Raw genomic sequence first — 72,089 nt, 5'->3', positions numbered from 1 at the left:
ATTAAAGCTTCTGTGATTTCTAAACTATTCTTTTTTAACTTAAAGGTGTATATCAGAAAAAAATCTTCACCAGTCAAACCAGGACACAACTCCATATTTATATTAGCTGGTGTGATTGTGCCATTGTGTATACGTCACAGTTCCTGTGGCTGTTTCATAAAGTCGTAGAGACAGACCATCTGTGGAGAGGCAATGTGCGAGTGTCACCAGCAGATGGCACCAAAAGGTTTCTCTTGGGCCATTTCATTTAACTATGTTCTATATTACCCATGTTGCTACAAAACTGAATATGCTTAAGATGTCTCTTATGTTTATTTAACCGTTAGAGTGAACATTCTTCTTTCAAACAGTAGAACTGAGGTAGCAAATGATTCCCTTCAAATTGCATTTCATATAACGATAACAGTAGGGCCCAGGTGCTGAAAGGTACTAGGTGTTGCACTGCTCAGCATTGCAAAGCATTTTGGTCCATGTGAAATGAATCAGAAAAGTGAAACATTTAGTTTTGACTCTGCCCAAAACATTTTGGTTAATTCGGAAACAATTTTTTTTTCAAGTTTTTCAATTTAACACAAGTGTTTGAAAATAACTGGTTTCATTTTGAATAGAAACAATGTTGTTTTTGTTCAACCCCCGCATTTTTCACTCAGCTCTAGGAATCCCCCAAGTGGAAAACAATTAAATATAAACAATTTAGCTTATCAAAGTTAATCTTGATCCTCTAGACACCATGTGAGACCTGACCATAACCTTGGATTAAAACTAGGGTGACCAGATGTCCCGATTTTATAGGGACAGTCCCGATTTTTGGGTCTTTTTCTTCTATAGGCTCCTATTACCCCCCACCCCCTGTCCCGATTTTTCACACTTGCTGTCTGGTCACCCTAATTAAAACTGTCCTCAGTAGGGAAGGTGTTCACAGAATCCTCCCCAGCACCAGGTAGTTTCACAGTTTTGCTCTTTATTTCTCTCTCAAAGCTCCTCCAGTGTCTGTCCCTGCAGCTAAAAGGAGGCCCAGACACACATGCTGTTTTTTCTGAAGAAGAGAAGGTGAGACGGGGTTACTGCAAAGTAACACTAGCTATGTCCTTTCTGCCCCTTCCTCGCAAGATTTGAAATGGGATCTCCTGCATGGTAACAGGTTGTATTACTGCAAAGCTACTTGGGCAGCCCCCCCAAATTTTCACCTGTTTCTGTATCCAGATTTCATGATGTAAAAGGATGTTCATGATGAACAGTGGCCCTGATGCCAGGGTTTACCGATAATAATTAATAACAGCGGGAAAGAGACCAATCTTTATACTACAAAAAATAAGCAGTATGATATAAATGATCAAATGATATCAGGGTAGAAATTTACAGCTAAGAGTGAAATACTTCTTGTCTTGTAATGAGCAAGCCAATCCCCCCCCTCCCCCTCCCATCCTTAACTCCTTATGATTATGATGTTGTGACTGCTGTCTTAGAAGAGTCTGCTAGGCCTGGTTTACACTTAAAATTTAAGTCTACAAAACTACATTGCTCAGGAGTGTGAAAAATCCACATCCCTAACCAACATAGCTATGCCAACCTAACTGCCAGTGTAGATACAGCTAAGTCAATGCTTCCATTGACCTATGTACCATCACTGGGGGAGGTGGTGCTCCTACATCAACAGGGGGGGAAAGCCCTTCAGCCCGCTATAGACTGTATCTATATTATGGGATTATGCCGATTTACCTATGGTGAGGTAGCTAAACTAGTATAGTCCCCATAATGTAGACATAGCCTTAGTTCCTGTTTACAAGAGAAAGAAAGGGGAAGTTGAGAGTAATGAATATAAATCAGAAGCTAGAGATTGTAAAAAATTGATAAGGAAAACAAAGGCACACAGGGAGAAATCTATGCTCAGCAGAGTTAAGAACAAGAAGGAGGATTTTTTTTGAAAGTATATTAGGAATAAATAGAATCCTGACAATGATATTGGTCCAGTACTAGATGGAAATGGTAGAATTATCATCATAATGCAGAAAGGGCAGAAGTGTTCAATAAATATTTCTGATCTATATTTGGAGAAAAAAAATCATAGTCATATTATATGATAACACGGTTTCCATTTCATTAGTATCTCAGGAGGATGTTAAACAGCAGCTAGGAGAGTTGGACATTTTTAAATCAGCAGGTCCAGACAACTTGCATCCAAGAGTTTCACAAGAGTTGTCTGAGGAGCTCCCTGGTCTGTTAATGCTGATTTTCCATCATTCTTGGAACACCAGGGATGTTCCACAAGAGTGGAAGAATGCTAATGTTGTGCCAATATTTAAAAAGGATAAAGAGGATAACCTAGGTTAAGTATAGGCCTGTCAGTCTGACATCAATCCTGGGCAAGATAATAGAGCGCCTGATATGAGACTTGATTAATAAAGATCTAAAGCAGGGTACTATAATTAATGCCAATCAACATGGGTTTATGAAAAATAGACCCTGTCAAACTAACTTGATATCTTTTATTGACGATACAGTTTGGTTGATAAAGGTAATAGTGTTGACATAATGTACTTAGACTGCTGTAAGGCATTTGACTTTGTATTGAATGCCATTTTCATTAAAAAAAAAAAAACAATATAAAATTAACACAGCATACATTAAATGGATTAAAAACTGGCTAATTGATAGGTCTCAATTTAATTGTAAATGGGGGATAGCTGTGTTTTTAGTGGGGTCCTGCATGATTGGTTCTTGACCCTACGCTATTTAACATTTTTATTAATTACCTGAAAGAAAATAAAAAAATAATCACCGATAAAGTTAATAGATGATACACAAATTGGGAGAGTGGTAAATAATGAAGAGAACAGGTCACTAATACAGAGCGAACTAGATGATTTGGTAACCTATGTGCAAGCAAATGTGAATTTTAATATGGCTAAATGTATTTCTAGGGGCAAAGAATGTAGGCCGTACTTACAGGATGGGGGATTCTATCCTGGGAAGCAGTGACTCTGAAAAAGATTTGTATGTTGTGGTGGATAATCAACTGAACATGAGCACCCACTGTGATTCTGTGGACAAAAGGGTAATGCAATCCTTGGATGTATGAACAGGGAAATCTCAAGTAGGAAGAGAGAGGGCATTTTACCCGCTGTATTTGGTACTAGTGGGACTGCTGCTAGAGTACTCTGTCCGGTTCTGTTGTCCACAGTTCAAGAAGACATTAATAATTGGAGAGGGTTCAGAGAAGAACCACGAGAAGAATCCTTTATAATCTAAAGGATTAGAAAACACGCCTTATAGTGACAGACTCACAGACCTCAATCTATTTAGCTTGACAAAGAAAAGGCTAAGGGGTGACTTGATTAGCCTATAAGTACCTACATAGGGAACAAATATTTAATAATGGGTTCTTTTGTTCTAGCAGAGAAAGGTCTAACACAATCCAATGGCTGGAAGTTGAGGCTAGACAAATTCAGACTGGAAATAAGGTGTATGTTTTTAACAGTGAGCCTAATTAACATTGGAACAATTTACCAAGGGTCAGGTCACAGTGGATTCTACATCACTGGCATTTTAAAAATCAAGACTAGATGTTTTTCTAAAAGATCTGCTCTAGGAATTATTTTGGGGAAGTTCTTTGGTCTATTTTACACAGGCGGTGAGACTAGATAATCACAATGGTCCCTCCTGGCCTTGTAATCTATGAATCCTGCTTTCAGGTTCAGAATTCCTTCTCTGTGTAAATCACTAGATACTGGAAAGAAACATTCTCTCTTAGCAGCTTATAATACAAGGGAGGGTAGTAATAATAATACTTATGTACCTTTTTACATGTTCAAAGTGCTGTGCAAACATTAACCAATTGATCTGTAATTATTAGTTAACTCTGGGCTTGATTCTGTTACACTTAATTCCAGGGGTGGGTTGAACTGGCATTAATGTCATCAGATTTGGCACCACTCCCCACCTAATGCAGTACTGCCAACCCCAAATATTCCAAAATCATGAAATTTGGCTTAACAATCATGAGATTTTAAATAATAAGTGTTGGGTTCTCTTTATTTGCCTTTTGAGCCTTTAAGGGATTATGCTTTCCAGCCTCTCTCCACAGCTACGAAGGTTAAATGAAGCTGAGGTTCTCATGGAGCCAAATGACTGCAGGCGCTGGGGCTGTAAGAACATCACCATATGTTGCAAGACTTGCCACAAAATTGTAAGAGTTGGTAAATCGGCTAATGTGACAAAGGGCTGTAGCACTCAGGGACTGCTGTGCCCCTTGGTGAAGGCCTGGCTCCCTAGTCAGCGGAGCTCCTCTTTGGTTGCACTGGGCTGGGTCTCTTCTTCCGTTCCTGCCTGCCGGCAAGACCAGCTACTGCCCCATTCTCCCTGCTAGCTAGCTCATGTACTCTGCATCTGCACCTGGCCAGCTACCCTCCCTATCCTTCCTCTCTCAGAGTGAAAAGACAAAATCATACGCATACACCAGGGGCAAAATTCAACCTCCTTCCCTACCCCTCCCCACAATGTCTGGGGACAAAATTCAACACCTGCCTCTCAGGGAAGACTAAAATTCAACTTTTCCCCACCCCACCTCTTGGAAGTAATCTCTACTTATATGGCTGTTTATAATCGGCCCCCCTGAGCACCTGCCACCCTCCCATGGGAAGGAAAGGGGAGGAGATAGGAAGAGAATGAAAACAACGACTTTGCCTTGGGGGATTGGAAATCATGGGTTCTGGTCTCCTGGGCAGTGAGGAGAGGGAAAATGAAATGGTCCTTCCTTTCCAAGAGTATGCGTATGGAAAGCATGGCGGTGTGCGAGTATCTGTAGGGAAGGCCTGAGCCAGGCCTAGGGACTACTCAGGGAGTAAGATACTAGTCCACATGAGTAAGCGGCGCAGAATCTAGCCTGAAAGCAACCCCTGATGGCCCCAAACAGGTTTGTTCACTTGTGTATTATTTGTTTATATAGCTATAAAAATAAGACAAAAGAGACTTATTGAAGGCTCTAGGCACCCTAACCAATCATTAACGATACAATAAATACAGTGAAATCCCATTAGCATTAAAGAAATCATTTCAACAGGAACTCAGTCAGACAGGCACCTACAGATACTCGTGTCCCCCGCCCCCCATTTCATCATTATGCCCTCTCCAAAAACCTGTCACACAGGTGTCTTTTGACCGGCCTGTAAGGTCATCAAAACTGGGCTATTTCAGACCAGGGAGAGGAGCAAGTTCTGGAGCTCTCCCAAGGCACACTTTGCCTCTCTTGTAAGGAGGGAGGATGCAGCTCAAGTGCCCCTGCTGACGACAGCTGTGGCAGCATGACATGGGGAAGAGGCGTTGAGAAGGGCATCACTTATTTTTAAGCACATGTAAAGTTTTTTTTGTTTTGTTTCCAACAGACTTTTGCTATGTCTTGGTCACATTCCAACAGCTATTTTAGTGAGTCTCCTTTTTGCAGGCGCTGTGGGTGAGCAGGAGTAAGTCTCTCTGTGCTGTCAAGAAGAAAAAGTGTGTGGGGATAGCTCGGGGTGAACGAACTAAATGAAAGCCTGAGGTCTGGGTAGGTGGCTTCTCAACTGCTGCTGTCGTCACCGTTTGCAGAGAAGTGTGGGTCTCAAAATGACAAGCTACTGAAACCAAATGATAGGTGACTAATAACGTTACTGACTCAGTGGTTAATTTGCTGTAGGGCATTTTCTCCTCTTAAGCACAAGCATCTTTCTTTATCTTCTATATTTATTTCAGTTTATAGATCATTTTGTAAGGCAGATATCTCAATACAGTTAACCTCCTAAGAGCCCCACACAGTAGATTTTGCATATGAGAGCAAATAATTTGGGGAATAAAAATCTAGATTCCAAATGAGAAGAAACAAAGGTCTGCTTGAAGTTGTTGGAAGATGGTCTGCCCTGAAATTTTTCTACAAAATAGTTTGGTCAGAAACAGGTATGGTAAAGAAAGCAAGTAGAAGTATTTAGTTGTGTTCTCACTTAGAGTTGAATTCTGCAGTCAGTTACACCAGCATCAATAAGATTAGAATTTGGTCTCTAGGATTCTGTGTAGTCCATGTAAGTACTACTGCTGTCTGCTGGTGAAAAGTAAGAAACAGAATGTTGTTTGCATAAGAACTGGCTTGAACCAAACTGAGACTGAGCCTTAAAACAAACAAACAAACAAAAAACCCAACATGTTTATTAAAGCAAATTTACCATAAAATGCTACCACACTACATATACGTTACTTATTACTTATTCAGGATCCGGTTAATATTTGAAGAACCTGCCTAAAAATTCTTACTTGCTGTCCGGGGAGCCCTCCTCCTCTGAGTAGGCTGAAGAGAGTGACCAAATTTCTAAATACTTATCCTTTTATGGTGCTTCTCTTGTGTACATACTTGGTGTGAAAGCATTTCCATTAGAAGGACAGTCCATATTTTACTATACCACAATTCCAGAGAAGTTACATTTTCCAGTAATGAGCAATGCAAATGGCTGCTTACAATAAAAAAGAAATTAGTTTGTCATTCTGTTTAAAATGTAGATCCTTTAGTGGAGCATTAAGAAGCAGGTCAGGGAATCTCTAGGATGCCGGCATTTTGTCTCCAGTAATTTCTTCCCAAAACTGTCTAATTCCTGGTTACACATGCAAGTACGTTTCCCTTTCCCTGCAGCTCCTCTAACAGAGCACCTTCCTAATAGCAAAAATATGATGGATCGTGACAGAGGTGAAATGCCATCTGTACAGTCATTTATAGAAATTTGCTTTATGAGCTATACAAATTGAAGATGTCTGTCCCCTTTCCCATATAAAGACCGGCTCATCCAGATAAATTTTTGTCCAAATCCCTCTCCCATTTTTTTCATCCGGGTTGTTTTCTTATTGTGACAGTTCTTGGAGTACCTAGAGCTGTGAGTCATCTTGTTTCTCTCCTCCCCAGCCAGAGGAAGTCTTTCTTATGGTAGCTGGGTGTCCGTTCCCAGCCTTTCAGCCACTCAAGCACTCTCTTCTGGGCTATGCCAGCCCTGTCTTTGTCTTGCAGATTAATGATAGGTGCACCTCAATCCCCGAATCCCTTTGAATCATTCCCTTGTGACATCCAGCCCCAGACACTGGCTACTCACAGAAATTCCAAATTCTTGGCATCCAGAGGTACAGTGACCCTAGTTTACCAGTTTTACTTTAAACCACCACTCCTGTTTCACACAGCACTTTTGAGCACTTACAATAAAACAAAAGTAGGTTTATTTAAGAAAGAATAAAGATTTAACTAGAAGTGAGAGAAAGGGATGAAAACAACTGGTTACAAACACAAAACAATTGTAAAACACAAACCTGGATCTATGCTTATCAATAGTTATCTTTCCTATTCAATAAAGTAGGCTTCCCCCCAAAGTTCAGCTAGCTGGCTGGTTTCACAAGAACCAGGATCCAAACATCCATGAAAGCCCCCGTTCCTTAAGAGGTTTTCTCAGTGAATGGGACCAGAATGCCTTTCCCTACACTGTTATACTGAAATAGTCTTTTGTCTTTATTCATAGCCAGGGCAATCTCCTGCCTGCTAAAATGTTCCTTTCCACCTCCAAGTAGTTTCAGTCGTTGTCCATTGACCGTTCTGGGATGTGGCAAGGGTAGACAACAGACCCTTGCATTACCTCGCCAGCTGACGAGGGAGGAGTAACAACTCCCTCTTGCTTGAATGGCCATCCCGGAGACACATCTCTTGGTGACTAATTTCTACTCCAAGTTCATAAAACATACTTTCAATATAAATGCATTATTCCTGAAATATTACCCATACATATATCTCACCTTCATTATGAATCTTGAAAAGTTATGAGTCTTCTGTAGATACTTTACATATTACTCTTTACGGATATATGTCCTGTAAGGCAAGTTTGGTCTGAGGTGAGAGTGGTTTGCAAAGAACAGGGACCATTGGCCAAGGAACCTCAGAGTCACACTTATCTGTTTCAGTCAAAATTGTGTATATTTTAGCAATTAAACCTTTTGTTCCTGCCTCCTTCTGAATGAGCTCCTCGAATGTGATTAAAGATCTAGATAGAGAGCCACCTTTTATCAAGATTTCACAATAAAATGTTTGATTTATAAATATTGAAAACACCAGCTCTTTGTATTATTTACATTATTACACATTTCTAGGTTTGATTTCAGATCAGGACCTGGGAACAGCTGTCTGAATTGAGTAAGCTCCGCTCTTAAGCATAACAAATTGTCATGTTGATATCTCCTAGGGATAAATTCCTGCTTATTAATTAAAGTAGCTAAGGGAAAGGATCTTAGCAACAGGACTTCTAAAAAAAAATTGTTCAAAGCTGCTAAGGTGGATAAATGTGTGATTTTTTTTTTTTTTTAATTATTTCTGGTGACCCAAAGTTTTTAAATGCAACAATTACTGTAAATAGCTATATTTGCTCCAGTCTGTTTTGAGTTTTTACCCAATCTAGATGGTCTAATGTTAATTCAGGTGATCACATCTTTTAATTGTGATGCATAGTAATAGTAAGCCAAATTATGGAAAGATAGTCCACATCACTTTGCAGGCTTATACAGAACTTTAGATCTCACCCTTTGTATTTTATGTTTCCATAGAATTTCAATAGCATATCCTGCCATGTTTTTAATGGAATGTCAAGGATATCAATAGAGGTGAAGTGAAACAAAAATAATAACTTGGGGAGGACATTCATCTTAACTGAGGCTATGCTACCTAGCCAGGAAATTTCATGTTTCTTCCACTCCTCCAAGTCTTTGTTTATATAATTTCACATTTGCCATAAAAAAAAATTCTCCACAATATTTATTCCTAAATATTATAAAGATTCTTTTACCCATTTAAATGTATCTGGCAACAGTTAGTTTTGGGAATATCAATTCCTAAAATTTCAGCCTGAGCCGTTTTGGAAGGTTGAAGAGGTTTGCTTAGCTTTTGGTGCTGCTCTGCACTTCCTGATTTTGATCAGTCCCATTTTTTCAAGTCATCAACCAAAACGTTTGGATTTTTTTAAAGAACTATCAGATGATTGTTCAGAATGTGTTGCTGTCCTGAGTAGGATTTACTGTGAGTTCACTAAGAATAAACAATCCCGTGGGAACAATTGTTCAGTGTGACAAACAACATGTGCAGTGGAAACTCACATGAGTGTGGATGCTATCACAGCTGTTCTTTTGCTCAAAGGGAGTGTTAATATCGTATTGTTAATATCGGTGCTCTGCAAGAATTTATAAGTCCCTGATTCAGCAAAACACTTAAGCACATGCTTAAGTTCCATAGACATCAATGAATAGGGCCATATCAAATTCACGGCCATGAAAAACGCGTCACGGACCGTGAAATCTCGTCTCCCCATGAAATTTGGTCTTTTGTGTGCTTTTACCCTGCCTATACTATTCAGATTTCATGGGGGAGACCAGTGTTTTTCAAATTGGGGTACCTAACCCAAAAGGGAGTTGCAGGGGGCTCACAAGGTTATTTTAGGGGGGTTGCGGTATTGCCACCTTTACTTCTGTGTTGCCTTCAGAGCTGGGTGGATAGAGAGCGGAGGCTGTTGGCCAGGCACTCAGCTCTGCAGTCAGCAGTGCAGAAGTAAAGGTGGCAATACCATACCATGCCACCCTTTACTTCTGCGCTGCTGCCTTCAGAGCTGGGTGGTGGAAAGTGGCGGCTGCTGGCCAAGGGCCCAGCAGTGCAGTCAGCAGCACACAAGAAAGGGTGGCAATGCCATACCACGCAATCCTTACTTCTGCGCTGGTGCCAGCGGCGGCGCTGCCTTCAGAGCTGGGCTCTTGGCCAGCAGCCGCCGCTCTCCAGCTGCCCAGCTCTGAAGGCAGCGCCGCCGCCAGCAGCAGCACAGAAGTAAGGGTAGAAGTACTGTATCTCCCCCTACAATAACGTTGTGACCACCACACAACTCCTTTTTGGGTCAGGACCCGATCAATTATAACATCATGAAATTTCAGATTTAAATAGCTGAAATCATGAAATTTACTATTTTAAAAATTTTATGGCCATGAAATTGACCGAAATGGACCGTGAATTTGGTAGGGCCCTATCAATGAATCTTGAGCACATGCTTAAAATGAAACACATGCTTATGTAAGCAGGGAAATGGTCCCGCTATTGTGGGGGACTTTCCTGGCTTATACACTACCCCGGTGAAATGGGCTAGCGAAAGGATCTGAATCCTCACTCCCACTTCCTTTACCCAGAGGCCTGCTTGACCTCGAGCGCTCCCCTTCCACGCTGCTGTGTGGCACAGTCCTTGTAACCCCAACAAGGCTGGGCCCAGGATTCCTGGGGGGCTCGACCCCCAATCTTGTTGTGGTCACTTAGGGCAGGGGCTAGTGTCTCCCCACTCTGGGGTGCTCTCTCTGGACTGGACGTTTCCCTGACCCACTGATCATTATATACAGTTCAAAGCAAATATAATTTATTAAACAGCAATCAATTTTAAAAAATAAGGAAAAAATGGGAAAGGTTAAAGGAAAACACGTCACCCCGTTCAGTGGCACGGGGACGTCACACCCAGCGTCTCTGGAATGTCAGGGATGTTCCGTCTGTTCCTCACAAGTCCCAGGCCTCCTTCTCAGGCCCTGCCTGTGCTGCAGGAAGGCTGCAGGTCAGACATTTGCTGTGGCGGTGGCCACACGCTCTCAGGCTCTAGGTGGCAAGACCCTTCTTCCCAGCGTCTTCCCAGCCCTGTCGGGGTTACAATCCCCCTCCAAGTCTGACCTGCAAGGCCTCTTGGCGGGGGGTGTCTCCCTGCGCTGGGCCCGTGGCCCAGGGTCCCCCTCGCTCTCCCCAGCTGCTCTCTGCACCCAGCTCCGGACTGCTCCAGCTCCACTCTGCCTCAGCACTGCTGCTGCTCTGCCTCCAGCATCCTGGGCCGCTTCTCTGGTTGTTGCAACTCTGCTCCCAGCACAGCTTGGGCCCCTGCTCTCTCCTTAGCTCGGCCCCACTCTGTCTGACTCAGGCAATTCCAGCTCACAGAGGACGGGACCCCCCTGGCCTCCTGACTCCCTGATTAGCCTGGCCGCCCTGTCAATCAGGCTCACGTGGAGCATTGGCCTCTCCCCATTGCCCCTGGGAACTGTCAATCTCAGGGTCCTGATTTCCCATTGACCCTTCCCCTTTCTTTGGTACTGGGAGCTAGGCAACCAAAACACCCCCTGAGTTTTAGTAAGGGGACAACAGTCCCCTTACACTTAAATGCTTTGCTGAATACAGGCCTAAGTTACTAGAAAATCTCTTCCACTCTGGGAAATATGCTTATAGTGCTGTTGAGGCAGAACTGACACCAGCACATTTTTTTTAAAAGTATATTTTTGTCCTTTGTTAGAATATTTTGCCACCCTAAAAATTGTCTTCCTAAAAGTTTGAAGTTGGGGGGGGGAGGGGTGGGGCACCCCCTTGTTCTCTGATTGGCTCAACTCATGGGCTGAGGACATGTTGAGACATGTAGAAACACACTTAGTGGTGGTTAGCCCTCATAACTGTAGTGTCTGGGCAACTCACAGACATAACGAATTGATCCTCACAATGCCCATGTGCAGGGTGGGGCAGGAGGTGGGCTTCTGGTAATAGTTTTTGATGATAGCAGAGCAAAAATTGTTGGTTCAGAATGAGAGAGGAGAGGGCTGTGGCATTTTGTGGCATGTGAACTGCAAAATTAATGAAGTGACAGGCATGTCACACACCTGCTTTTTGGCTATTGCATATTCGCTGGGTGATGCCAGACCACAAACTGTCATCTAACACTGCTTAACTGAATTAGCAAGTTACAGCGAAAAGCAGGTGGCTTACTTCACTAATGTGCAAATAAAATGCCCTCAAATGCTGCAACCCTTTTTCCTTTTGGAACCTAGCCTTTAGTTGACAGTAAAAACAGATTTGTCCAGAGTAGCTAATTCTGTTTGTCTAGGTGCATAAAGGTACATTATTTTTCTTACCATGAGAGATTGCTTTGCCCTTTAAATGATGTCAGGGTAGTGAAGTAAAATGTCACTCCCAAAAGAAAGTAAGGTGCAGTGTTTGTAAAATGCACTGAAGCCCTTGGACAAAAGCTGCTGTAGAAACACCCAGTATTATTTATTATTGTTATTGGGCCACACCCTGAAGTTTTTTTACTCACACCAATATTGTCAAAACCGAGTGCCTAAGACTGAGAGGAACCTATAGACAATCCATACTAAGGCATCTAAATATGTGACTAGATTTTCAGAATTGTTCATTTCCCTGGATGGCAATATCCTGGTTCCAATGAAGTCAGTGTGGACAGGATTTCACCCTGGGAGTTTTGACGAAGAATTGAATACACACTACTGGATTTGGCCTATTATTTTAATCAACTGCTTGACTGCAAGAAACAAAGAGCAGCAGAAGAATGATTCCTAACATAAAGCTGTGGCTTCAGTTCAAGAACTGAACTTATTATGGAGGGAGATTATTAATATGAATGCCAATATACATGGACAGTAATGTCTTTCTGTGAAGCAACTGTGAGTAGTAGATCTGGATGAATACTAATAAAAAAAAAAGGATATGAATAAATTATTCAATGAATTTTGCCATTACTCATTGAATAATTCATCTGACAAATTGTATTTGCTCAGCTCTCGTGGTTAATTCCAGGCATCCTCCTGAGACTATCTATCTGGCTTCTTCATGATACAGAGTGTTTTAAAGTACAAACTCCACTATTTGTTGCTGCTCCATCGGAATGTGACATCACATTTCACTTCCCCGGTGCCTGGCCACTTGAAACTGACAGCATGGTAATTAGTAGGCTTGGCAGAGTTTGATTTTGATTTTTTTTATAATTTCGACATTGATTTTTAAAGAACTTTTAAAATTTTTCTTTATTTAAATTTTCACAGTGGCTGGAAATTATTTGTGGGGGTCAGACAATAATTATTTAATGACAATAGATGTTGAGATTCAAAAAGTTAAAGCTTTACATTTGTTAAAACGCAAATAATCAACATCACGTCAAAATATACAAAGTAAATATTCCTAAATCAAACTCTGATAAATTCTCAAGTTGCATTTTTTCTACTTTGCCTCTATGTACATTTCAGTTATTATTGCTGGAAATATTTTCATTGGTTTGTGAGAAATGGATGTTTATCAACATTTACCGATTAAAAATCTAATCCTTCAAAGCCTGTTGTTAAGAAATGCTCTTTTGAAAATGTTTCTGTCCTTACTGATCTTTGTTGGTTTGTTATTATTCTCTCTCCTAGTTTTTCTGTACTTATTCCATCTCAAACTTTACGAAACCGTGGTTAGAAAAGGTTTGGTGCAAATAAAAATCGCTAGAGAGACACCTGCCCTTGTGAATGATGGATGTTGTAGTCACACTTGTCAAGTCATTTCTGGGCAGACACCAAGGCAGCATGATTCAGTGGGACTAGTTGCAATCCAGAGAGGTACAGGGAGCAATAGGACAGCTTAGAGGCTGCAGGGTCCCCTAAAGAATTTTTTTTATTTTTAACTTTCTTCTTCAGGTGCCAGTCCATGGTACCTCATGAAAATTATTTTATATTTTATGTTACAGTGATTAGATCTGTGCAAAAAGAAATAATGCATCAAACTTTCAAAGCCACCTCTGTTCAGTTTCCACTTTTAGCATGCAGTTCTGTGTATCCAGTCATTCGCACCAGCTGTTATGTGTGCACAGTACTTCTGGGTATGCAGATGATAGAATGCACTCATGGCATTTGATTTACCCGGGCATGCAAATTTGTACAAATATGATCATTTGTAAGTTACATTGTGATGAATGAAGAACTTCCCATGCATAGTACAAATCAAGGTTTTGAATAACTGGTCCTATAGTAATTAAGGCCTTATTCTGCAAGTTGTTCCACATGATTGGACACCATCGCCAACATGGAAACCTATTGACTTCAATCAGGTACTATACAAGCGCAGTGCCAACCCACGTGTAACCATTTACAGGCTCAGCACCTACAAGGCTTCGTATTAACAGTGCAACCCTCAATGTCCCAACAAATTTAGTCCTGCACAGAGAATAAGAGTCATCCTTGTATTCTAATTCAGCTTTAAGCAGAGTTGAAAGTAACTTAAAGGACTTACCGGTACGCTGGAGTCCTGAGTAGGGGCGTGGCCTCAACCGGAAGAGGCGTGGCCTCAGCCGGAAAAGGCAGAGCCTTTCAAGATTTAAAGGCCCTGGGACTCCAGCTGTGGCTGGGAGCTCCAGGGCCTTTAAATCACCTCGGAGCAACCAGCTGCAGAGGTGGCTGGGAGCCCCGGGGCTCAAGGGCGAATTAAAGGTCCCAGGGCTCCGGCCGCCGCAGAGCTCTGGGCCCTTTAAATCACTGCGGGAGCCCGGCTGCTGGAGCTCCAGCGGCACTTTAAAGGGCCCAGGGCTCCCCGCAGCGGCTGGAGCCCTGGGCCCTTTAAATCACTGCCAGGGAAGCCGGTGCAGTCCGGCACAGCGTACTGGCTCTTGCCGGTACTCCGTACCGGACCGGCTTACTTTCACCTCTGGCTTTAAGTCAGTAATGTGACATGCCAGTCTATGGAAAAAACGCGTTGAGTGCTAAGGAAACCCAAAGGAGCAAGCATTGCACGCAAGCTCATGGCCTCAAATGGAACCTCAGCCTCCCTGGACTATCTTTGTAGAGGCTTTGGTTGGTGGAATTCTTACTTATACTGTACATCTTCTCTGGGGACCAAATTCTGGTCTCATGTACACCAGTGTAAATCTGTAAAAAGCAACCAAGAGTCCTGTGACACCTTATAGACTAACAGATGTATTGGAGCATAAGCTTTCGTGGGTGAATACACACTTCGTCAGATGCATGTAATGAAATTTCCAGAGGCAGATATAAATATGCAGGCAAGAATCAGTCTGGAGATAACAAGGTTAGTTCAATCAGGGAGGGTGAGGCCCTCTTCTAGCAGTTGAGGTGTGAACACCAAGGGAGGAGAAACTGCTTTTGTAGTTGGCTAGCCATTCATAGTCTTTGTTTAATCCTGAGCTGATGGTGTCAAATTTGCAAATGAACTGAAGCTCAGCAGTTTCTCTTTGAAGTCTGGTCCTGAAGTTTTTTTGCTGCAGGATGGCTACCTTAAAATCTGCTATTGTGTGGCCAGGAAGGTTGATGTGTTCTCCTACAGGTTTTTGTACATTGCCATTCCTAATATCTGACTTGTGTCCGTTTATCCTTTTACATAGGGACTGTCCAGTTTGGCCGATGTACATAGCAGAGGGGCATTGCTGGCACATGATGGCATATATAACATTGGTGGACGTGCAGGTGAATGAACTGGTGATGTAGCTGATCTGGTTAGGTCCTGTGATGGTGTCGCTGGTGTAGATATGTGGGCAGAGTTGGCATCGAGGTTTGTTGCATGGATTGGTTCCTGAGTTAGAGCTGTTATGGTGCGTTGTGTGGTTGCTGGTGAGAATATGCTTAAGGTTGGCAGGTTGTCTGTGGGCGAGGACTGGCCTGCCTCCCAAGGTCTGTGAAAGCGAGGGATCATTGTCCAGGATGGGTTGTAGATCACTGATGATGCGTTGGAGAGGTTTAAGCTGAGGACTGTAGGTGATGGCCAGTGGAGTTCTGTTGATTTGTTTCTTGGGCTTGTCTTGCAGCAGGAGGCTTCTGGGTACACGTCTGGCTCTGTTGATTTGTTTCCTTATTTCCTCGTGCGGGTATTGTAGTTTTGAGAATGCTTGGTGAAGATCTTGTAGGTGTTGGTCTCTGTCTGAGGGGTTGGAGCAAATGCGGTTGTACCTCAGTGTTTGGCTGTAGTCGATGGTTCGTGTGGTGTGTCCGGGATGGAAGCTGGAGGCATGGAGGTAGGCATAGCGGTCGGTGGGTTTTCGGTATAGGGTGGTGTTAACGTGACCGTCACTTATTTGTACTGTGGTGTCTACGAAGTGGACCTCCCGTGTAGATTGGTCCAGGCTGAGGTTGATGGTAGGGTGGAAGCTGTTGAAATCATGGTGGAATTCTTCCAAAGTCTCCTTCCCATGGGTCCAGATGATGAAGATGTCATCAGTGTAGCGTAGGTAAAGAAGGGGCGTGAGTGGACGAGAGCTGAGGAAGCATTGTTCCAGGTCAGCCATAAAAATGTTGGCATATTGTGGGGCCATGCAGGTGCCCATATCGGTGCCACTGGTCTGGAGGTATATATTGTCACCAAATTTGAAATAGTTGCGCGTGAGGATAAAGTCACAGAGCTCAGCAACCAGTTGTGTTGTGTCATCATCAGGGATACTGTTCCTGACAGCTTGTATTCCATCTGTGTGTGGGATGTTTGTGTAGAGAGCCTCCACATCCATGGTGGCTAGGATGGTGTTTTCTGGAAGATCACCAATGCATTGTAGTTTTCTCAGGAAATCAGTGGTGTCACGGAAATAGCTGGGAGTGCTGGTGGCGTAAGGTCTGAGTAGAGAGTCCACATATCCGGATAGTCCTTCAGTAAGAGTGCCAATTCCAGAGATGAGGGGGCGCCCAGGATTTCCAGGTTTGTGGATCTTGGGTAGTAGATAGAATAACCCCAGTCAGGGTTCTAAGGGTGTTTTGATTTGTTCCTGTGTTAGTGTAGGGAGTGTCCTAAGTAGATGGTGCAGTTTCTTAGTATATTCCTCAGTGGGATCTGAGGAAAGTGGCCTGTAGAATTTGGTATTGGAGAGTTGTCTGGCAGCCTCCTTTTGGTAGTCAGACCTGATGACAACAGCACCTCCTTTATCAGCCTCTTTGATTATAATGTCAGTGTTGTTTCTGAGGCTGTGGATGGCATTGCGTTCTGCACGACTTAGATTATGAGGCAAGCGATGTTGTTTTTCCACAATTTCTACCTGTGCACGTCAGCGGAAGCATTCTATGTATAGGTCCAGACTGTCATTTCGACCCTCAGGAGGAGTCCATGTGGAGTTCTTCTTCTTGTGCTGTTGGTGGGAGGGTATCTGTGTATCAGTGCGCTGTTCAGTGTTATCTTGAAAGTATTCTTTGAGTCGGAGACGGCGAAAGTAGGCTTCCAGATCACCGCAGAACTGTATCATGTTTGTGGGGGTGGTGGGGCAAAAAGAGAGTCCCCGTGATAGGACAGACTCTTCTGCCGGGTTGAGTGTGTAGCTGGATAGATTGACGATATTGCTGGGTGAGTTAGGGGTACCACTGTTGTGGTCCCATGTGGCAGGTAGGATTTTAGATAGCTTACGGTCCTTTTTCCTTTGTAGAGAGGTGAAGTGTGTAATATAGATCTCCTGTCTTATTTTATTTTATTTAAAGTCCGTTTGTGTGAAGGGTTGGTTATTTATGAAAGTCTCTAGGTTGGAGAGCTCTTTTTTGATGTTTTCCTGTTTACTGTATAGGATGCTGATCAGGTGGTTCTTCAGTTTCTTTGATAGTGTATGGCATAATCTCTCACTGTGGTCTGTGCAGTATGTAGATAGCAAATCTGTAAATCTGGAGTAACTTCACCAAAGGCAGTGGAGTTACCTTGGACTTACACTGGTGTAACTCAGGTCAGAATCAAGTCCTGTAACTCTGTAGAGAAGCTAACTGATGATGCAGCTAAATGAGCAGGTTCACATGGAAAAAAGCACTTGCTTAAAAGTCCTGAGATTTTCTTGGCTAAACTATTGTCAGGCTGTGAGATAAGACCAACAATTTGCAGACCAGCACCTACCAATTTCTAATACTTGTTTTTAGCTGTTTATTCTGGTGTTGGTGTGTGCGTGTGGTTAGGGTGCTCAGGTTTTTGTGGAGGAGGTCTTCTTCCCTTCCTTTAATGAGCACTAGTTCTACTTTACAAAACACAGCTTAATCTTTGGAAAAAGAAGTGGAATGATAGTTATTTTTTCCTCTAATGCATTTACACCTGTATTTTGTCTCTGTACCATACAAACTGGCACGGCTAAACAATATTAGATAATTGTACCTGTCGTACACTGCACATTGTGCTTTGGGGGAGACAATTAATTGCTGGGCTGCTTGCCTGCAGGTTAAGCAGTGATCCCATCATTTGACTGGGAGCATGCTATTTCCCCTCCCATTCTATACTGTATTCAGCCAAGCAGTGTGAAAGGATTCATGTACAGCTGCGCTGTGTGAGTGGGCGGGCATCTCATTCAGTAATAACTTCTAATTTATACAGCCATGAATATCTACAGCTATAAATAAACAGTTCTGACTGGCTTTGCAAGCCTACTCAAAGTAGAGAGAGAAACATCATCTTGGCTGTGCTGTTTTAAAATGTTGTGCAAAAGAAATGTAAGGCCAGCTCCTCTTTTGGTGTAAATCAGCACAGCTCTATTGCAATCAAGGGAGCAATGTCAGTTTATACCCATTGACTCTGATGCATCATGTAATTTTTCTCTTCTTCTTTGGCTGTGTTTGCATCAGAGAGAGACCCAAACTCAAGCCCAGGGGCTGATCACCCGGAACTATGGGGACAAACTTTTTATCGACCTGAATTTAACCTCACAGTGCAGGTCCGGTATCTCCCTCATAGAGAACTGAGTAGGGAATACTATCCTTTCTATAGGATTTTTAAAGCAACCTATAGACTTCTCCTCCACTTTCTGTAGCTTTGCACTGAGGTCATGGAAGTAATACTCTGAAGACAGCCTGACTGCACAGGTGTAGTTGAGGGTATGATCTGCCATGAAGAACCTCTGGCTGGTGGTGATGCATGAGAGTGAAAGAACCAGTCTGGACTCTCAGCCCAGAGTAATTTGAGGGACTGGCAGTTAGGAAAATACATCTCCTTGAATACAGAGCCCATATGACATGGAAATCATTGAGACACAATGAATATACAACCTCCTGGTGCCATTTTTACAGTCACTTTTCAGGGAGAACTTTACTTTAAGAAGAGAAAGTTTGAGAAAGTAAAATGATTTAGTATTAACTGTATTGGATTCTATTAAACATCAACAAGTGTGCACCAAAACCAGTGGGCCCCACCATATGAAACCAGATCAAATTATCTTCTCTTTAGGGATAGTGGGATCCTGTCTTTTGTTGAGCCGACCCCCTGATATTTCTACCGCACATTAGTATCTATTTCACTGTAATATTTTGACACTGAACTTTCAATATATTATTTTGTTACTTTCTACAGTAAGTCTCAATTTTTTCCTCTTCTTTCTCCCTTAATTCACTGCCCTTTTTTCTTCTGCCTGCTTCTCCCTTCAGTTTTTCCACTGATCATCTTTTCCCCTTCTAGCTAAACCTCCCTGTTGTGCTCCTCCACTCTCTCCCTCTAATTCAATGAGAGAAGGAGGTGCTACAGTCCCCTCACTAAACTTTGAAGTGAATTGTGCAGTAACCTGAAAATAGCTATGGATGCATGGATCTCCTCTTGGTTCATAGGAATAACATGGTATGCAAGTTAGTACTGGTATGTTAAATTCCCAATCCAGAGTGTTAGCAGGTGCGCAACATGTGAGAAGAATGAAGTTTGTATGTCCACTTTGTTTTTGTGTATTATTCCCAGACAGCTAATCCATACATGTTTCTCTTTTATGCTTTGGTAAGCAGTAGCAGCACTCAATGATGCAAACAACACCCTCGTGGATTGAATGTGTTATAGTGCTGAGCTATCGGCATTGCAATGAAGTAATAGTTACCCACTGAAGTACTGCCAACTAATTTAAAATTGTCATCTAAATGCATCACTAAAAATACAGAGATATTCTTTTATGCTGACCATTCAAGTACACTTTCACTCCAGGACTTGTTTTTGTTTGTTTATTTGGATTTGCAAAGCATCTCTCCAGTGCTCTAGTTATTAACAAAATGTTGAGGCTAATAATAGAAATCAAGTATATCAAGCAAGGTTAGTAAACATATGAATGTAATACAATTTTATGGCAGGCAGCTTTATGTTAAACAGTACTTTCAATTAACATACTTTCTGTCAAAGCAATCCTGCAGTCAGTAAAATTACTTAGCTTACTTTTGCTTCAAGATTACCTGAAACCAAAAAAGAAAAAGTGTTGCGTTCTTGTTAGAAATTAAGAAGAAAAAGTTATACATATTAATATTCCAGAATGTTGCCTGTTGCAAAAATGGTGGTTTTTATTATCTTTTATTATCTTTCTAATTTTGGACGTCATGGCAATGTTAAAATTATTACTCTTTTTTTATTTTTCCATCTGGACTTCTAGAAAAACATTAGGTGAGCGAAACAAGTACCGAGTAACGAGTGCTTGCTTTCACGGGGTATTTAAAGATGTGGTGCCAGTCCCACTGCAAGATCATGAGGTAATTTATTTGCCAGTTACAAGTTTACCACAGACATATCCTAATGTATATTGTGTAAGGGATGAGAAATCTTGTACACAGATGCATGCATTTCCTTATTCGTAGCAGTTGCTTTGTTTCATAACCATCCTGTAAAATACTATCATTTAATATTTTCCACCAGTTTCCATGGTTATGATGACCAAATGGATTCACCAGAAGACACAGTACGTTGGAGAAGGAGTTTATCACAGTGGCATTTCTTTCCCTCTACTTCATGGCTTCAGAATTCATGGAGGGAGCACTCCTTTGAAAAGAAAGCTTCATTTGCCCTTCCTCTTGTATTCCAGTATTACTACTGTATCTCCTGTTCAGAGACAGAGGGGAACAAATTGCTAATCAGAGGCACCAATAGAAAAGTTCATGTATATGTGAAGCATGTTAGCATAGTGATAGACCAGAATCAGTCCCTGGAGTCTCAGCCCCCCTGAAGTTGAGTGGGATTGGCATAGGGGTGAGAGCTGAATTGTGCAGTTTGGACCGATCTTGATTTTCAAGGTAGGAGGGAAGACAAACTTGCCTGGCACAAGATAGATTATTAGCCACTGAAGAAGAATTTGAAATGCACCATGGGCCAAGTCCTGGTGCCACTGAAAATAACGAGTGTTATAAGAACAATTAAAAAAAAAAGGTTTAAAAAAAGGAAAATAATGGGTGTTCTACCATGGACTTCAGTGGGGAAAGGATCTGTCCCTGTATTAACTGGATAAAATAATATTTTAAAATAAAGTTCCTGCAAGGACTTTGGAGTCCAGACATTATCTTCTCTCCCCTCCATTTTCTATGTCCCAGCCTTACACTTGCTGTTAGCCAGTTGGCAAATCACTCTGTTTGCCTTCTAGTTGCACTGGATGTCCAGTACCCGGCAATGATTCATGTAGGTCTTGGCAAGCTTTTGCAGCCTACTTACAGTATGGCAAAAGGCTCTGCACCTTTGCAGATGGAGATGAAGTGAATGCATCACATTATAGTGAGAAAAGAGGAGAAAATGTATACACCTTCTCAGGGCTATTTCACCTGGCATGTCATTAAATCAAACTATCTGATGCCATGTGGAAGATTAATGACAGATTTATACTTATTGCCCCTGAAAGAATTAATTGTGTTCCACTAAACATGTATTGCAAAATGGACAGAAACAAAGAGCAATAAAATATAACTCTCCTGGGAACACCGTGAATGTGGAAAAGGGTTGTTTTTTTCCCCCCTTTAGTGAAGTGAGAGACATTGGAATGATGGGTGAACCACAAAGGCATTCGACACTTAAGATGGTAGTCTGAACTGGCCAAACCTTTAGAAGCCTCTCCACTCATCTTCCCACTCTTCCTGCCCCTTATCCTTTACTGTTAACGATCGTCCTCCTGCTTACTGAGAACATTTTAGAGGACGCTTAGTAGCCCACTGCCCTAACCTCCAAGAGCATCCTTTGGGGGGAGGCTATGAAGCTCTTCCTCCAGCAACAGAACTGGGTTCCACTGCTGCCCCTTTTCAGCTTCCCTGGTAGAATTACACCAGATTGCACAGCATGCAGGAAGGATCCTGACATACAGCAACATTCCTTGCACAATATCCTAGCAGAAGAACCATGTTAGACTGACCAGTGCGAACGGGTATCTCATGGACAGGAAAAACCGGAGGTACTTTTACTACAGTGGTCATGTACACTTCTCATGGGTAGTCACCTATCAGGGATGGTATGGATTTAACTTGGCCCTGCCTCAGCACAAGGTGCTGGAGTTGATGACTTCTTGAGGTATGTTCCATCTCTGTTTCTATGATTCTACATGCTGGCTGGTGTGTATTTATATGGTTGGTCTTCCCTGATGGAATCATGCTGGCTTGCTCGCTCAAGTGTTTGTGATTATGTCGCCCTCTAGTGGATGGCAAATAAAGAGGTAATAAGCCCTCTTAACACTGACAGGTGATGAAAATCCTCTAGAGATACAGGTCTGTCTTTCAAGAATAGAAGATCCAGACTCTTGAACCCCAGTGGTCATTTGTGGTTTGAATGACAAATATGAAGCATCTATAGAGAGAGAGCCACAGACTAGTTACACAACTATGGCTGACAGAGGAGACAAAGACAGACTAGGCAGTTGGCTCATGAGTGCTGAGACATTAATAACACCCTTTTAATTCCTGAAACTTGAGTCCTTTCCCCTACTGCAGATGTATAGAGCTTGTGGAAATAAAGTCATTATTTAACTAATGTAATGAGGATACCTTGCCCATTTACTCTTCAGATGTAAAGCGGGCAGAAATGAAGGTATTTTCTAGAAAGAAGGGTCTTTTTTTTTTTTTGTCTGAAAACTAAAAGTGGTCTCGTAGACAATCTCGACTTGGATCTAGTATGTTAGTTTCTCAGAGAACACAGCCATTTTATAGTTTATGTAAAATGTGACTTTCTGGTGAGGCCCACCCCTGTATAATGCTAAAATTTGTCACTTTCCTCCCTTCAGGGAGGGTCACATCCTTACAGCTTATCATTGTAGGTACTACATTCTCAATTCAGCAGCAGTTCAAGGGAAAATGCAGCCATTAGAAAGCTTCAAGCTTGCACTCCTAGGTTACAATACCACTTTTTAACTGCACTGAGGTATGCCTTGCCATAGTGACTGTGCTTCCTAATAGTTCACCACACTGTACTAAGGAAGTCTGGCTTTACACGCTGAAGAATGCAAACATAGCGCCCATAAAATGTGCAATCCCTAAACTTTTTATACCTGTCTATGAAATAGCGTGCATACCATACAAACACTACTACACCAAAAGACAGTGAAGATTACAATCATGTTCCATAAGCTCCGGCATCTTAAAATTTATTGAACTTTCTTTCTTTTTTCATACACATCATATTTCAGTTAAAAATTCCACTCCGTTTCTACAGGCATAAATGTGCACTACCAATGACATGCTGGAAGACCTTCGATTCTGTAGCTTCACAGAAACTCCTGCGTGTGCAGAAAGAAGGGATTTTTAAGCACTTCTGATTTTCACTTGACCAATGGAAGGCACAGCTGCAAGCAAGGGACTATGACCCTGCTAAATGTTAAGTTTCAAACACTAATCACTGATGCTTCAGCGCTCTTTAAAACACAAAAAAAAGTTGCAAAAATCTTTTTCTAGCAACATGAGGCGTTTTTATCTCCCACAAGTATTGCTCAAAAAAAACCCCACCTTTCTCTTTTTCTGTTCAACTGACAATAACCCTGCCACAGATCAGCCAAAATGATATTTGACAAAATTATAAGCATCTAAAATGATGGTTTAGAACAAAAATTCATTAGCATGCTTAACTATAGGCATTACTGCGTGTTCTGCCTGTAATAAAGACTGCATGAAGATTTGGTATACTATAACTGGTTTACAGGAACTCAGGTGGGATCACACAAATAATCTGTACATAGTAGCCCTGATCCTGCAAATTGTTCTGTGTGGGTAGATGCCTGCCCCTGTGCAGAGCCCCCATCAGTGGGGCCAGGGCCGGCGCAACCCATTAGCAGCGCTGTATTATTGCCTAGGCCGACAAATTTTCAGGGGTGGAAGCTCCCCTCCGCGCCCCGCCCCCCTGCTCCAGCTCACCTCCGCCTCCTCTGCAAGCGCGCCGCGGCGTCCTGTTTCTCTCCTCTCCCAGCACTTGCGACGCGAAACAGCTGTTTCACAGGGCAGGGAGGGGGGAGGAGGGGGAACGCCACGCACTGGGGGAAGAGGCGGGGCCAGGAGCGGGCATTTGGGGAAGGGATCCAATAGGGGAAGGGAGGGGGCGGAGTTGGGGCGGGGACTTTGGGGAGGGGGTTGGAATGGGGGCGGGAAAAGGGCGGAGTCGGGGTGGGGCCAGGGCGGCAATTATTTCCCGGCCTAGGGGCGGCAAAATTATTAATCCGCCACTGCCCATTAGGCAACCTAGGCGGTCGCCTAGGGCACTACAATTTGGGGGGTGGCGACTGCGGCGGTATTTCGGCAGCAGGACCTTCCGCCGCCTCTGTGGGGGGCGGCATTTCGGGGCGGGACCTTCTGCTGCCTAGGCGGCAGAAAAGCTGGCGGCGCTCCTGAGTGGGGCTCTGTACAGCCCAGAGGCCCTCCCACATCCTACAGGAATTATTTCAGCTCAGTACCAATGTGGACACGAGAACAAATGGATATAAACTGGCCGTGGGGAAGTTTAGGCTTGAAATCAGACGAAGGTTTCTAACAGTCAGAGGGGTGAAATTTTGGAACAGCCTTCCGAGGGAAACGGTGGGGGCAAAAGACCTCTCTGGCTTCAAGATTAGGCTAGATAAGTTTATGGAGGGAATGGTTTGATGGGATAACATGATTTTAGTCAATTAGGCAATAATGTGTCATCGCTAGTAAAATGAGGGTCCGGCTGGAGAATCTTGCCTGTATGCTCGGGGTTCTACTGATCGCCATATTTGGGGTCGGGAAGGAATTTTCCTCCAGAGTAGATTGGCAGAGGCCCTGGAGGTTTTTCGCCTTCCTCCGCAGCATGGGGCAGGGGTCGCAAGCTGGAGGATTCTCTGCGACTTGAAGTCTTTAAATCACGATCTGGAGACTTCAACAACTGAGTTAAGGGAAAGTGGGTGGGTCAGCTTTTGTGGCCTGCATCATGCAGGAGGTCAGACTAGATGACCATAATGGTCCCTTCTGACCTTAAAGTCTATGAGTCTATGAGCTTGCAGGACTGGGAGCAGTATTTTCTCTGTCAGACTGGACTGTTGGTCCTTTAAGTCAATATTCTGCCTTTGGCACTGAATAATACCAGCTACAGCAGAGGAAAATTTTAAAAATTGCTTAATGTACCTGAGCCAATTATTCTGTTGTACATTGTGGGGAAGGGATATCCTTCCTGAGATTTGGTGACTGGCCTATATCTTAAAGTTTGACATCTGACTACTGGAGACATGCAAAAACTCCTGAATCTGATTCACAATGATCAATGCTTGATGGACTTTCTTGGGAGTTCCAGAGCTTTCACAATCACAGGCCACACGTTGTTTATGTTTCATTGTGAACTGGACAGGGCATTGCCTGTGAGTGTGTGAGAACTTGCTCAAACCATAAGTAGTATTACAAGAGTGTTCTTTGTCTGTACATATGTCAACAGTCAGTTAATACATAAGATGCCAGTAGATGACATGCAAGTTTATGTGGCCTACTTCTCGGGTTTTGATGGACCAATAAAATTACTTGTTGGTCTGCTTCACAAATGTCTTCCCTGATGCAAAGCGCTTCACAAGTCCTTAACATGGTGTGAGAGTGGACTCTGAACCCACACGTCCATACAAAAGCCAGAAAATGTCTTTCTTTGTGCAGCTCTTTACATCAGTTCTTACCCGTGGTGAAATCTTGTGAGGGGAACAGCCAAGTTGTTAGGAGACACAGGCTGGAGTTGGAAATAAAACAATACATTTATACTGTGACACACACTTTATTGTGAGGAGGTGGTCTTTTGAGTAGCTTTATGCAGTATAATTACTTATAGGGTGGATCGCCTGTATGTTTTACTATGGTATTGCTGTGCTATACTATAGTCCAGTAGTTCTCAACCAAGGGTATGCATAGCTCTGGGGGTACGCAGAGGTCTTCAAGGGGGGGACATCAACTCATCTAGATATTTACCTAGTTTTACAACAAGCTACATAAAAAGCAGTAGCCAAGTCAGTACAAACTCAAATTTCATACAGACCATGATTTGTTTATACTGCTCTATATACTATACACTGAAATGTAAGTACAATATTTATATTCCAATTGATTTATTTTATAATTATATGGTAAAAATGAGAAAATAAGCAATTTTTCAGTAATAGTGTGCTGTGACCCTTTTGTATTTTTATGTCTGATTTTGTAAGCAAGTAGTTTTTAAGTGAGGTGAAACTTGGGGGTACGCAAGACAAACAAGTCTCCTGAAAGGGGTACAGCCGTCTGGAAAGGTTGAAAGCCACTGCTCTAGTTTAGAAGTGATGGAGGTGGCAGAGAAGGGAAACTGAAGGCTGAGGGGCAGAAGGTGCACTAAACCAAGGAGAGGAGTGCAGTGGGTCAGGAGGAGAAGGAAGAATGTGTCAGCAGTGCCACCAAAAAGACCTGTCTGCCAACTCTAGGACCATCTCTGAGTACGAGCTGGTTTGTCAGCTGCCTGTGCACTTTGCTCCAGAGGTGCAAGCCATGGTGTAGGTGGGACTCAAATGGGTACCACAGTCTGTGAAGACAACTTAATTCCCACTACAGGAGGAGTCTGAAGAGACTAGTGGGTAGCAGGAACTCACATAGCACTGAACACACCCTCTAAATAAACATACATTGACAACTAACAAGCAAATATATATCCTATGCATGTTAGAAATACAATTGTTTTGCCCAATCCATGCCCAAGGTACTTTATTCCAGGTCTTCAACCCTCATGTAGTTAGCAGTTTAGTCCCTTGCCCCAGAATAAACCACACCTGTGTGCTTGCAGGCTAGCTAATCACAGCTAACTCTCTTAGTCCTTGTCTACACAGGGAGGTTGCATCAGTATAACTTTCCTTTTTCTAGAGACAAGGTGGGTGAGGTAATATCTTTTACTTGACCCACTTCTGTTGGTGAAAGAGACAAGCTTTCAAGCTACGGAGAGCTCTTCTTCCAGGTCTGGAAAGCTACTCAGAGTGTCACAGCGAAATACAAAGGTGGAATAGATTGTTAAACATAAGGAGTTGACAAATGTTCCCTTTTCTATCAGAAATTGCCTTGTGTTCACATACAAATTATTTTATATAATTTAGTCTCATGCCCTAAACCAGGATAATTAAACCACTTTGGAAGCAACTTTAATTCTAACTTCACGGCTTTGGTTGTATGCCTCCTTTCCAAGCAAGTTCCCCATCTAGCATCTGGGCCTTTAAATTTTAGAGAAGCAGTTAGCTGCAGGCCTATGAAAGCCATTTTACAAGCAACTATAGCTGACTACCAGAGGCTGCAGCTTCTTCTCCTGCAACCAGTGAGTGTTTGATCTTTTTTCCTTAGTGTTTGTTTTCTAGGTTAAGTTTTGCTCATTTCTTTCAGGGTAGATATAAGCCACTTGTCTGTTTTGTATGAACTTACCAGACACTATGGATTTAAAGCCCCCAACTGTCTTGCATGGCTTCTCCCTAAAACATGCATTTAAATCTCTTGCAAAGTAGCTATCTGGTGATAGCCAGTAAGGCAACAGGCATCCCAGATAGATCCTACTCACATCCAGCTCAAAGTAGAGAAGTAAAGAAGCTAGAAAAGAGTTTGCAGGTCTGCTGAAGGAAAAAGAAAAGAATCAACTGTTTCTCCAAATGTTCAGATTGACACTAGAGCAGGGCCTACACCAGACCCTCAAATCATAACCCCCTCCTCACTATTTTTTGGGGAGGCTTAGATTCAAGGACTTTGATCTGAAATGCTCCGGGTGGTTTTGTATTCTGTTGGGAACAAAACCCTGGAGAGGACCATTTTGTCCTATTTTGGGGTTCCTCTTTCAGTTTGACTGGTGGAATTATTGTAAAGCCTGTTGTTCTTTTGATATTTTCTACCTATCAGAAATGGCTCGCGCTTCACTTTTGGATGCACAAATGGATCAAGTTCTCAGGTGGTGTGAATGGTTACCTAGTTTGGGATGTCCACATTACCCAACAATATTAGAAACTTTTAGCATTTAAAAAAAATTATTAGTACTATTTTTTGTATCTCTCTGCCTGTACGTTTGGATTGCAGTGGCTACCTTGAGTCCAAGCCAAAGCAAAATGGAAAATAACATATTTTTAGGACCTCAAATGCTACATAAAAGAGTTTGTCTGGAAAAAATAAAACAAATTAAAGGTCTGCTAACTCTTGGCTGTCCAGATGTAGAAAAGCATATTATATTATCAGAAAGAGCTCAGAATGCAGGCTCAAAAATGGTACAGTGCCCGTTTCTCTGCTGTGGCGCACAAGATATTGAACCTTAAAAATATCATGTGTTCAGGGCTGAACATTGTCAGTCCTGGACTTTGGAATAATTTCAGGGGAAACATGCATGTTGTGTGAGGAAAGAGGAAACAAATTTGTGGCCAGTACTTTTAATTTTAAGAAAAGTTGTGGTTGCTTAAAGCTGCTCACCGGTTAGAACTGTAGGTAGTTCTGGGATAGATGGATAAGTGGGCAGAGTACAAGTGAGACTATTAAAGTTCTGTAATAGATGCAGTTCATCACATGCTGTGGGCATCAGGACTAGGAATCATCAAAATTTTACATTGCAATATTTTTGGACAGAAAACTGGGTTTTTCACAAAACGAAAATTCACATGGAAGGTGGTGGTGTTTTTTTTTAAAACTGAATCCATCATAGATTGAAACGTTTTTGGTTAATCAACAAAAAATCAAAAATGTCCACAAAGAAAATGTCATTTTCTAACCAGGTGTAATCATGCCCACATATGTGGTATATATGTGTACATAATTTCAATGGATAAGTATCCAAGATAAACTATATTTGATTGAGAAATTATAAGCAATTTTAAGTAGTCTTATAACTAAACATTTTATATTTATGTTGGCTAGGTGAACAGCTGAGCTCAGTCTCTGCACAGATGAGTTATTACTGACATACTGAGCTACTGATAGGAACAAAAGATGAGCCCAGTGTAACCAGTAGTTGTTAAGATAATGGCTGAGAAGGTCTATTTCAAAGAAGAGAGGTAAAACAAAGAGATGAGGTTTAATGGCCAGTGATGGAGGGGGATAGTAATGAGGAAGCAAACCAAGAGGGAGAAGGGTAACCTGATTGGGAAGGGACAGAAACCCGTTGTCATTGGCACCAAGGCTGAATATGGTTGTTGGAGAGGGAGAGAGAGACTGGACTCTGGGGAGACGACATGCTAACTGAGAGACCATGGCAGCCTGCAGGACAGACACAAATCTCTAAGGATCTAAGCATATATAGTATTCTCTTTTAACTCAGTAGTACCTACAAGGCTTAAAGGGTGGGTATAGTCTTTGACCTAATGCATTTTATTCTGCTTATTTTTGAATTACTTTGGTTTTCTTGATCTTCTAATCAGCTTTGCCTTATTTCAATTACCATGGTGCCAAGGAAACAAATTTCTAATTGCTGGTGAGAAGCAAGAGGGCGGAAAAAGTACCTGCCCTGGAGCCCTCAGTCCAAGGCATTGGGCAAAACACTGCCCAGTCCTACAGAGTGCCCTCCAGATGCTAACTACAGTCAGTAAGGAGCTTGGGAGAAGTGTGGTGAATTTCAGTAGTGACAGGCATAAGTGACTGAAGGGCACAATAATTATAATGAAAAGTTATCTCTATATTTGCCAATAGGATTCTAGGCATACCATTATATTTTTCCATAACAGTAAAGGTTAAATGGTGGCATAAAGTCACTGTCCTGCCGAGGGAGCAGAACAAAACAGCACCCTAATGGGAGTTGCAGAGAGGCATGGCACCTCAGAGAGACCTACCACTTCACCCTTAAGTTCTGTGCAGCATTCACTCTTCTTTGTGGCACACCATTTCTGTTGGCCAGCCCAGAGAAGGGTGGCACCATGGCTTTGTATTCTCTCCACCCTTCCCAGTCCCCTTAAGTCTCTAGAACAGGGACAGCCAACTTTCGCCTGAGAAGGAACCAGAATTTACCTATGTACATTGCCAAAGAGCCACAGTAATACCTCAGCAGCCCCATCAGCTCCCCGCCGCCTGCTAGCAGCCCTGCTGATCAGCGCCTCCCCCTCCTTCCCCATGCCTCCTGCGGCATGCAGGAGACTCTGGGGAGGAGCGAGGGCGTGGCAGGCTCAGGGAAGCGGGCAGGAAGGAGCGGGGGCCTTGGGAGAAGGGGTGAAGTAGGGGCAGGGCCTGTGGCAGAGTCTGGGGTTGAGCAGTGAGCACACCACTCCCTTCTCCCCCTCCCCCCTCTCCGGCACATTGGAAAGTTGGTGCCTGGTAACTCCAGCCCTGGAGTTGGTGCCTATACAAGGAGCCGCACATTAACTTCTGAAGAGCCGCATGCGGCTCTGGAGCCACAGGTTGGCCACCCCGCTCTAGAAGTATGCAATCACCACCACATTAGTCCACAGACATTGAAAACTTCATTTAAAACCATTAGGTTTGCTCTGCAATGAGAATGAGTTGGGCATTTATACAGCACCTTTTTTCTAGGAGGATCCTAAAACACTGAAAGCTCAGCAAACTAATCTGGGGCCAAATCCAGCAGTCTTTTTACATGGGCAAAATTCCCTCAGACTTCAGTGGGATTTTTGTCCCAGAACAAAATGAGCAAGGATGGAGGAAGAATTTGCTCTTGCATATTCTATTCTACTACAGGAATAGCTTCCCTCAGCCACTATCATGTAGCCACCTATAGGGTGGAACCAACAACCATTTAACAGTGCATGTCAAGGCTAGACAGTATTGTAGGCTTTGGATGTGAAGAACTGAACATGCATTTAAAGTTACAAGAGCTGGGAAGAATGTAATTTAACAAACAGTAAGAATATTAACCCAGGACTAACGCCCTGTACTTGTGTGAAAAATGCCGTAGGCTCATAAATTATCACAAGAGGCCATGATTTTATGTCTGCTTTGAGTAATGTAAACTATACAGTGTGGGTCAGATCCTCAGCTGGTGTAATTCAGTGGAGTTCTGGTCACTTTAATAGTTCTTCATTAGTTTACATCAGCTGAGGATCATGCTGTGTGTGTAAAGTACATTTATATATGCTCTCTGAGACACCCACCAGCACCTTCAAAATATGCATAAACTGAACTTGTCCAAAGTTCCGGGTATAGTGAGGGGTTGGACGTGGTGTTCTGGACTGGGTTTATCTCCGACCAACAGATCTTAGTGAAATTAATTTCTCCTTTTTAGCTGATTGTATTTAGTCATCAGTTCCAAACACACTTATTTGAATTTAATTTGATGACTGGTATGTTCCTTTTTCTTCAGTCAGTTATCTTGGGCATCAAATCATTTGTATTCCACTTGTGCTGCTTATATTGATAATCCCCAGTTGTTGTAACTGACTGTTTGGGTTAGGAAATAATGGAGAAACATCCATGAAGTAGTGAAACTTATTCATATGACATGAAAAATAAATCTGTCTTGCACTTGTTTCTCTGAACAGCAAACAATCACAATAGATAAATGAAGCAAAAGGCTGTCTTTGAGAGAGAGCGAAAGCAGGAGCAACTGTTCTGCATGCTACTCCAGAAGAGAATCCCTGGAGAGACCTGGTAATCTGTAGTACAGGGTGGTGGCACTGTTCACTGTTTGTATGTCTTTCCGAGGAACAGAGGCATGCTTGTTTACAAACAGATCTCTAGCTACTGTACCTTGCAGTGTTTGCCATGCAATTCAGAACAATTTTTATTCCTTGTAGCAGAGATACTCTGGCCTTTGATCACAGATTTGGGGCCAAATTCTTTGCTCAGTTACAACTCTGCAGTCCCTCTTAAATCAATGGAAATGCACAGTTGTGTTTGAATGCAGGATCTGGCCCTTCATCTTTTTTGTGTCTAGGCCTCTCTATGGCTACCTGCACCAGTCCTCACCTGGGGAGACTTTAAGCAAGAAAAGGCTATGGCCAAGTTTTCAAACCTGGGTGCCTATAGCAGTCATCCTATTTGCAAAGGTTTGGAGCACCTGCAGCTCCTCACTGGGATCCAGAGTTACTCAGCACCTGTCAAATTCAGTCCATTTCTATGTAGGTGGATGTTGAGAGCCTAATTTTAGGCATTCTGGTTTAAAACTTTTGGCCTGAGATTTTCATGAGTCTTCACAAATTTGGTCAAGGATAAAATATTTCCAGTGAAAAGATCCCCCCCTCCCTCTCAAAACTTGCAAAATTCCACCTTGGAAGAAATCACAAGTTTTCACACATTTGTCCTGAGTAAAATATCTACATTTTCCCCCCAACAGAAACCTTTTCACCTCAGAAACTATTTTTGGGGAGTGGGGGAAGGAGATGCAAAACCAGAGGGGGAAAAAACCTGGCTTTTTTTTTTCCTCACTGTATAACATAACTACCTAAAATAATATTTTGTCTGTTAGGTGGGTTTTTAAATGGGGTGTTATTTTTTTAAATAAATATCTTGGCTCATGCCACCAACTCGTAGCTGCAGAAGCAGAAAGGAGACATTGAATGGTTGGTTAAAGACCACAAACATGCCATTTATCATTTTCCCTTGACAGAAGCTCTGATACTTGCACTCAGGTCCATCAATGTCAGTTTTCTTTCATCTGTAAACCCTCCCTAAAGAGCAGCAGTCCATAGTTCAATAAATTCTACACATGGGTACAAAAAGTTTAGGCCAGGGGAATTTTGATTCTGTGCATCATGGTGTGAGAAGGAATCAGATTCCAATTATTGTGCTAGCAAAAGGCCCTTCTCCAGTTACATTAGGGAAAATTGATGTATCACCTATTTTGGGGGGGGGGGCAGTTATTACTTAAAAAAAACTGGGAAGCTTTATTGGAGACCCAGCACTTGCTTTGTGCCTGACTCCCCTTTAGACAGGCACATAAAGTACCGCTCCATTATTTGGTCAGCTGCCACTCTCAAAGCACATTTCAATTTTTCATTTGACTACATGTGAAAAACAAAAAGTGAACTGACCCCAAATCATACGGTTGAGAAACTCTCCAATGTTGTAGATCCAGACAATGAGGACAATGCTACTGCAGAAAAAGGCCGCTAGACCCACTGGGCTGAAAAAGGTGAAGAGAGGATATACCCACTCTCCGGTTACAGAGTAAATCCACAGGACCCTAGACAAGGAGAGAGATGATTTTTGGTTAGGAACATTCAGTTAGAAGACAAATTTAAAGATTTCCCATCCAGGAAGGAATATGTTATCACAACTATCATGGTAAAGAATAAATAGATCAACTTACATTAAACTACTGATATGCAACATCTCCACTGGGCAGCTAGAAAGCTGGACTCTTTTCTGTGAAGCACACATGTCATTCAACACGGATTAGAACACATGCAGTGTTCTACCATGACCAGCTTGGTTCTATCATGACCCAACTTTAGTGAGTAGAATGGTATTTAAGTAACTGAAGTAAGTCTCCTCAGTTGAGAAATATGGATATTTAACTATAATGTACTTAACTATATTGTATAACAGCAAATGAACTTTTAGACACATCTTTTTCCAACTGGTTGCCCTGGCTTTTCAGCGCCCACCTAGATCAGAGACACCTGGGGAGAGGAAAATGCTATTGCTCATCTTTCTGTCCCTTCAGCAGTGACCAGTCCATCAGGGAGCGGCTGGAGGAGGCAGATTCCCTTTGTCCCACAGAGAAGGGGAAGGAAGAGCAACTGTAGGTAGGTAGGTAGAGAATGTGGTGGCATTGTCCACCCCTTCCCCTTCCTGGGCTGTTTGTAGGGCTTCATTCCCTTCATTCTGTCCTGCTTCCTCTCCCCTCAAACCCAATCTACAGCTTGCTGTGGCTACCAGTTAACTTGAGTTATTTGCATACTGTGAATCTTATTGGTCAAAAGAGCCTTAAAAGTTAATTTCTTGATTGATGAACTTTTGAACTTTTTTTTATAATACAACACATCTGTGGATAAGTGTAATTCAAATGGTACCTCACTCATCAAATTGGATTATAATCTCAAAGGTAGTTCACTGAAAAGACAGGTAACATAAAATTAGGAGATTTGCATTATATAAGGCCAGAAGGATGGGCTGAAGCTACATTTATCTCCTTTGCGGTAGTGGGGGCACTCACCCTTGTAATATATTCTGACAATGGAAGAAACTCATGCATTTGGATCACAAAGTCCTGAGTTCTATCCCCAAGGGCTTGTCTATGTGGTAGGATAACATGCCCCATGGGGGTGTGGTTTCTAAAGCAGACTACTGTGTAGCAAGTTAATTGGTCCATGTAAACCCTGCTGGTGTGCACAAAAGGTTCTCTAGTGCACTTTAATTTAGTGCTGTTTCAAACAGTTGAACAAGCCCCAAGTCCAGTAGGATTTAACTGGCAAGCATGGTATTCATTTTTGTGGCCATGGATCTGTTATAATTCTATTGGGAAGCTGAGCCATCTCTGTTGTCTCCGTAAAGCTGCCCCTTAGACTTTTCCCAGCACTGCCAGTAGGGAGATATTCTGGTGATTTTCCCCCCACCCCCTGCCAGTGTTTTCATGGGAGAAAGTGTCACTCTGTGAGAAAACACTAGCCTGCCACTTGGCTGTGTGAGTCATGTCTCAGGATATGTGTGTCACATAGACACCCTACCAGAATTAAGATATGTCGCAAATCTGAGAAACAGGTAAATGCTAGAGAAAACAGCAGAAGTGTCCTTAAAGCAGGAAAACAGATCAACAGTAATTAGAGAAGGCACTGGTAGGACATAAAAGAAGAGGTGTGTGAAGAAAGATTTGTTAGCCCTCAGTAAAAAGGTTGATGGGAGAAACTGGTGTTGCTGGTAATAGAGTTTTATTGGGCTGAGCTTGGAAACATTAAGAGTAGAAATTAGTTTTATAGATCCATCATAGGTCCTCTGATCAGAGGAAACAACTGTGGTGTGAAATGACTGAGGAAATAAAAAAGCCTATAAAAAGGCCTCAATAACAATAACAGGAAATATTAGCTACAAGACACTAATTGAAGTCTCAGTGGGGAAAACGATGGAGTTGGCTTTTTTATTATTATGTAGAGCCTATATATATTTTTTTCAATATGATACACATATCTCAGCCAATTACAAAGGCAGTGATCCTAGTCTTAGGTAGTAGGAGATTAGATTGTGCAGATCAAATTTTTCAAACTTGGGTGCCTTTGGACAGGCACCTAAATTGATTTTTTTATGAACTTCAATAAGTGGCCTGATTTTCAGAGACACCAAGCACCATCATCTCTCACTTGAGTTGATGGAAGTTGTGAGTAATCTGGCAGGCTGTTCTGGTGCATAAATATGTATTTGGTTGCCTGTCTTTAGGTAGCTAAGTTTGAAAATTTGGGCTATAGTGAACAGAAACAATGGACGGAGAGAACTAAATTTTTAGCAGACATCTAAAAATGCACTATCAAACTTTGCACCCATTGTACAATTGCACATTTTGTATGTGTGATTATCAGTTCAACTCCCATACAAAAGTCAGATGCCTATTATTTAGGTATCAATTTAGAAATGGAATAAAAAGTAGTTTTGTGATAAGAAATAGAATAGAGTAGGAAGTGACAACAAAGAGTTCAGGGTAATCTTGAAGTAATGTTTGCATTTCTGAGCAATTATAGGAAGGATACAACTTAGCTGATGGCACAGGGGTAGCAAGTGTACCAAAACACTATAGGATTTGGGGGCAGCATGTATAAATCAGTAAGACTTGATGTACCATAATAACCTAAAAGGAAGAAGACTTAGGGTTTCTCCTGTCCTCTCGTTACATGTGCCTAATTTCCCCTAATCTTAATGGGACCTATACTCTCATTGAAGGAAGAAAACTAGTCCTTGAGGTGGTATTCAAAGAGATATGTAAGATCAGGAAAGGCAAAGAACGTATTGGTGCAAATTAGGTATTTGAGATCATGTTATTTCAAAATGAGAAGGCCATGAACTGAAGATGAGCACAGGTATCTAGCACATAATATAATTGAAATGTTTTAATTCATCATCAAGATGGAGTGGACGCATTACTGGAAAGTGATGGAGTAGAGCCCCTCCATTTATTTACTTATTTTATTTAGTTATGGCTTAAGATGCAGTATGCACTATATGATTATTTATATTTCCTGAGCTTAGAAAGATGGTATGATCTCGTCCACTTTATGGCCCAAGGTACATTTCTGATGATTGGTGCCTATATTACTGTCCTCTTTGCTGTTACATTGATTTTACAGTTGAAATGGAAAAGAGCAGGCTGTTTTTAAGGTCTAAAATTGGATAACATAAGAGTTCAGAGATACAAGCTTTGGCATTCCAAGACAGGGAAGAAGATTACAGGCCAGGTTTTTGAGACTTTTAATTGATTTCAGGAGGACTACTTGTAGAGTAACGTCTTACTCAGCATGAGAAGGAGTATCAAAATCTGTCACTACAGGAATTCACTAACATGTCTGCCAGGTTTCTCACCAGACCTGGCAGCCTCCCATGGTTGGAAACCACCCTCCACTTTTGAGTACAGCAAAAATAAATTTCTGTAATAAAACCCCATGTGGAAGCAGGACCTTGAAGAAAGGCACATGCAGTGGGAAGCCATTCTGGCTGCCCTGCTTGACTCTTCCCTTGCTAATCCAGCAGCTCACATGGCAAATGGGCCACCTGAATCCATAAATATGGAGGAAAGGGGAGTAGTAAAGATGCTACTTATGGAGCATAAGGCCACATGATTGGACTATTGATGGTTCTGCCACATCAGTGAAGGCAGCAACAGAGAAGTGTTGGCACCTATAGGCTGGATGCAGAGATTTAAAATGTAAAACGATGTTTTAATATAAAGACTTTGGAGCCGAATGCTCAAAAGGAATTAGGCTCCTAACTTCTGTTTAGACCCCTAATTTCCATAGGTTCCTAATTTCCATTGAAATCAAACTCCAGTTGATCATTCAGCTCATTTTGTTGCTGGGAACCAAGGTGAAGAGAGTAAAATGAAAGGTTCTGTGCTATCTCCAGGAGACAGAAAGCACCAGTATGGAGATTGGCATGAATGTGCATGCAACAGCAGGAAACTGGAATACAACAGGCAGGACCCTACAGAAGATGACACAAGGGACAAGTAACAGATAGCCATCTGCTTGGGGGCCCAATAGCCAGGATACCGAGTACTGTGATCTGTGCTTACTTTGTGCCAGGGCTTGCCAGGGCTGAGCCCCGGCACCTCTAGGCTTGGCAGTTCATAGCCCCAGCACCTCTGGGTTTGTTGCATCAGTTATGAAAGTAAAAAAAAAAAAAAAAAAAAATTGCTTGAGTCCTGGCACCTCTTTCATTACAAATGAAGCGCTGACTGTGATGTACTAGAAGCTGAAGACAGCATCAGCTCAAAGGAGACTTTGGGAGAAACCGCTAGTGCAGGATGTGACTGGAACTGGGTTTGGCCATGGTTGGCCTGGTTGTGATTGCTGATTATCTAGGATACTGAGTCTTCCTCCAGTGGGCACTCCCAGAGTGGAAAAGCACTCTCCTTCTTTTCAGTGTGCAACATCTGAGACTGTGACCTCCACTCACTGGAGCATACATGGGTTTAGGGCCATGTTCTCACATCAGACGATACTTGCTGTGGGGTTTGGCAAGTTGATGTTTTTGTGATCAAAGCATACCCCCACCAAGAAGTCTGGATAGTACTGGCTTAAAACAATTGGGTTTGGGTGATAGATCTCTGTCCTGCCTCTAGCTGAAACCTGGCAGCTCCATGTCAGATTCTTTTGTTGTTACAAAACAAAAAAGTGATTTCTTCTCTGGTTTATTTAGGTCATTGTGGTAAGGATGGCTGCTGTTGAGGTGAAGTTGTGTGGGCTAGAGGGCTCTGCAGGAAATGAAAATGCTAAAAGCTTGCATCTCATGGCGTTATTCCTGTCCCAGGGAGATGGGACAAGTTCACAGAAGCACAGTTTGATCATGAAGATAGTAAAAGTCACAGCGCCTCAGAAGAGAACAAAATGTGGTTCAACACTAAGTAATACAGCAAAATGGTACATAGGAAAGGAATTTGGGATGCAATGATCTTAATCTCATTAAGGTTAAGATTAGATAAGGATAAACCGTTCCTAATACACGATCATATAATGTAGTAGCAAAGTCCAATATTTCCAAGCACTATAGAGGGATCTCAAATCATAAATGCATTTTGTCTGTACAGTTTACATTATATTCTGGGTTTTCTTTTAGTGGGATTGAGGCAAATAATTTAATGACAAAAGCAAGTTCATTCAAACTAATGTGTTCACTGCCATAGGTAAGAACTAGTAGAAACAAAGAATTCCCCAAGTGCTTCCTCCTTTTCCAAAAGATGCCTCACCTGCACGAGAAACAAGCTTATTCTCCACTTTGTCCTATCACCCTCTTCTGAATCGTCCACTCCAGAGGCCAGATGCTTGGGTCCGGCCCTTCTGCATCCAGCACAGCTCAGGAAGTTATTTTTATTACCCCACCAGCAGTAAATCCTGAAGCCACGAGATGCCAGTCCGAGACTGAGGTTCAAGTTAGAGCAGCTTCAAAGCTGTTCTAAATTTTGGCAGCTGCCCATAGTCCCAAGGAGCTGTTTCAGCAGCCAGGGTTCTCGCTGGCCATGCCCCCTTTTCCCTGGGCATACCCCTATGCTGGTGGGGAGAGAGGCCAGGGAGAGGGTGGTATAATGCTGGCTCTAACTCACCTGAGGTTTCCCAACTTGGCACCAAAAACAACACCTCCCCCCCCCATACATACATACACACACACACACACAACCACACATACCACACTCCTTTGGGATTTAGTGGGTTACAGCAGGGAAGCGTGGGTGAAAACAAACTGAGAAGACTGCTGTAGTGGAAACATCCCAAGCCACCCCATGGTTTGTTACAATTCAACACAACTTGTCTTTCAAGAGAGGCTCTGGAGTAGCAGGTCATGTTCTGGATGGCTTCAGGTGCATTGTTGTTTTTGAAGAGGCCTGCTGAACACGTGGCTGGAAACAGTCCTCTTGGCCTCTTGTTTTCAGGGAATATCATGTGATTCTTAAAACAAAAAAATAGGTCCCCCCCAATGGTTTTTCCATAAAACCAACCATAATGTGATTATTCCCATTTAAACATTTTCTTCATATGGGAAAAGAATCCTCTAAATACAGAGTTTTGCCTCTTTTTCCGGCGTAGGCCAATTTGAGAAAATCCAAGGGGGTTATAATACATAATTCTTACCAGCTGAGATAGGCAACAGAAACAAATCCTAATAGGATCAGTCCTTTCTTCTTTGGTGGATAACGGTGAGGGGTAGCGAAGATCTCCAGCAGAGCAAGTGGCAATACAATAGTGTGCTGGGAAGAAAAGGGGATATGTCAGAGAGTGGCAATAATGTGTTGTGGTAACCGAATTAACCAAAACGCTTGTGGCAATGTGTACATACGTGCAAACCAATTATTGGTTAACAGCATAGAATGCCACAGAAAAGCATGCCGCTTTACCAGTGAGTAAATTCCCATGATACAGCAAGCATTGAAAGTTTCTTGTTACCCAGTAAAAAGTATGATAATTAGGTGCTACTGTAGAACGCTGTGCATTGTAATCTCTAATGGACAGTGCAGAGATTTACTGCATTATCAGATGTACAAGGACAGTTGGAGTGAACCCCGTGTATACAGTAGTACAATGATTTTGTGAAATCTATCATTGTTTACTTTGAGATGGAAAGGAAAAACCCCTTGGCATTTTCTGAAAGACTTTCCATGCTTAATTTAAGCCCAGAGGTGATTTTTTTTTTTCTTTAGGTAAATTTGGTGAAAATATCTCTAGCCATTTCTGAGTCATTGGAGAGTGGGGAAAAATACCTTAAACTTACCTTTAAATAAAAACCGATTTGGGGAAAATGTTATGGGATGAAAGGTGAAGTATTGTTATGATTAGAAAGCTACAAAAAGAAAAAAATGTTAAGAATAGAAGTAAAGAATCAATTTCCAATACTGCAAACAGTGTCCCAAAGTTCCATTCCCAGACTGGTGATGGTTAAATATATTTATCAGTGATCTGGAAAATGGTGTGGATGTTGAGGTGACAACATTTGCAGAGTACACAAAATATAGTTAGATTAATAATTATTAGAAAAGACTGAGGATTTTCACAGAGACCTAACAAAGCTAGGTGAGTGGGCAGCATGAGGGCAGGTGAAATTCAGCACTGACAAATGCAAATTCATGCAAATTGGAAGGGATCTTTGAACTACTTGTGCACCTTGCTGTGTTTGTTCTAAGGCCCTTTCAGATCATAAACACTCCCTCACATCTACCTGTGGATCTCCATTTGTCTGTACAGAAAGGGAGTTTGTGAGTGGCACTGTCTCCACAACCAGGCCCTGTGTATAGGATGGAGTTGGGGCAGACTGGGGAAGGAGTGGTTGGGCTGAGGGCAGAGTTTTGGAGGAGACATATTAAGAAATAAACCAGAGAAGCTGATACAACCCCAGATTGTATTAACTGTTTTGTGAGTTACCATGGGGAGCTGCTGGAAGCAGATTGCAAATCCTTCGGAGCATGCTCAAGGGACTTGGGGGGTGCAGTGGGCTAGAATTGATGCTGGGGTACAGGGTCTCCACTTGGATGTCACTGGCCTCTCACAAAGGGTCTTGAGCAGGGCTGCCCAGAGGGGGGGCAAGTGGGGCAATTTGCCGCGGGCCCGCAGGGGCCCCCACAAGAATATAGTATTCTATAGTATTGCAACTTTTTTTTATGGAAGGGGCCCCCAAAATTGCTTTGCCCCAGGCCCCCTAAGTCCTCTGGGCGGCCCTGGTCTTGAGGTCCTCCAGGTTTTGAGGCATTTTTTTTCCCCTCCCCTCATTCAGGGTCAACTTGGGTCAGTCTCAGGGAGGAATTTCTTATGGGGATTTCCACATAGAAAGTCTGCTTCTCTGGTTTTCAACATGAAAGGAGATGCTCCGGCTCTCAATTAACTGTAACTGCTCAGGAAAAAGCCTTGAGTGTTACTGTCAACAGCTCAGTGAAAACAGTTGTTCAATGCACAACAGCAGGCAACCACAGCAAGACATGCTCAATTGGGCTCCTAATAACTAAGCCAATAGGTTTTACAGATAGAATGTGTGAAAAACTGTAGCAACAAACACAATACATTAATTTTTCTGTCATATACTGTGTTGCATTTATGGTCTGACCAAAGTCAATTGAAGTCATGGGGAATCTTTACATTCACATCAGTGGATTTTGGATCAGGCCCATACAGAGGACATGATGGCGTGGTATGATATGTACGTTTTATTCGCAGATATTTTGGAGAGAGAGATGCATTCTACCTCTAAAAGAGTGACACATTATGGCTGCATGCTGCAAGAGAGCACTTAGTAGAAAAGTGGTTCTTGGCATCCCTCTCACACACCCCTGGCACACAAGGCCTCAGAAGCCATTATTCAGCCCCATGTGTCTTGTTTCAATATCCTTCCGTTTCAGTTACTGTATTCTACAAGCTAGAGATAACAAAGGTTTATTTGATTGTTCTAGTTCATCTCCCTGACAGTGCTGCTGAGACTTCTCTGTTTTGTCTCACACGCTAGAGTCCTACGACCCTCCCTCAGTCAATAGCAGAGGTCCAGCTGTATAAGTTCAAGTGATTCTTGGATACATTTAAGTAGAAAAAGGTCTTCAGTTTGTACAAATTAATTTCCTCACAGTCCCTATAATTATGTCTTTTACTCAGAAATGTGCTAGGTATGTGAGGCTGCTCCTAAGTGTTTATTATATATTTGATTTTGATGTCATCGTCTGCTTTATTTTCCCACTATTGTATTCCCTGATGTGGCTAATTAGCCTAGAAAGCAGCAGACTGTCACCCAAATGCTGCATTAAGTACGGAATAAGTTCACATGTCTCAGTTACCTGGTACAGGGACTCTTAGCTGTGCTACAGAATTAGAGTTACAGCTCCTATTTGAATTTGTCACTGTCATGGAACCCTGTGTTAGCCAATGGGTAGGTACTAGGTCAATAGTTTGTCTCAAAACAAAATATTGCCCAGAGAGGAAGGCAATGATGGCAAACTATTATTTATTCCTTATTACTCTGTTTCAGGTCTTCACTTCACTTCATGCTTGTTCTTTGCAGGCAAAATGGCCATATGTCCCAATTTTTCACATAACACCCAGTGTCCCAGGAAATTCCTTTGGGGGCACACAATGTCCTAGCTTTCCATTTCATCAGTGGAAACATTTGTTTTTTCAATAACAACAAATTATTTGTTCAAGCCATATTGCTGCACCAAGGAAAATGTATTCTGTGTTTATTAGGCCTAGCCATTCAGTGGGAAGAGCAGTGTTTGAAATCAAGAGAAAATCAAATGAATGTACAGCAGATACTTATCAAAGCTGGTTTTGTTTGTTTGGTGCTATTTTGCTCAGAATGAAAGTTAACAGTTGTTGAGTGCCTCATGATAAACTCATGCAGAGCCCCAAGTTATGGAGGGGGGAAAAAATCCTTTATTCTGAAAAACATGTTGAGTCAGAAGCTGGCAGCAGTGACACCAACACATGTTTTATTAAAAAGTATACAGTGTTCGTGTGAATAATTCACGACCCTAAAAACACTTTGCCACAAAAGCCTTCCAGTTTTTTTAATTTTGAAAACAGGATCACCTTAATCATAGGCAGATAAAGAGAGATCCTTGTGTTTGTTATAGGAATGCTCTCTAGTGAAACTTTTCAGAGTAGCAGCCGTGTTAGTCTGTATCTGCAAAAATAACAGGAGTACTTGTGGCATCCGAAGAAGTGGGTTGTAGCCCACGAAAGCTTATGCTCTAATAAATTTGTTAGTCTCTAAGGTGCCACAAGTACTCCTGTTATTTTTTTAGTGAAACTTGTTAGTGTACAAATGGCTTCTTCTTTTATATTGGCGTCTCACTCTGGGTGAGTGGATGGGTGTATGTACATTTTCATTTTCTAGTCTTTCTCATTCCTGAACTTGAATGCACACTGCACATGTCATTGCCATACTGAACATGTGTGCACATCCCTATGATACACATGAAATGCAACAAAATAATTCTAAATGAAGAAGAAGAAAAAAACAGAGAGACAGAGCCTTTCATCACCATACTGGTATCATAAAGCATGCTGGTGTTTTCACACATTTTATGAACCCTATCTACAGTTTTTCTCCTTTAGTAGTAATTTACAATGGAATTCATATGGAATAATGGAGTACATTCACAAGAGTAAATGGGTTCACTGTGATTCATGTTTATACAGCAAATACCAAAGGAATGCATGATTGGCCACCTATTGCAAAGTGTGCCCTTGCCAATGACATTCAATTAGCTTTCCAAATGAATTCCCTTGGATGGTTGATAAAAAGCTGACTTTAGTGATGAACATTAGTGATGGCCCATATACCAAGGTTGCTAATACTAGTTGTAAGGTCTTTAAAGGCTTTTCATTTTCACAGGGAAAAAATATGCTCTCATTCTAGCTATTTTTAATATTAGTCTTTAGTCACCAAACACCACGATTCATTAAAGACAATTATAAACCCAATTTTAACCAAACTGTGTTGTTAATCTGACATGTATTTAAATCAGTGCAATCTTTGTTTGGAAGCAAACTTAAAAATATATACTGTTATGCTTCTTGATTTAAAAGGAAATGTAATAATTAGGCTTGGATTGACACAAATCAGAATGTTGGCAAAAATGGGTTGAAGCAATGACTGTTTCAATTAACAGTTTCTCAGTTTTACTTGCAAACAGGGAAACTGACAAAAATAATTATTACAGAGGGAGAGAAAAGTATTTCATTCTGAGGTTAAAAAAGCCAAAATCACGGTCTAAAACAATAGAGGTGTGTTCTAATCTCTCTGTCAATTAACTGAATGAATGAATGAATGAGCTTATTCATCCCTTTTCAGGAAACTTTTTTTGTTTTGTTTTGTTTTAATTTAATTTAATGTATATTTTAATTAATACCTCTGTGTGTTGAGAAAAATTTGTTTACCTCTTCAGCTAGGATGGCAAAATTTTAAGTGGGAAAACTAACGCTTTTGCATTTTTGCATTTTTTGTAGACTGGCGAATGGAAAAATAAAAGCTCTAGCATTCATGAAGCTCTCTCAGCTGTTTTATCAGATGGTCAGGTGTTTGGAAATACAGCTCAGGTTATAAAGACGATAAAATATTATGTTCTCCAAAATCTTTTATCAGTTATTTATTTATTATTATTATTATTAGAAAAGGACCTAGGGGTCACAGTGGACGAGAAGCTGGATATGAGTCAACAGTGTGCTCTTGTTGCCAAGAAGGCTAACGGCATTTTGGGCTGTATAAGTAGGGGCATTGCCAGCAGATCGAGGGACGTGATCGTTCCCCTTTATTCGACATTGGTGAGGCCTCATCTGGAGTACTGTGTCCAGTTTTGGGCCCCACACTACAAGAAGGATGTGGAAAAATTGGAAAGAGTCCAGCGGAGGGCAACAAAAATGATTAGGGGTCTGGAGTGCATGACTTATGAGGAGAGGCTGAGGGAACTGGGATTGTTTAGTCTGCAGAAGAGAAGAATGAGGGGGGATTTGATAGCAGCCTTCAACTACCTGAAGGGGGGTTCCAAAGAGGATGGAACTTGGCTGTTCTCAATGGTGGCAGATGACAGAACAAGGAGCAATGGTCTCAAGTTGCAGTGGGGGAGGTCTAGGTTGGATATTAGGAAACACTATTTCACTAGGAGGGTGGTGAAGCACTGGAATGCGTTACCTAGGGAGGTGGTGGAGTCTCCTTCCTTGGAGGTTTTTAAGGCCCGGCTTGACAAAGCCCTGGCTGGGATGATTTAGTTGGGAATTGGTCCTGCTTTGAGCAGGGGGTTGGACTAGATGACCTCCTGAGGTCCCTTCCAACCCTGATATTCTATGATTCTATGATTATTCAATTATTAATGCCGGGAAACTTTCTCTTGAGTATGACTCAAACTTCATCTGAAATACTGGCATACTGACTGGTCTCCAGAACATAATGTGGCATTTTCACATTCTGTTAAAACAAGAAATGATGATTTTGTCTTTTCCCCTCTGTATTCTTTGTCGCTCCCTGGATGCATTTATTATGCATGAACTGAACAAGGGCAAATCATCCCTTTTGCACAAAGAATTAAGAACTTGCAGTGCGTCTACTTTCTAAATATATTATGTAATTTCAAATATTTTTTATCTAATATTTCCTTCTTCTTCTTTTATTATTATTATTATTAGTTAGTTTTTGTTTTTGAAAATACCGGTTTATAGAGCCAACTGAATGGTGGTGGATGGAAACTCAGGTCTCAGTCCAACAAACTACTTAAGCATGTGCTCAAGCACATGAGCAGCCCAATTGAAATCACTGGGATTACACATATATTCAACGTTAAGCATGTGTTTTGTTATCCTGCTTGATCAGTGCCCCAGATTAGAGCAAAGAGTGGAATAACTGTCTATGGATATTTGTTTTCCAAAGTGAATTTCCATTTAATCATATTTACTCATCCTGTATGTTTGTTTTCCATGAATATTGGAGAACTGAGTATGGCTACATTATGGAGACTATATCGGCATAGCTAGGTTGCTATAGCTATGCCAGTTTACCCCCAAAGTGGAGACACAGTTTCTGCTGACAGAAGGGGTTTTTCCATCAGTGTAGGAACCAGACATGCCAAACCCGTGAAAAAAACACAGAAATTCAGCTATTAATTTTGGCTGAATTGGCTTGTGAGTTGCTTGTTGGCTAGTTTTTGTCTTGTAGCTTGTTGCTTGTTTGGCTTGTTGCTTGTTGTAGATTGTTGCCTCTTTTTTTTGATTGGCTCCCGGCAAGCAGGAGCGGGAGGCAAGCAGGAGTAAGGGGAGGAGAGAGTCAGGGGTGCACAGTGGGCCCACCACAGTCCCAGACTGCACGCCGGGGGGATCTAGTCACATAGTGTGCTGGGGTTCTTAGGGATGGGCTTGTTTTGGCCTTGTATTGAAATGGGATTAGTTTGATATATGGCTTATTGTGAAAGTCGGGGTGCTTATTTACCGTGTGAAAGTTGGCAACTGTGGTAGGAACACCACTTCTCCTAGCAACAGTAGAAATGTTGACAAAAGCATTCTTCCATTCACATAGCTGTGTCTACACTGGGGGTTATGTCAGCATAGCTATGTCAATTAGAGGTGTGGTTTTTCATACACCTGACCAATGTATCTACGGCAACCTAACTTTTAAATGTAGACCAAGCCTTAGGGTGGGATTTTCACAAGCACTTAGCATTGGCCTAACTTGACTTCGATGGGAGTAGAGTTAGGCCAATGGTAAGTGTTTTTTGAAAATCCCTCCCTGATTTCTCTTCTTTCCAATCAAATCCTAGGAACAGATTGTCTGCTTAACAGCTCTGTATCACTTGTAGATACTTACATTTGTGTCTTCTTCATCAGTAATGTACTGAAAACAAAGGGTGAACCTCAATTTCAATGTTGCATTGGGGGACACAGGATAGTTGCCCAAAGGCTAATATTTATAAGCCAAATTCTGAGGTCTTTACCTAGTTTTTACTCAATCCATACTCAGGCAAAGTCCCAAGGTCTGAAGGATTTTACCAGTGTATGTGTGGCTTTCAGAAAGAGGTTTACCTCTTAATATCCTTACGTGATGGTACCAAACAGTCCCTCAGCCACCACAATTGTTGTGTAGTTTTACTATTCCCAGTGCTTTTCCCCATCACTGCTCTCTTTCTCTCTTCTTGGCCCCTTGGTGGCACAAGCTTCCTCATTTGATTTACTCTTCTATGGTTTTGTCTTCCCTCAAATTTCACTCTTGCTGTTCTGCTCTGTAATCTGTCCTTACTTTCCATTCTCTTCTTTTATTAGTATGAAACTGCATATTCATTTTATTGTTTTATATTTTTTAAATAGTAAAATGCCTTGGTTAAAAGGCTTTGTTAAACAGATTTTCTCTCAGAATTATTAATATTAATATTAGGGCTGTCGATTAATCGCAGTTAACTCCTGGGATTAACTCAAAAAAAAAAAAGAATTGTGATTAATTGCAGTTTTAGTCGCACTGTTAAACAATAGAATACCAATTGAAATGTATTAAATATTGCTGGTTTACTCTTATCAGCTGTCAAATTTAATCAAACCTTTAATATGTCAGAAAACAAACTTATTTCTTCCTTTCCAGGTCGAATGGTGCTCACCATGAAAAAGTGGAGGGGGCTATGCGAGTCCCACATTTTCAGAAACGCATGCGTCTAATTTGCTTGCACAGTTACCATGAATGCATGCATCTTCGCAGTTGTTGTACATGCAAATGTCACATTAGATGTTTGAGTGAATTTGTAGCAATAGTGCACACAGTTTTGCACATGTGCCTTTCTTTGAAAATGTGGACCTTATTGAGTATTTGAATGCTTATTATGATACAGTGTGAGTGAGTTCTGGTGCCAAAATTGTAATAATATTTTGCTCTGAAACTAAATACACAAGTAAGTGGGTAAAGTTCATATTGCAGTTTGAAGCTGACATGAGACTGAAATGATACAATCTTCCAACGTGGAATTTTGTCTCCAGCTGTCCAGCCAGGGGGATGGGTTAGGGAGCTAGCACTTGTGCATTCTCAAATAACAGAAGTCAAGGAGGATTCAATGCCTTAACATTCATCAATGAAATAAACACTTTCTCTCTGAGTAAATGGGGTTATGTCAACATAAATGGAAACATCTGAAAACTACATACAGCACTGGGGAAAACCAAGCATCTTAGCATCCAAGGGTGTGTGGCAGTTAGTTTAATGCACCATAACCCTTACACTGACATTCTTCTTTTCTGCTAACAAATGAATATAAGGGAGAGCCTATAAATGTCAATAGCTGCCGGAGGGTTTAAAACCAGGATAGTTGGAAATGCAAGCAAATGGAAATGTTTATTTCTTTGCCTATTTAAAAGAGCTATTAAATGTGTAATGCAAGTGCAGGAAAAATCATGAGATGGTCAGAGATGTGGCTGAAAATGCCCAGGTGGATATCCTATGAGTTAATATATTCTTTTGAAAAATAGCAGTCCTGGATGGAGCGCACTGAACTAAGATCCTGACTACACACAGACTTTGCACCAGTTTTATAACTGTTGGGTAGGCGTGTGATATTTTACTTTTAAAGTTATACCACTACAACACCTAGTGTGGATATCATCTGTGTAAAGGTGCCTTATACCAGAATTGCAGAGTTCTCCTTCCCATATAGGCATAAGCTATACCAGTATAAATCACCCTTATGCTAGAATAACTGCATCCACACTAGGGTGGCGTTGTACTGCTTTCACTATGCCAGTATAGTTAAAGCAAGAGGTATAACTTTTGTCTGAAAACAAGCCCTTAGATGAGGAGAAACATGGGAAGCCTCACGGGTATTATGAATCCTTCTTGCTATCTATGTTCGTAATGCTGTCAAAGCAATAATGGCTCACTTAAGTGAGGCCTCTTGTGCTCCCGTGTTCTTCTCCCTTGCTTTCTGCATTACCCTCAGTATGCCCAAATACTCCTCAGCTGTCATTCATTGAGGCAGTTTGATCTGATGGACAGAACACTCAGAGACATGGTTCGATTGCTAATTCTACCATTAATGTGCTGTGTGACCATGGGCAGGTCACTTCTCCACTGTGCATCTACTCTCTCCCCCCACCCCTTTGTCTTAACTGATTGTAAGCTCTTCAGGGCATAGACTGTCTCTTACTGTGCGTCTGTAAAATGCCAAGCACAATGGGGTCCTGATCTTTGTCGAGGCTTGTAAGAGTTACCATAATACAAAAAATACGAATAATTTAGGCAAGTATAATATTAAACCAAAACTTGCCTATAGTCTAAGAAAGTAACATACGGAATCAAACGGAAAAGGATAATGTTTTGCAGACCAAAAGAAAAAAAACTATTTTATAATGAAGAAAAACATACACTTATGGTTGTTGAGAATACAACTGAATGAATAGTTGCATGTTTTCTTTCTTGTGCTACAAACTAATGACCCACAATTCTCCTTTTTGTTTTACTGTCAATCCTGTCAACCCCTTAAAAATCCAGTGTTCTTCTCAACTGCCATTAAAATGAATAATATATTCACGTGATTCAATTCAAACTGTACGTGTCAGGTATTGGCTTTTTGGGGAGCATCCAGATACAGCTTAAAAACAGAACATCAGGAACGAAATAAACAATTTCAATGAGAGAATGGGCCAAAATGGCTTTTATCTGAGTCACCCTCCACCTAAAACCTTTGGTTCAGATAAAATAATAGTACTTAGGACGTAGGTAGTGGTTTTTCATCCATAGATCTCAAAGCTCTTTATAAAGATGGGCAAGCATAATTACCCCCATTTTACAGATGGGGAAACTGAAGCATAGAGGTAAAATGAATTGCATAAGACTCAATATGAGAGTCAAGACTAGAACTCTGATCTCCTGGCTTGTAATGTAGCACCTTCTCCACTGGACCTCACTGCCTCCCTAAATCCTCATAACAGAATTTGATTTCCAACCACTCTTCCTTTTTCAAAATGAAAATTTTCCACTTGGGTCATTGCAAAACCATGACTAAAACATAATACCCTTGATACATTGCTAGTTGTAACCAGCCATTTGAATGTCAGAGCAAAGTCTCAACATTCCCAGTATGCATTGCTCAGATTGCTACAAAAAGGAGAGAGAGACATCTTCCCACCTGCTCCTTCTCTCATTTAGTAACTATTCAGCATGAGCTTGTTCCACCCACAGACTAAATTCACGTGACAAGCAGCAAAAGCCCCCACTTAGACATTCTGTGGCTAGTTATGCAAAGAGAAAACCCCTTGATGTAGCAGCATCAGGGGAAAGATACAGGGTTGGTTGGTTTGATTGTCACAAGGAAGAAATAAAGCTTGGTTGCCAACTCAAGAAGCTTTGTTCTTCCCAGAGCATTTGTGCATGTTTCTTGTATGACCTAGACAAACGGTTTAGTTACGTAACATAATGCTTCACATAGTTAGGGAGATCTCTGGCCCAGATCCACACTGAAACTTAGATCCCTAAGTCCCAGTTTTACGTGACTAAATCCTGAGGGTCTAGTCCCCCTGTTATAAATACCTAAAAGAGTCATTAGAGCAGGGAGGACTGGACCCTCAGTCTCCCACCTCCCAGGTTGGGTGCCCGTGCCTGAAATACCAGGCAGTGGAGTCATGCTCTTTCTCTGTGCTCCAGTGACTCTGTAAGTAGTAATCCACAATGGAAGAGCTTCAACAGGAGAGACTGAGGGAGCCCTACATCAGAATATCCCACAGCTCAGTGATTACAGCCCTCTCCTGAGAGGTGGGAGAGTCCCTCTTCAAATCCTGTCTCCCCCTCTGCCAGAGGGGGAATTGAACCTGCATTTTCCACACCCCAGGTGAGTGCTATAATAACTGGACTAAAAGTTATAAGGTGAGCGCCTTCTCCTTCTTCTCCAGCCATTTTGTTTGGAGTAAGGCAAGCGCCAAATGCATTTTTCACAAGAAATGACTTAGGCGCCTAGGCCACTTGACTCCAGGAAAGAGGTTCCTGGTTGTGGATCACAAGCAGAACTAAGTGCCTCTCTGCAGCCTGGATTTAGGCATCTAACTCTGTGAGAGGGGCGTGGCTTAGTTTACATTTTTCTTGTTGTCATCTTCCATTGCCTAATCTGTGTTTCCTGTAAACTGCGCGCTTGAGCACCCGTGCAGGAGAGATTCAAGCGCTGCCCAGCTGATTAGGAGAGCACGCACAGCTGGCAGCATGTGTTCAGGTGCCCCTCCCATGTGGCTGTGCAGTGGGGGGGCGGCAGAGGGTGCTGATGTCAGGGCATCTTCCTCCCCCCCCCCGCCCCTGTACCCCATTTCCACAGGGCAGAGGGGACACAGCCTGGCTCAGGGCTGCTGAGGGGAAGGGTGAGTGGCTGAGTGCCTTTCTTAAAGAGACAGTGCACTATTTCTGAGATTTCCCCAACAGCCAGCTCACACAGTCAGTCAGTCTCTCTCTCTGTCTCTCTCCCTTTCCCCCCCCCCCCCCCCCCGCCCACCTGCCCATATACCCCATCTCCGCAGAGCAGGGAAGGTGAGACAACAGGGCTCAGGACAGAGCAGGAGAGCTTTCATTGAGTGTCTTAAAGAGACAACGCAGGGTGTCTCTCAGAAACTTTCCCAGCAGCCAACACACGCGCTGTGTGTGTGTGTCACTCACACACACACACACAGTGTCTCTGTGACACACACACACGCGCACACACACACACAGTCTCTGTGTCGCACACATACTGTGTCATGAATGCACACACAAATACTATCTCTGTGTCACACACACTCTCTGTGTCACACTCACCTCCCAACACATACTTGTATTATTGTTGTTGTTACTTCTTGGTACTTCCTGTAATGCACACACATTCTCTGTAATTTTATTCTTTCAAAGTGTGTTGTTGTTTTGACCGGTCATTTCATATGCGTTTCATAATTTTTATTTCTCTTACACTTAAATTTAATTCCTCGAATAGTGAGTTCTAAAATGCCTAACCTGTCCTGGCTGGTTTTTCCATCTGGACTTTTAAAAAATATATATATTATTTCTAGGTTTTTTGTTTTTACTGGTGGCGCACATCCATGTATACCTTGGTGCACATGACAAAATTTATTCTGCACATGGATGGAAAAAATTAGAGGGAACATTGGTTGCCTTGTTTAGGCAGCTCCCTGCCTAGAGTTCTGGCTTTTGTGGATCTCATGCTTAGGCACCTATCTCTTCCCTATTCCTTTGTGGATCTGGGCCTCTGAGACTCTTCTACTGACTTAAAAACACTCCGGCTGTAAATGATATATCCCTTATATATAAATGATATATCCCAAACACACAGACACCTAACAAAACTAACAGCTTTCCCCCCATTGCCATGATAGGAACTTTTGCTAACCTCAGAGCTGTGAAATATAGCAGAGTTCATGGGGTGGGGAGGGGGGGAAACCCTCATCAAATCTTTTCCCTGACAATTGACATTTAATATGCTGTCCCTTTAAATAGCTGGCAGCTCCCCACATCCCCATGGTATTTACCGTGGACATCTTGGATCAAAAGGAAGAAATGCTGTTGGCTATTTCTGAAGCCTTAAAAGCCTTATTTACATGATGATAGCATTTAGAATGCTCACATAGGCTCTCCCCCTGCCCCGTCAGTCCCAATGATCTTTTCAGAGTTCTGAATTCACTTCTGGCAGACATCTTGGATTCTACAATTACTGGAAGGAAACTTCCCCCATGCCCCGCCCACAAGTTGGCAGAACTGCTAGTAGATTAATCATTTATATAGTACCGTAAGGTGAACATGACCTATTACATTTCATTACAGGCAGCTGGTTTGCAGTCAGTCACCGAGAGATTGGTTGATCATTGTGCAGTAGCTGGAATGCTTCCCAAAATACATGTGTTTTCAGGAACTCCTTAAATGAGGAGCGGGAGGAAGCTTGTCATAGATGAATTAGCAGATGACATTTATTGCAGACTCAGCAACTAGAGTCAGTGCAGATCTGCCTTGACAAAGTGAAAACATGGTTCTATCTTGTAATGTAGGTGGGACCTAAACGTGCCCCTGAATGTGGCATGATTTGGGAACGTAAGTTAAATTGCAGTTCCATTCCATCTACACTTACAGGATGGGATCATTTTAAAATTGAGTCTGGGATGCTGTAAACAGGTTTCCCAGCATGCTATTTGCAGAGGGTGATGCAAGTCATCCCATTTGGTTATGCAGCTTTGAGTTACGCAGATCATCCCAAAATCATGTCAATAAAAAATTGATACCACATCAAATTGTCAGGTATTCTGTATATGCTGAATGTTTACAGAAGGAGGGAAATATAGATATCTTGGAGAGCTTGAAAACATTTCACTCTTACTATTTTTTGTACCCCTCCAATTGTAAAGTTAGGATCTCTTAGTACTGTTTGTCCATCTATACAGGCCTGGGAAGGAGAGAGAAATTATAACAAATACATTTTAGAGACTTCTGCAAATAGTTTTTCCATCTGTAATAATGTCACACTTGGAAGCCCCAGCCTCTCTCAATCTGCCTAGGCCATTACAAAAAGTTGCCGTATTGGGAAGGGCAAATTCCCAGCTATGCACTGAGATTTAAAAATAAATAAATCTAAAATCTAGCACTGAACTAGATAATAAGCTAGCCCTATTGCTGGTCCAGAATCCTGAACCTGAGACCAATGTAATTTTGAGAAGAAAAGGAATAATTTTCTGTGACTAATAGTTTTAAAAAAATAGAGGTTGTTTGCATCTGTTAAGAGGTTTGGAATGTAGAAGTAGTCCCAGTGAAACTGGATTAGTAGGCAGAGAGCAGGTGATAGGGTCAAAAGTGCATCATGGCTGCCATTTATCACTCAGTTTATTACATGGATATCACTAATGGGAAAGTGGCATATATATATATATATATATGTTCATGCTACACAAGCATAAGTATTTGTAAATATACATTTATAAAGTGGATGTTTTTAAAAAATCTAACAAACGTTCTCAGTCAGAAATATCTGGGAAGTTCCATTTAGCTTCAAAGGCATCAGGAATTGCAGTGTGTTGCAAAGTTATTGAGTTGGAAAAATCTTAAAAAACTGGAATCTTGAGAGAAACAAGGCTGGGACGTCTGCATGATTATTTCATACTTTTTGGCTCCTCTGATTCAGTCTAGCATTGAACCTCTCCCCTTCCTGCCTCCTTTAGCCCCAGGAGGCTGCCATGACCTTATAACCACCCACAGTTTCCATGTTACTGTCAGCATCCTTACACTTGACTGATGAGAAGTATGTGATTATTCAACACATCATAAAAACAGCTATGGCAATTGAAGGAGAGATCTGGAATATATTTATAGAAATCTGTAAACAATCATTTCAATTCAGCTATTCAGTGCTGTGCACACATTAGCTTATGAGCTGTTGAGCTGTCAGATTTTCTTTGATTCTTTCATCTCTTTTAAAAATTCCCCAGTGCTCAGCTGTATTCCTAACCATTTTGTATTTTATAACATTCGGTTTACGGAGACCATTTCTTTTTTGAACTGAAGTAACCTAGAAGGTTTTCTTTTTATGATTACACATCTTTTCATCGATTTTAAGCGGCTTGACGTGCCATGATTCACTGACATTCCCTGTGTGCTAAAAGGCTTCTTTAGGCAATTATAGCGCATGCATCCGTTCATTACATACAGCTCAATGTGTGCTTTAAATAGACAGCAGGGGGGGGGAAAAGTTGTGAAACCCTTTTGGAAAGATAAATAATGCAACAGTGGAACATTCATTGCAAAAGTCTGTGTGTTCTAGGCACTAGTCCGGCTTTTTACTCACCATAGCATGATTTAACCACATTGGAATGATCCCATCCAGGCTCTTGGGGTAAACCAGTTCTCGGTTGTACGTATACAATACCCAAAAGGACATAAACACAAACTGCAACAAAAGAATTTTTGTTGTAAAAGGCAAAGCAGTCTGTAGGAAAAATGTGAGCTTGCGAGATAAAACAACAGATGTATCACACAAATTACAAAGTAAAGAAGGGAAGTTACTGCAAGATGCAGTGTTCTGCTGTTGTTAAAGCCATGTCAGTCTCACCTTGTCTTCTCAGTATTCTGGGGCATATATCTATAAGAAACCCCTCCTCTACTGTATAAACTGCTTACTGCTGACACTGAAATTTCCAGGGAACACATGACTATCCTTGAACCTTTCTTATTTTTCCAGTGGGATCTTGGATGGTCCAAGGTTCCTAGGCCTTGGCTGTCATGCCAAAGGATTTGTTCTGCTCAATAACAAAGTAAAAGCAGATAGTGGCAAGACTGATTGTCTAAATCTTGGCATGCCGGTAAAGTCTGTAAGCTTCATTCCTAAGCTGTAGGTACAGGAGTAGGCTGTATCTTGGGCCCATCTGATCCAATAGGGGAGGATTTACAGTGGGAGGATTTAAGTGTAAGAAATGAATCCCAGTATCAGCTACTGATATCCGAAAGCTCATTTGTACTTTCTTGGCCTGGTTTTACGTTTGAGCACAAGTTGTCCGTATTATGGAAACTGAGGGCATGAGAGGTGGGGAGGATTGTCAATACTAAATATAGCGCATGCAGGTTACAGACGGATGCATCCTGGTGTTCATCCCTTTTCTGTTACATACCCAGAAGCATGCATGGGAGATGTGACAGCAGTGTTACAAGAAACTGGTATGCAAAGAATGACTAGTTACTGAGATGGCTTAGTCTCAGTTGCAAGAATGGCCTCTCTTGATTCACCTGGCTGAAATGCTTGTGGACCCAGTTAAAGATGAGTTTCAGCTCTCCTGAGGCCAGCTTCTGCAAGCCCCTTTCACACTGAGTTGTACTGACTAAGTGATTTCAGTCTCTGGCCCATTATATGCAGAACCATGTGGCGGACACAGTTGTCTACATGTGAGCAGACAGTCCAAAATGAATCTGTTGTAGATTATTCTAAGTAATATCATTTAAGTCTGTTTCTCTTCTGTGTTTGTTTAAACTCATTTTGCAGTCAGGGAAGACAATATGAGGATTTGTTGCCTTTTAAGGACCTTACTAGACTCTTAAGGCACATGTTGCCCTTTCAGTGAAACTACTTCAGTAGATAATTCCAGTGGCTCTGTATGTGTAAGGGTAGCAGAATGTCTACTTTCTGCCCTTTGATTTTGGTGGATGTCTGTTTGCCTATGGCTGGGTTGTAGGGGGGCAGGGGGAGGGGGGTTTGTAGACCACCATGTCAGAGCAACATGTTCAACATTAAACCACTAGCTAGCCTCACATCTGGGGCTAGATTTAAGCATTGTTTCCTCATTTAAATGGATTTGTTCTGTTTTCAAAAGACAAAATGAAGCTCCCTAGTAATATCTGTATCTATTTGGTACGTGTGTATATATGATTATTATTATAGACATTGGTTACTTACCGTGGACAGAGGGAAAGCCAGGACACTGAAGAGAAGGTCTCTGCAGGAAATTATGTACTTAACACTTGGCAGTTTCTTAATTAGTCTCAACACATCAGCCAGGAAGGAGATCCCATAGAAAACAGCCTGCAAAACCTAAATTAATTACAGATAATGAGGGAATCTTCATCCACCTTTGATTAGCATGTTCCTGCATGAACTCAATACTTGCTCTTTAGGGAGCTGTTTTGTTGGTGAACTACAAGTCAGCACCAGGGAAATAGCTTTTGGCTCAATTTTCCTTATTAACTGAAAGTGATTAAATAAAGTAGTTCAGGAGATTACTTTAACAGTACCTCTCTTAATGGACCGAGCAGAACAGTGTGGTGTGAAGAGTGAGCTTTATTCAGACTGGAAGTGGCAGGATGTGTTGTAAGATAGGTCTTTTTGCAATTAATATGTTAATTGTTAACCTCAAGGCAACAAAGTAGAGACGGGAGGGGACAAATCTGTGGCTATTCGGAGTTCTAATGTTTCCTGCAAAGCAAACACTACAAGTGTTCTCAGAGGTTAGCCAAGATGCAGGGCTGGCTCCAGGCACCAGCTAAGGAAGCAGGTGCTTGGGGCAGCGAATACAAAGGGGTGGCACTCCGACCCCTATTGGGGCGGCACGTCTGGGTCTTTGGCGGGAATTTGGCGGCGGGTCCCTCAGTCCCTCTCTTCCTCTGAAGTGCCGCCGAAGAGGAAGAGAGGGAGTGAAGGACCCGCCACTGAAGAATGGAGTGGCGCGATTGAGCTGCCGCCGAAGTGCCGCCGATCGGCTTCCCCCCTCCGCCCCCCGCCGCTTGGGGCGGCAGGAAACCTGGAGCTGGCCCTGCCAAGATGGTGCCTCCTGGATGGTGGTGATGCGTTAGAGCTCATGCCCATACTGTACCAATTAACCAATACAAAACACCCTAAAAGGGCTGTGTTAGACAGAGAAGCCACTAGAAAAGATTTGTCCTGAACCTATTTCTGCTGAATTCAGGGGGATGCAAGAGCAGGACTTCACGTTCAGATCCTCAAAGATATTTTAGGCAGGAGTTAGCCACCTCAATATCTTTGAGGATCTGGGCCTCGGTAACTAGAAATAAGACCTCATTGCACTAGAATTGAGAGCGCTGGTTGAATTATTTTTTTGCAAATAATGTAACCAATTAATTCTGGCTCTTTTTTAGTTAGCTAACTTCACAGATGGTCTGATATTATGCAAATAATGTATTATCTGTATTCTCTTCCACTGATCATCAAATAATTGTATTTGAAAACGACGTTTCTCATTGTTCAACCATCTCTGCTAGTGCTACACAATGGACTGTAGTGCACTAAATGTGGGAAGAAGTAAAGATGAAGCCTATTAAGAACTTGCTGCTCTTTGACTGCTAATCTATGCTCAACTTTGAACCTGAGCTCAATTTTCTTGATTACTGGTGGTATTTTTAAAGCTAGATTCTCTCACTCTTGTGCTGGGAAACTCAGTCTACTGCAAATGCTGGCACTGCTGAGATGGAAAGATATTGTTAAGCATTCCGAATGATGTTTCTTTTGCCATGATCTCACCCTGATTCAGATTTTTATTTTGAGTTTGTGTGATATCTAAGGCTGGACTGATTACTTCTTCAGGAGCCTGGAGGGGTGGGGCTTGGGAGGGGACACCACTGGCACAGCACTTGATCAGAAAGTTTTAGATGGGGAATAGAGGATGGGGAGCAGGATGGCCTCCCCCTGCCCACCAAAAAAAAAAAAATGCTGTTTCAAAACACAATACTTTGTGCTTTCATAGTGTAATTCCCCTTAGGGTGTCAAGGTGTATTTAAATATTAATGACTTAAGCCTCACAACACCTCTAGGAGGTAGGTAATTAGCTTTAAACAAAAGATAGGGAAACTGAAGCACAGAAAGGCTAAGTGACTTGCCCATGGTCTTACAGGAAGTTTAAGGCAGAGGTGGGAGTTGAATGCAGGTCACTTGACAAATAGTGCTGTGGCTCACCCCCAACACCATTCTTCCTCCCAAAGAGGACAGGAGGCTTATGGACTGAATAATGCAATTGTCATTAAAAATAACCCTGCAAGAACCACAAATACTTACAGTTCAAGCTCATTCCAGTTTGTGACACAAAAACAGCCCTTTAAATATGTGTGTGTCTTTCACCATTGACTTTGAGATCTTCCTTACCAAGACTGGCCTCTCTAATTGTGGGTAGAGTTTTGGACTCTAAGGGCTCGATCTTGCAAGGTGCTGGACCCAAAGCAGCAAAGCACTTAAGCACATGCTCAACTTTAACGGGACTCGTATACTTAAAGTTAAGCACGTGTTTAAGTGCTTTGCCGGATCAGACCCTGGGGCCCCATTCCTTGAGGCACACACATGGGAGATGGGTGCTTAAGAATTGCTCTTTTTCCTGTATGCCATTGGCTATAACTACTGCAGGCTGGAGAGCAAGCTACGATGTTCAGTTCAATACTTTCTCCCTATACTTTAAACAGCATGACAAATGGCAATGAAATGACCTGTGTGACATGATGACAGTGAAAGTCTGGTGACGCATGGTAACTAATCGTTAGTAAAGCATCTCATAGGCTTTCCCTATTTGAGAGAGGCATGGTTCCCAGAGTACAAGGGTCTGATTATTGCTTTTATGGCAAGCCCTACATTAATCATGAGACAGACATAAACTTCATTTCCCCCCCCTTAAAATCAATTAAAACAAACATTTGGATGGAAAAGAAACAGATGGTCCCAAAGCATCCAAGCTCTCAGTCTAGCATTCTTTCTGTAGCTTACAGAAGAGGTCAATAGTATCTTCCAGACTGAAAACTTTCCATTCATTTTTCTTTACTTAGGTTGCTGTGTGTGAGCACTTGCACGCTCACACACCTGTATCCATAGGCCCCTATTTCCAAAAAAAAAAAAAAAATCCTGGAATTTAATCTCAGGAGTGTACCTTTAAGAAACCCAACATTCTACCCTCAGCTACAGTAATAGAAATCCAAAGTAACTGCATTTAATTCAGTGGATTTCCATTGGTATAACTGAAAGGACATCTTAGCCCAAGGTTGCTATAACTATACTTAAAAAAAAAAAAAAAAAAAGTAAAAAATTAGGAAATTAACAGTTTAAGTTAATTAACCACCTAACTGAAATAACATTCCATATCAGGCATGGTTTAACAGAAATAGAGACATGCTAACAATTAGTGTGCACACTCAAATTACAAGTTGCAAGAGCAACTATAGACTTTGGAAAGTTAACTATTGTGTCAGGAAAGGAATTGTGGTACTACTGCTCACTTTAGGTGAAACTCACTTCTGTGCAGAAGGCCTGCCTGAGGCTTAGGAACACTTCAGTCCCTCTTAAGCCTTATTTGGAGAGTGTAAGTGGGACTAATTAGTGCACGGGGTGAATTTCACCCCTTAAGGGTGCATCTACATTTTGAACCGGGGGCATAATTTCTGGCTCGAGGAGACATACCTGTGCTAGCTCTGATCAAATGAGTACACTAAAAATAGAAGTGTAGCCTCAATGAAATGAGCAGTGGAGGGGCTAGCCACTCCGTCTATGATCCAGGCCAAGAGACTAGGTATGTACTTGGGATGGCTAGCCTATGCCGCCACTCACGCTGCTATGGCTACACTTCTATTTTTAGTGCTCTAGATTGATCATAGCTTGCACAAGTACGTCTCCTCAAGCTGGAATTTATGCCTCCAGCTGGAAGCATAGACATGCCTTTAGAGGAGTACAGGAGTGAAGCCCTGATACCACAGGGTATGTCTACACTGCAGCTAGACCCCGGTGGCTGGCCTGTGCCAGCTGACGGGGGCTCACAGGACTCAGGCTAAAGGGCTGTTTAAATGCAATGTAGACATTTGGGCTCAGGCTGCAACCTGAGCTCTGGGAGCCTCCCACTTCTTGGGGTCCTAAAGCCCAAACTCCAGCCTGAGCCCAAATGTTTACATTGCAGTTAAACAGTCCCTTAGCCTGAGCCCTGTGAGCCCCAATCAGCTGGCCTGGGCAAGCCATGGGTTTTTAATTGCAGTGTAGACATACCCCCAGATATCCTGTAAACACTGAGAGGTGCTCTGTTGCTGTGTGCCTCCATAGGTGCCTGCTGTTAAGTGGTTTCATTTGGATTATACTCAGCCTATGTTTTCAGGTATAACAAGAGAATTTAAACCCCACTTTAGAAATGGAAAACTGAACACAGCCGTAATTATGGAGTCATCACAAGTGCTTCCATAATATATCACAGTACCATAGAACACAGGGACTTGAACACCAGATCTGAACCCTCACAAACTCAGGAAAATTCATACCTGGATATGAATCCACATTTTGCAATTATGTAAGTATAATAGAAAATATACAAAAGGATGAAATTATTTCAAGTGTCCCTATGACTTTCCAAGCAGCAATGTTGGCACTTGCAACTGCAGCTGCTCTCAGTATATAAATCTGCCAGATGTAGTTCAAAAGGATTCCCCAAAGTGTTCCCCCCAGAACAGGAAGAGAAATAAGAACAGAAACAATCTGAAAGGGAGAAGCCAATGATTAACCCACAGAGAAGGATGGGGGAATTGACTGGCCCTTCAGGACAAACCTCTCTGTTTTCTATAAACCATTTTTAGTGCCACAGTGATAGGGGCTTTAGAAATGCTTACAGACAGACAGACAGGACATGTTTAGTTAACTGTACCTATTTAATTTGGCCAGACAGATCAGTTGAACTAAGAGGCATCAGTGGCAAAAATCAAATGTCATCTAATTTGATCAAAGCAAGTATTTCCATTTATTTATTCCTGTGATTCATTTTCAAAGACAGCATCTGGCTACCTGAATGTATCTAATTCCCAAATTGATAGTCATAAACACAGCCCACAGCATTTTGTTTAATGGGGTATAAATCTGATATTCCATGTGGGCTGTTAGATATGGAAATCAAATTTTACTACATTCATATATATTCACACTATAAAATTATAGAAAATATGTGCAATTAATATTGGCTCTATTTGAAAACAAATAGGAAACAGTACCTTTAGTATAATCAAAACCATTTTAATAATGAGAGATTCAAGTGTAATGAACAAAATTTGGGAGAGGGAGTTTTGATGCAAATGTCTGTTTTCAGATGTCCGGGGATGTTCTTTATGCACTATTCTACTTGTGTATATGCAATAAACCATTTTATGTGATAGATGGAAAGATTTTGGGTAATAACTTATTCTGGATGCTGCATTATTAGTTGTATCGATGTAGCAACAAAGAACCCTTGTCATGGACCAGGATCCATTGTGCTAGCTAGGCACTGTACAAACACAGAACAAAAAAACAATCCTTTCCCCAGAGATCTTACAATCTAAGTATGTTTCATGTTACACAAAATAGATGTAAAACTGTTCTTATCTGTCCAATAGTCCCTTCTATCTCTTCAGGAACTGACCAGTGAAAGCCTTTGATACTAAACACACCTTGAGCTTTTATTTTTCTCTTGTGCAACACCACCCTACATTATCACCTTTTGGAGGCTCTGACTGCAACAAATAGTGTAAGTAGGTAGGTAGAGTTGAAGTGGCATATGAGAGCTGGAGTCTGGCTCTTGGGAGGCTCTCACAGCAGGTGCGAATGTCGAGAAATTGCTAAAAGAGGAGAATACATGAAAGCAAGTGTGTGCTTCCAAGCAGAGCTGTGCAGGGCCTGGAATGTCTGTGGCATGGGAAACTTTGCATTTCTGAAATTCTTTTCATTCTAAATCAGAACAAAAAGTCAGAGATTGGAATGGAAATTTTCAAAAAAAATCCATTTCAGAAGGACTAAAAGGAAAGGTGATATTTTTCCAAGCTGGCAACTAGGAACCTGGGCAACCTGGAGCCCCAAACCCCCCCCCCAGATGGACTACTAGTGATCCCAGGCAGCCTGGTGAGCTCACCTGCTGGCAGGCTGACTGTGGGACGAGGAGGTAGGGCACAGGCAGGAAACCAGGTTGGCCCACTGGCCCGTCTGCCTGCCTGCTTGGGTTCAATCTAAACTTCCAGTGGAATCAACACGTTCCCTCAGAATGTTTTGGTTCCATCAAATCAGCATTTTCTGACAGAAAACTGTTTGGTCTGAAAATTTTCAGCCAGATTTACTTCCAAGAGACAGATTCAGTATCCCCTGAAGCATCACAGTTCTGTTTCCAAAGGCTGCACAATTTTGAACAGTCTCCTAGTTATTATTTGCTGGTGCACATACCCAAAACAGGCCTCTCTAGTGCCCCTCATCTGAGCAGGAAATTTTAAAGTGCTGTTTTTCTGCTCCCCATGTTCTCCTGCCCTTTGACCACTGCCCAGCCAGCCCCAGGGTGTTGGCTGCAGCCTGTTTCCACCCAGCGAAGTGGTTGCGTATGTGGGCTTCTCCTCTGGAGGACACAGGAGCACTTGGTAGTGTGAAAGATAGACACGGGGGAGAGACTAGGGGAAGCAGTCAAGCAGAGGAAGGCTCACCTTTGATCTAATTGATGATGATGTGAAAACAAGGAGTGATCTATGTATTGATATGAAAACAAAAAGAATTAGAGAAAGACCAAGTGGCAGGTTCGACTGACGAAAGGAAATTGCAATGTGTGCATCATTTTCAGGGGCACAACCACACAATTGTAATGTATACATGGCTATGCACGTTGACCCTTTGTGGTGTATTTTGAAAAGTCTCCACTACACATTTGGAGCTACATCTTAAGGGACATAGAGAGGCCCCTTGTTCCCTAAAGGGGAGCTCTGTGGTGGCCTTTCTGATTGTAAGGTTAGGCCATCTCAGTATGGAACATGGAGCAACTGAGTCATGAAGCAACTGCTCTGCCTCAAAAGGGGTAGCGGTAGCGAGCTCAAGCATTAATTCCTCGCCCCCTCCACTAGGCTTCTGGTATCCTAACCCCTTCCTCTCCCCTCCCTTTTTCTGACACATATAGGGACCCTGGAAGTTACTACTACCCAGACATATTAGCAGACTCCACAGAGCAGCCTGTGCAGGTCAGGGAGGGAATGGGGGATTAGGTGCTTGCTATAACACCCTCCCCACTTCCTCAGAAAAAGTCTCAGGAGAAAGAGGGATTTTGTACCATAGAGGAGCTTCTGCTTCCTCCACCACTTCCTGCCCCTGTCTGAATCTCACCACCTTTCCTCTGTGACTGGAGGGTGGTGTCTTCAGCCCAGTGGGCACCCCTGTTGCTGACTGCTCCATTTTGGAATAGTCTATTCTGCTTCTGAAAGGATGGGGAGGAAAAGCAGCACAGTCATTTGCTGTCGCCCCATGCTCATAGCGAGACACTGGGAAAAGGGTAGCTTCACCCAACGTCACTCCCCTGGTGACCCAGTATGGTGGACAGCAGAGCAGCAGGGCCATGGGGAGGGCTGATTGTAGATCTGCCTGAGGGGGACCATTTTGCCTCAGGATTTCTTTACTGTTTGGGTGGCACAAATCCATTCCAAGGGCCAGTGATGTTGGTGGGCTCTGCAGCAGCACAACAGCAGGCTCATGTTTTGGCCCTCGGTGGGTAGGATGTTGACGGGTATCTCCCAAGGAGAGGAATTTATATACTACTTAGATTACTCCCCAGTGTTTCCTATTTTGTCATTGGTTTTCATTAATGGTTTTTAAAAATACAGCATAAGAATGCCTAAAGGTATAGCCCCAAATCCTGCCCAGCCTAAGACAGGACAATTGTGGTTCGAGGAAGCTCAGACAGGACGTCAGGGGCCCATGGGGTGGCTCACGTTGCTGGTTGTTAGTAGCCGCAGCAGGAAATATTTATATTGACTACTACTGTATATGCTACACAGACACAGAAGAGCCAATCCCTACCCTGAAGGGCTTAGACTCACAAAGTGCTTTAATGAGTGCCACCGTGCCCTCTATTGTGTGGTAACTCCCAGTGTGCCATCATCCAGTGGCCCTCTAGGGATAAGGATGGGCACGGGCAGGGCTGGAGGTTCCACTGCTATATAAATCCATACACCACTGACTGGGTCACAAGGGGAATGCAAGGGCTAGGGAGCCTCAAGGCTAACTAGTGTCCCTGAAGGGCTCCATTGCCAGAACAATAGCTCAGTAGGAATCCTTTTCCACAAGCCCCTATCTCCACCCATAGTAATCCCCTTTGCACAGCCCAGCTACTTGGGCTAGTTACTCGGACCAAGTTTTGTCCCATGGACAGCATGTGTTATATGTTTTCATTTGGTTAGTAATGGTGTGATATTAGTACTAATGTGTGATGCAGAAATATATTATTGTCAGTATATCACAGTGTAATTCTAAGAAACACAGCAAGCTACTGATCACACTTTTTGAAATGCATGAGATAATATTGCACGTATTTCTACATTTCTTTTTGCCCATTGTGACTTACAATGTTTTCCCCCCACCCCAAACAATTTTTTTAATTAAGTACATGCAGTGATTGGCTATTACCTCACCATATTTTGTTTTACTGCTTGTTTATTTTGTAATAGCTAAAATCATATTCAAAGAACTATAATTATCACTGCATGCATGCTACTCAGTGCTGAATATACATATACTAATACTAATTGGTAACTATTCTACTCCTAGGATTAGATAACATGCTTCAAAGCTGTACATCCTTCCTGTACACATTCTACATTTCTTTCCTTCTCACGATTAACTCGTCTCTTAACAATGAGGCAACTAGCTACAGTATATATAAAATGTAAAAGTATTGCAATTTGCTGCCAAATATTCTTTATACATAAACAACACAAATGTGGATACCTATTTAGTTTGCTTTGGGGTATAAACCATAAAAGAAAGCAGTATAACAGCAGCAAATACACCAGCTGCATATGTTTTGAGGCACAGATGGTAGACAGACAAATAGACAGATTGGTACCACTGTATACTACGGGCTTACCAGATTGAGAACTGTCAAATATTTCCACTGCCTACCATAAAGGAACACTTCAGACGGCCGGTCTTCTGCTCTTACCAGTGAGATTGAATAGGTTACAAAAATATACCAGACAAAAACAAGGGAATGGTACAGAGCCAGTGTAGCGATTGCCATGGTTCTGCTGTGAGTGCTATTCAAGCCCTAAAGCAGCTTTTCTTTTAATGCTCAGTAGCCATGAGTAGGAAATTGCGCTGCAGGAGAGTTTGCTATCCGAAGGAAGTCAGGACACTGCTCACATGAAACAAATATTACAACACTGGCTGGACTTTGCTTCTTTTTTCTTCTCTTTTTTGTTCTATTGATAAGCTTGGGAAAAAATAGGCTTATTCCCTGGATTTAAATGCCTCACTCAAGATTACTGAAGATTAGTTGCAGAGTTACATAAGTTTTGGTGTTTCTGCACCAGGGGAGGAGGTTGTCGCTGGTTTTGCATAACTGAGTTTCACATTCTTTTTGGACAAGTAGGGGAAAAAACCCTATTTTTCCTTCTGGTGAGCTATTGGTGTTGCCATGAGCCTGGATCAATTTGGGAGGACTTTTGTCACTTTTGTTTCAACAAAGAAAAAAGAAGGAAAGAATAGAGGGCTTTCAAAGGGGAACTGAATAAATTTGTTAGTGTTGTAAAAGAGGGAGGACCTAAGGGATTAATACACTAATGTTAGGCTTCTTTGGTTTCGTAAGTTTTGAAAATCATCTTTGACATTCTTTGTAGAAAGTCTTCCTGAAGTAGGTTATTCTGTCAATCCATGTTACTTGAGTATTTATAAATGTACACAGCGGGTCTGACAAAATTCAAGTCATTTTAAATGTTTGGGGGGGGATAGAGAGAAGGGGCAACAGCCTGGGGTAATGTAAGCTAAGTAGTTTCTTTACTGAGCTGCTACTTACCTGCTTGTTTGCTTAATCACATTAACCTCCAGATAATGGTTCTTCCCTGGTATGACACTGCAGTATTATATATATATATATATATATATAATATAGCGATTGCAGCTACACAGCCAATCAAGTCAAGTGTGTTAGCCTAAGTGTCTTAACCATTCAATAGCTTAGGGAAGGTTATGCAAGTCCATGAGGGAACCAGGCAGCCCTTGCCGATAAGTGCAGCCTACAAGTATGTGGCCTGAATCTTCTAACTGGCCACAGCGGCAAAGAGGAGTCACAGAGGCCCCACTTATAGTCATTAGCAGCATCTCTTATCACTCCACGTTTGAAGCAATTGAGCTTTACTCAGAGATAGCATGGAAGGTCAAAACTAGGGGGTTGGACTGTTGGATCTGTCACCACGAGATAGGCACTGGCTGTGTTTGAAGCTTGTTCTTGCCATCTAATATTCCACCTGGAGGTGATTTTGAGGTTCCTTAGGGGAATTGTCCAAACAGGGCACCTTGTGCTGGTATGGTGGCTTGGTGGATTAAACACATCTTTAAACTAGAATAGATGTGGCATGCCTTGCACCTTTAAGGAGCAGATTCTGCAAGATGACTTGTCACCTGATGTCAGGAGGGACAATGTTGGACAGGATCAGCAGCCAGGCCACGTTGGTTGGTGCCATGGTTCCTGTTATTAAATGCGTAGTTTCATACAGCTGAGTGTCTGCTGCTGTAGAGCTGAGCCATGCCAGGAAGTAATACTCTGCTACAGAATAACACAGGCCAAGCCCAGAGTTTCTTCGTGTCTGTTCATTGGCTCCACAGATAGACACAGTTAATTTGCTGATCAGGTTGTTTCTTATCTTTATTTGCAGTGAGGTCTTGATCAAAGATTCCTTGAAAATCAAGATACAGTCCAATATAACACCTAGATACACAAGCTTTGGGTCATGTTCCACAGGGGTGCTGGAACAATTTTTATTGTGGGAGTGCTGGCAATAGAAACCATGTATTTGGTGTTTGTTATTACTACTTCAAGCCAAGGGGTGCGGCAGCATCATTGATGCTCCATGTCTGCAGTAATGACCATATGAATGCTTTATGATAATCTAGGTATTGAGTTGGTGATCTGTGTTAATCTACACCACTCCCATCACTCATCACAACTGGCAGTCATAACAGAGAAGCCAGAGACTGAACTACCATCCGTCCTGTAGAGACACTCCCTCCAGGCCAGGGTTGACTCTCTGCTGAGTAGGGTGACCAGATAGCAAGTGTAAAAAATCGGGACGGGGGGGTGGAGGGGGTAATAGGTGCCTATATAAGAAAAAGCCCGCAAAATCGGGACTGTCCTTATAAAATCAGGACATCTGGTCACCCTACTGCTGAGCAGACTATGTTAAGGCTACTCTTCTTTTTTGGCATTTGTAGTGGTCTACAGGGATACTTGAGCAATCTGCTCTTTTGTCTGACGCAGGGCTCAAGACTCAGAGTGGAATGATTTCATATAAAATCAGAAAGCAATTCACATGCATGTCAGGAAATAGCCCTAACACTGAAGCGCTTGAAAGTCATTTTCTGTTTCCTTGACTTCTCTCCTAATTTAGATTATCCACATCCAGGTTCCACAGACATAATTCAAAGTGAATTTCTCTCTCTTTTAAATAATAGAATCATAGAATATTAGGGTTGGAAGAGACCTCAGGAGGTCATCTAGTCCAATCCCCTGCTCAAAGCAGGACCAACAACACCTAAATCATCCCAGTCAGGGCTTTGTCAAGCCAGGCCTTAAAAACCTCTAAAGATGGAGATGCCACCACCTCCCTAGGTAACCCATTCCAGTGCTTCACCACTCTCCTAATGAAATAGTGTTTCCTAATATCCAACCTAGACCTCCCCCACTGCAACTTGAGACCATTGCTCCTTATTCTGTCATCTGCCACCACTGAGAACAGCATAGCTCCATCCTCTTTGGAACCCCCCTTCAGGTAGTTGAAGGCTGCTATCAAATCCCCCCTCACTCTTCTCTTCTGCAGACTAAATAACCCCAGTTCCCTCAGCCTCTCCTCGTAAGTCATGTGCCCCAGCCCCCTAATCATTTTTGTTGCCCTCCGCTGGACTCTCTCCAATTTGTCCACATCCCTTCTGTAGTGGGGGGACCAAAACTGGACACAATACTCCAGGTGTGGCCTCACCAGTGCCGAATAGAGGGGAATAATCATTTCCCTCGATCTGCTGGCAATGCTCCTACTAATGCAGCCCAATATGCCGTAATATCCAGTTTCTCGTCCACTGTAATCCCCAGGTCCTTTTCTGCAGAACTGCTGCTTAGCCAGTCAGTCCCCAGCCTGTAGTGGTCACACGTCTCAGATTTCTCATTGCCTCTTACTCCAGTTTGAAATGTATTAGGAGACCTTCTTGGGGTTGCCTGAGGTCAGAGATAAAAAATCTTTTGCAGGAGGAAAAAAAGATAATCGATTGCTTTGGATCCTAAAGACATCATTATATGTTCTTCGAAGAACCCCAATGGAAAATTGTTTTAAATGGCCTGGCTTTTTGCATTTGCCTATGACGTTTTGGAGGCTCATTGATAATGAAGCTTGCAGGAACATCTCCTCCTCCTCTGTCTTCCTAGAACTTGTCACTACAAATGAGAGTAGGAACAAGAATGGAAATATGGCATGACAGGTCTTTTATTTTTTATTTATACATTGGATGGCTACAACGTATAACATCTGTCAAACACTCCACCTTCTGTAAAATGCATCTTTCCAAGTAGGGGTTCCTTACAGCATAACTTTAAAGTAGGATGGCATGTGCTTGTAATGATTTACACCTGGATTTATGCAAATGAATGTAAATCTATGCAAATATACAAGGTACTTTTATTTTTATTTTTCCCTCTCAGAAGATTTTTGGCTAGTATGGCTGAGACTTCCAGCAAGGGTGTCGTATGTGGTGACAGTTTTGTGGTGTGGACACCTGTCCCATAGACTGAGACCATCTGTTTTGTTTTCCCACATACAAAGAGCAAAATATGTATCTTTCAGTCTAGTTGGCTTTTAGTTCAGATGGGAGCGGGTGGGGAGAGAGAGAGTATAGGATCTCATATTCAGTGACCTACACTGTGTGGGGTCGTTTACATGAGTGCAAAGTAGGTGCAAAAGGCTACTAATAAATGAGAATAGTGGCATTTCCCACCCACTTTGTACAGGTCCAGGGCATCAGAAATCTTCATGGGGGAAAGAGAACTCAGTGATACCTATAAACAGAAGGTGTATTTCTATATGGTGCCAAGTGCCCTTAAATCCAGTTGAAGTTGATGGAAACTGAAGGTGCTCAGCACCTCCCAAGTAGTTCTTGGGCATCTTACAGGGTCAGGCCCAAACTGTCTATTGCTGTCAATGTGTTTTAGCTTTCTTTCTACCGGAGATAGAAAATCAACACGTGACCATTCGGTGGGTTCTGCAGAACTCTATGAAGAGAGCGAAAGTGAGATCCAGTGTTCAGTGTGAAGCATTCCATGGACCACTGGGCATTATTATTATTTGATTATTATTTATTATTTGTATTACCATAGTGTCTAGTAACCCTAGTCATGGACTAGGACTCCATTATGTTAGGCTCTGTACAAACAGAGAATGAAAAGACAGTCCCTTCCCTAAAGAGCTTACAGTCCAAGGAAGTAGAACCTAAGGAAATACAGCCCCAAGATATACTAGATATCTCAAGTCAAGAAGGTGCCACTTTTAGGTTGGTCTCTGCTCACTGATCCTGTTAGGTGAACTAAAAGATGCATTATAGGACCCTGCCCCTATCTGTCCTTCAGGAGGAGAGGAGACGGTTGTATGATATGTGACTGAAGTCCAGGTGTTCATTAAAAGAGAAAACAGACTAAAAAAGCAAATACTATAAATATCTTGCATTTAGATAGCACCTTTCATCTCAAAGTGCTTCACAAACTATACAAGAGTCACTACACCGCCCTTTGAAATGCAGCCATCTCTAGGGTGGAACACAGCAACTGTTTAATGCTTCACAGCAACACTATACAAAAGTTTATGACAGGAATGAAGAACTCCACTCTGTCCAACTAAACCAGGGGCTCTCCAACTGGGGGTCAGGAGGTTATTACAGGGGGGGTCGCGAGCTGTCAGCCTCCACCCCAAACCCCGCTTTGCCTCCAGCATTTATAATGGTGTTAAATATATTTTAAAAGTGTTTTTAATTTATTAGGGGGGTCACACTCAGAGGCTTGCTATGTGAAAGGGGTCACCAGTACAAAAGTTTGAGAACCACTGAACTAAACCTCTAGTGCAGTGGCTCCCAACCTTTCCAGACCACTGTACCCCTTTCAGGAGTTGGATTTGTCTTATCTACCCCAAGTTACACCTCCCTTAAAAACTATTTGCTTTTACAAAATCAGACATAAAAATACAAAAGTGTCACAGCACACCATTGCTGAAAAATTGCTGACTTTCTCATTTTTACTGTATAATTATAAAATAAATCAACTGGAATATAAATATTGTATTTACATTTCAGTGTAAAGAGCAGTATAAACAAGACATAAGCAATTTTAGTTTGTACTGACTTTGCTAGTGCTTTTTATGTAGCCTGTTGTAGAACTAGGCAAATATCTAGATGAGTTAATGTACCCCCCTGGAAGACCTCTGCGTGCCCCCAGGGGTACACGTATCTCTGGTTGAGAACCCTTGCTCTAGAGAGAATTTTAAGTAAAATTTGATTACCCTAGCTGGAATCCAGCTAGGGTAATCACTTACTGAGTACAAAAAGACAAGACCTCAGTTTTTTTCATCTCATTCAGAAAGACCCTGGGCCTAATTCTCCACTGCCTTTCAGCTTGTGTAGTCATTTACACCTGTGAAAAGTGAATGTAATATGCTACTGCCAAGATAAGGGCGTGGTGAATTCTGATTTGGTGGCATTTTTCACCTACTTTGTGCACGTATAAATGACTGCACAAGGTACAAGGCATTAGAGAATCAGGCCTGGTATCTCTAACAGCACGATGAGCCTGATTCTCCTTTCACTTGTACTGATGTAGACCAGGAGTGACTCCTCAGAGGTTAATGGAGTTACAAGTGGGTGAGTGAGATCAGAAGCAAGGGCCCATGTTCTATGTATCTTATATGGCCTCCATTACCATAGATTCTGAGCACCTCGCAATTTTAATGGATTTATCCTCACATCACTCCTGTGAGGTAGAGACAGGGCCGGCTTTAAGCCGATTCCCCGGAATGGGGCCCCGCGCCTAAGAGGGCCCCGCCTACGGGGCTGCCGGCGAAGCGGGGGGGGGGGGGGGGCGAAGCTGCGTCCTGCTTCTCCCCCCTCCCTACAGCGCTTGCGCCGCTATACAGCTGATCAGCGCACGCCTGGGAGGGAGGGATGAGGAGGAGGAATGCGATGTGCTGGGGAAGAGGCGGGGCCAGGGCGGGGATTTGGGGAGGGATCCAATGGGGCAGTGAGGGGGCAGGGCTGGGGGCGGGGCCAGGGTGGGGATTTGGGGAGGGATCCGAGGGGGCAGAGTCAGGGCGGGGCCGGGGCGGGGGGGGAGCACGAGACAATTCGCGTCTGGGCGTGGGGCCTCGCACCTGCTAAAGCCGGTCCTGGGTAGAGAAGTGCTATTATCCCCATTTTACAGATGGGGAACTGAGGCCCGGAGAGACTAAACAACTTGCTCAAAGTCACACTGAAAATCTGTAATGGAGCAGGAAACTCATCTTCAGTCTCCTGATGCCTGGGCTAGCACCCTAGCCACTGCACCATCCTCCCTCCCTGTTTGAAGTACTGGTTCAGTGCTTACTCAGAATGAAGAGGCCCAGCTATTGAATTATCACTACCACTTTCTGCAGCAACATAGGATTACCCTTTAAATACTGACCATTAAAATACTGACCATGCCCGACTTGCTTCATTTACAAAGCTGACGTGGTCCAGGCCTGTGTTGGGTGGGCTTTAAACACCGTATAACGGTGGGCTTTAAACAACAGGAGAAAAGAAGTATTTAAAAGTAAATTATCTCTCTTTGTGTTTTCCTCCCAATTTTTATTTATTTGAATTGGTAAACATATAAGAAGGGCACCTACCCATGTGTTTGACATAACATGAAAAGACATTTTAAATGCAACAATTTAAGATAACCCACCACACATATCCTTCATGTGACTTTCCCTGTCCATACACTTCCCTTTCCAATTCTGAATTCTTCTCATTAAACAGGTCTGAGTCACACTTCGATTCAGATTCCCATATTTTATTCTTTTAGCTTTTGTTATTCTCTCACTATGAAATGAAACTTACATTTTTGCTAACAAGTAAAGTCATCCTAGTATGCCACAAGTTT

General features: G+C 42.3%; 1 protein-coding gene across 1 annotated transcript; it reads right to left on the bottom strand.

The window, feature by feature from the left end:
• Positions 1 to 30,521: 30,521 nt before the first annotated feature.
• ADTRP (androgen dependent TFPI regulating protein) lies at positions 30,522 to 64,964 on the bottom strand. The gene is made up of 6 exons (XM_065398334.1): positions 64,812 to 64,964; positions 55,886 to 56,020; positions 54,287 to 54,388; positions 39,129 to 39,244; positions 32,892 to 33,043; positions 30,522 to 30,634 (listed from the first exon to the last, which is right to left on the bottom strand). Exons 1-6 carry the CDS (start codon positions 64,962 to 64,964, stop codon positions 30,522 to 30,524), a joined length of 771 nt encoding a protein of 256 aa, XP_065254406.1.
• Between the last annotated feature and the right edge of the window lie 7,125 nt (positions 64,965 to 72,089).

This window comes from Emys orbicularis, chromosome 2, assembly GCF_028017835.1.
Source record: "Emys orbicularis isolate rEmyOrb1 chromosome 2, rEmyOrb1.hap1, whole genome shotgun sequence".
Taxonomy (NCBI): domain Eukaryota; kingdom Metazoa; phylum Chordata; order Testudines; family Emydidae; genus Emys; species Emys orbicularis.
This window is presented reverse-complemented; position numbering and strand designations above follow the sequence as displayed.

Excerpts from the sequence above, each read along its gene's own strand:
- ADTRP (XM_065398334.1), bottom strand. The coding sequence starts at position 64,964 with ATGGCAATCGCTACACTGGCTCTGTACCATTCCCTTGTTTTTGTCTGG. Across the intron at positions 56,021-64,811 it reads ATTTGACAGTTCTCAATCTG|GTTTTGCAGGCTGTTTTCTA; the intron begins GTAAGCCCGTAG and ends TAATTAATTTAG. Across the intron at positions 54,389-55,885 it reads TGGCTTTCCCTCTGTCCACG|TTTGTGTTTATGTCCTTTTG; the intron begins GTAAGTAACCAA and ends CTTTTGTTGCAG.